Source organism: Pelodiscus sinensis, chromosome 6 (genome assembly GCF_049634645.1).
Source record: "Pelodiscus sinensis isolate JC-2024 chromosome 6, ASM4963464v1, whole genome shotgun sequence".
In the NCBI taxonomy this organism is placed as follows: Eukaryota; Metazoa; Chordata; order Testudines; family Trionychidae; genus Pelodiscus; species Pelodiscus sinensis.
In genome coordinates, this window is record NC_134716.1 from 126034766 (window position 1) to 126105356 (window position 70591).

The 70591-nt window shown below is 54.2% G+C and overlaps 1 protein-coding gene and 1 long non-coding RNA gene across 2 annotated transcripts; one reads left to right on the plus strand and one right to left on the minus strand.

The window, feature by feature from the left end:
* Positions 1-3394: 3394 nt before the first annotated feature.
* Positions 3395-18832, minus strand: LOC102451428 (aquaporin-3). Its single transcript, XM_006122997.4, has 6 exons — positions 18639-18832; positions 9180-9306; positions 7896-8033; positions 7347-7465; positions 6414-6631; positions 3395-5819 (listed from the first exon to the last, which is right to left on the minus strand). Exons 1-6 carry the CDS (start codon positions 18744-18746, stop codon positions 5651-5653), a joined length of 879 nt encoding a protein of 292 aa, XP_006123059.1. The 5' UTR covers positions 18747-18832; the 3' UTR covers positions 3395-5650.
* Positions 18833-18955: 123 nt separating this feature from the next.
* On the plus strand, positions 18956-54758 carry LOC112545775 (uncharacterized). The gene is made up of 5 exons (XR_012905008.1): positions 18956-20846; positions 21774-21957; positions 37714-37780; positions 39324-39532; positions 52063-54758. It is a non-coding gene; the product is annotated as an uncharacterized LOC112545775 (long non-coding RNA).
* Positions 54759-70591: the final 15833 nt, after the last annotated feature.

The window sequence follows — 70591 nt, forward strand, 5'->3', positions numbered from 1 at the left end:
GGGAGCAGCTCGGGCTCTTACAATCCCTCCAGACTGGGATGCGGGCAGTGTTCCCTCTAATTTTGCCCATCCCTGTGCAGAATAAATTTTGTTCTGTGCACCAAGGCATGTGCGGCTGTGCACCACCAGGAGAAAAACATGCCGCTGGCAGTGGGCGCTCTGCGAATCACCTGAGCAGCCCCTGAATCTCTCCTAGGTGGCCACCCAAGCGCTCAGCTTACAGGGAACTCCGGACATGGGTGGCAAATCCTGTGCCACCCGTACCCTGGAGCAGAGTGAACCTGGGGCCCTGGAGGGGTGAGGCCAGGGAGACAAACAATCATGGGCGGAGTCACCCCCCACCGTCCCCATATTCCTTCCAGCACCCCCCATACTGCCCTCCAGCTCCTTCCTGCTGAGCAGGTAAGTTGCCCCACTTGCCCCAAATTTCACCAGCTCCCAGGGCCTCTCCCAGGACCAAGTGGATCTCGGAGCCAGTGCTGGGGGAGAGCAGCTGCCAGGGCAGGGAGCGGTCTGCAGACGCTGGGTTCAAATGCTCAGCTGGCCCATAGGAATAGGTAGGAGCCTTCTGGCCTGCAAAGCAGGATAGAAAATCAGGCCCAGAGGAGCGGTGGGAAGGCAACACCAGAGCACAAGGATGTGGTGTAGGAAGCCCAGGCTCAGTTCCTCGGTCTGCCACAGATGTCCTCTGTGACCTTTGGCACCTCACTCAGGGTATGTCTACACTACAGCGCTAATTCGAACTAACTTAGTTCGAGTTAGTTAATTCGAACTCAGCTAATTCGAATTAGCGCAGCTAGACTTAAAAAGTAGTTCGAATTAGCATTTTGCTAATTCGAACTAGCATGTCCACACTGAGTGGACCCTGAACCGGGGTTAAGGATGGCCGGAAGCAGTGCCGGCAGGGCATCAGATGAGAACTTAGAGCGTGGAGCTGCTGTCTCAGGCTAGCCGAGGGCTGCGCTTAAAGGGACCCGACCCCCACCCCGGACAGACAGTTATCAGGGGTGCCCCGCTTGCAAACCAGTCCTGGCTTGGAGTGCCCAGAGTACACACACTGGGCGCATCACAGCACTCGGCCATCAGACCGGCTGCACTTGCCGCAGGCTGCCATCTGGGGAGAGGGGGCAATTGGGGGGCTGCAGGAGAGCTTCCACTCCCAGAAGTCTGCAGAGCCAGCCCAGTCCTCCCCATCGGGGGCTCGTACCCCATTCCTCCCTCACCTCCTTCCACTTACCCCTCCCTAGCCCCCCTTCCTGATGTACAAAATAAAGGACAATTGTGTTCAAAAATAGAATCTCTCTTTATTGAACAAAACTGGGGGAGACTGGGAAAAGGAGGTGAGAGAGGCTGGGAGAGGGGAGGGCAACTACAATGATGAGGGGTTTGGAACAGGTCCACATATGAAGAGAGGCTAAAGAGACTGGGACTTTTCAGCTTAGAAAAGAGGAGATGGAGGGGGGATATGATAGAGGTCATAAAAGCATGAATGGGGTGGAGAGGGTGCATACAGAAAAGTTCTTCTTTAGTTCCCATAATAGAAGGACTAGAGGACACCAAAGGAAAGGAATGGGTAGCAGGCTTCAAACTAATAACAGAAAGTTCTTCTTCACAAAGCAAATAGTCAACTTGTGGAACTCCTTGCTGCAGGAGCTGTGAAGGCTAGAACTAGAACAGAGTTTAAAGGGAAGTGAGATCAAGTCATGGAGGTTGGATCCATGGAGTGGTATTAGCCAGGGGGTAGGAGTGGTGTCCCTGCCCAAAGTTTGTGGAAGGCTGAAGAGGGATGGCACGAGACAAATGGCTTGGTCACTGTCTTCGGTCCATCCCCTCCAGGGTCCCTAGGGTTGGCTGCTGTCGGCAGACAGGCTACTGGGCTAGATGGACCTTTGGTCTGACCCAGGACGGCCATTGTAAGCTCAGGGCTCAGGGTCGGGGGTCTCAGTGGACCACCCTGATTTTCATGCAAACCTGCTCCTGGGTGGCCAGGCTGGCAGCTCTCCTGCCCTAGCTGGCCACTTTCCTGTGCCTAGTGCAGAGGTCGTGGATGAGGTCCACGATGTCCGCACTAGACCAGGCGGGTGGCCGCCTCTTGCGGTCCTGGGCAAGCTCCCGGGAGCCGCCAGCCTGGTCCCGGAAAGAGGGGGTGGGCTGGGGGACATCGGGTGGCTGGCTCGAGCCATGCCAGGTACAGGGTCTGCTAGCTGGGTGCTGGCAGGCTTGCACCTGGCACGGGCACCGTAGCCAGCCCGTGCCCCTTTAAGGGGTCCGGGGCCGGGAGGGGGGCAATAGAGTTTCCCTGGTGTTGGCCAGAGTGGCCACCAGGGCAAGCTGGGGAGGGCTAGCCTCCCACTAGTTCGAATTAAGGGGCTACACACCCCTTAATTCGAACTAGTAAGTTCGAACTAGGCTTAGTCCTCGTAGAATGAGGTTTACCTAGTTCGAACTAAGTGCTCCGCTAGTTCGAATTAAGTTTGAACTAGCGGAGCACTTGTGTAGTGCCTATCAAAGTTAATTCAAACTAACGTCCATTAGTTAGAATTAACTTTGTAGTGTAGACAGACCCTCAGTGACACAAGGCCATTAGCTTCAGTGGAAGTCAGGAGCCTGGGGATCTTGGTCTGAGGCCAGGGTTGGGCAATAAATTTTGATGGGGGAGGGGGGGCGCCAAGATTTTGGAATTATTTTGGCATTATTCTTTGTCACTTCCAGCCCGTAAAACAAATTGATGCACAGCCACACTGTGTGCATTGTAAGCGCCACTGTGTTGCTCCCCAGAAGTGGTTGCTCCCCAGTGGGGGAGTCTGCTTTTAAGTAAATCATAGGTTCCCAAACTGGGGGGGGGGGGTCCCCCGGGGGGGAACATGAAGAAATTCCAGGAGGGTGCGAGGCAACCCAGCCTCCCCCCTCATCAACCCCCTCCCCACGAAAGAGTCACATCCATCTGGTAAAAAATATTCAGAAAATACCATGTGAAATGTCTATTTTCTGTTTTTCCTGTCTCGGGCATTCACCGGAACACGTGCAGCTCAGGCTGGCTGGGGAGGGGGGAGGTTAGAACATCCCAGGCAGACTTCAAAATGTCCACCATAAAAGGGCAATGCCTATTCTGCTCTTAAAAGGGCAACCTTTTCTTTTTTTTTTTGGACAACCACTTTTCCCCTAGAGTACCAGGGCCCTGGTCAGTGCTTGGGGAGTGGAGGGTGGGAGGCGTGAGGGTTTCTCAAAAATCAAAATGGGGGCATGATGCTGAAAAGTTTGGGAACCACTGACCTAGATCATCTCTTTCCAAAAGACATCCAATCTTGCCTGAGTCTCCAGCTCAGCGAAAATCCATCACAACCGTTGGCAGCGTGAGCCAGATGTTAATGACCCTCGCTGCGGAACAGGGGGCTTCACAACAGTAGATTTTGTTTTTATTTCAAAATAAATTTATTACAAAAGCTTGAGGACATTTACAGTTGAACAATGTGGTGAAGAGGTATCTCCAAAAATACTCATTGTTTGGACAGTTGAGCACGGAAGAAGGAAGGAGGACTCCATTTTTAACAATGCACGAACGAATAGAATAGCTATCACAACCATTTTTCCCCAGGTACATAACATGAATGCAAACAGGACTACCACTTGATAGGAAAACCAGCTGCTGCTGAAGGTGCCATCTGTACATAACATGACACTTCCTTTTCCCTCTGGAGCTTAATACCAGTTCTAAACCTTGTACTAAGATTTTATGTAGACTTCAATACTCTCTACCATACAGAGAAGACATCCCTGAAATCTGCACATGAACCTAGAATAAGGTTAATTCCTTCCAGATCAGTCTGAAATGAGCTGAGATTCAAAGCAAGCTCTGTTTATTTCCTCTACTTGAATGGTTCCTTGGATATAAACAAGAATATGGTGACACATCCTCAGATGATGCTCTTAATTTGTAAAAGGTGGTCAAAGCCTGCATGGTTCAACTCCTCTGTGCTTTGCCATGTCATCCAGCAAACCTGTGAACCGATTTTCAATGCTACAGGGCTGGCTTCTTGCTTTTTATAGTCACAAGATTTTAAGTCTGCACTATGTCGCTTCCATACACCTTATCTTTGCCTAACCTCACCATAGCATCACCAAGTACAATTCATGTGGGAGAAGGGAATATAGCTATTTTGCCCAATAAAGTTAGATTTCCCTTTCCTTTTACAAAGTCCCCAAAGGTGAAAAGGGCTGAGAGAACTTTACAGGCCGAGTTTGGTCACAGATGACTTTCCGAGTGTCAACGTTTACGGGAAACGGTTGAAAAACAAACAACATTTTTTAAACAACGGAAACAGCCGTTTTACGATCTCGGCAGTGACACGCACACGCAAAGCACAAAAGGATATAAAGTTTTACTGATTGTAAAGACGCACTGGATAGGAGAAACAGACCTATGGAACTGACGTGTTAAAGAGACAGGTATCAAAGGGGTCTCTAAATACGGTGCTGAAGGGAGCCAGAGATTCTTTGATAACATGACATCACTGGTAGCCAAGACGAACCAATAGCGGGGCATGATGGGAGCTGGAGATTCTCCGCCAAGATGGTATTAGGGGTATCAAAGCTGATCTAAGCCATGATACCAGGAGGACTGGAGATACTCTAATAACATGGAACTAAGATGCTCTATGGGTATCAACGCAGTTCTAATGACGTGGGTGTTGGCAGTTCTCCGCCAACATGGCTGAACTTTGAAAATGCAAGAGAATGAATGATACTGTTGGAAAGTAGTAGACAGCTCCCTTATGTCACCCTGGAATTACCTCCACCCTGGTGTTATATACATCAAGCTAATGTGACATTTACATGAACAAACACAACCTTGCCAAGAGTCAAGCACCATGTTCTCAATCAAACACGACCATGAGCCGTGCTGCTTGCGGGATATATACAAAGCTCGGAATCCCAGATAAGCCTCTGTAAGGATGAAGAATCACTAAAGCATTTAGCTTTCCCAAGCAAGCTTTTGGAGGATCAGGGTTTTCCTAAATATTGACTTCAGTGACAGTGAATAGAGAAGGGCGAGGATCGAAAAGCCAGGTCAAGTGGGCTTGGAAAGGTTTTGGCCTAACACAAAACTAAAGTCGAGTGCATTGTTGCTTTCTCTCGATCATGACTCGAAAACTAGTCTAAGTCTGCTTCGTATGGCTCGTCATGCCATGCTGTTAATGGCATGCACAGCAGATTGAATAGGCCACAGTCATCCCTACTGTAACCCCATTGCCCTCAGGCGACTTACACCAGGAATAAATTCAACAGCCGACCACTTCTCCCTGGCAGGTAGAGTTTTTTTTGTTCGTTGCTCTCACAGCCCTTTATAAAGGGGCGTGTGAGGAGGTCTCATCATCCCCTCCCTGCCGATGGAGAAGCCTGAGTCAGGTCTGCACTCTAACCACTTGGCTGCACTGCCAAGCCCCCTTAACCAAAATGAGACTATCTGGTGCTTTTGGGTGGGTAGATTTCTAAAGCAAACGCATCAGGGTGTACAAAGAAGCTAGGACAGACAATCTCAAGTATTTGAGTCTCTTGTTCTTAAATCTTTTTCCTCCTTCGCCTTCTCTTCTTGGGTTCCGGCAGTCCTCTGAAAAGTGTCCATATCTGCCGGCTGCGGGTGCCAGCCTTCTCAGACCCTTTCCTTTTGCTTCACGTTGGCCAGCCGGACATTTTCCTGCTCGGTGGAGGGTGGAGACGGTTCATCGTGGCATCCAATCATCAACTGGTAAACCAAGACCCCAGCAACTGACCCGAGGAAAGGGGACACGACAGGGACCCACCACCATTGCTTGCCCGTTCTGAAAGACACAAGCAAATGATAGATGAGGAATGGAGACCAGGCCATCCGCATTTGGAACCAGAATAACCCAAGTCAGAATATTCCCAATCAGACATAGGCTCCTAACACCCGAGGCGCGTTAGAAAATGGGACGAACACGCCGAAGTCGTCTTAGGACTCTTGACATTTTTTTACCCCTGTGCTTGGATGGTCCAGAGAACTTTTCAGAGGCGCTGGGGACCCTTGTTATTCCCCCATCACTTCTGTTTGGAAACAGCCATGAAAGTCTCCAAAAGAATTTAAGGCCAAGGAATGGCTGCCCTTCCCATGCTTGCTCCTGGGCATACTGGTTGATAGCAATGCCTGGGAATACGTTCTAATCAATGGAAAAAGCTCTGCTCCTTCTGCTTCTCACTGCTCCCCAAATCTCCAGGGACATGGATGCCCTCTAAGATTGTTAATGTGACCCGAGGGTGCCTCAAGATGCAGAGACCGTGTAGGGGTCCCGTTCTCATGGTCACTTCCAGAAGTGCGTGGGTGAGGTACTTTTTGGTGACCCTGGGCCTGGATCCCACCCCTGCTAAGTAATCTGACCGGTGGAGAAAGCACTTACGTGAACACTTCCGAGCCCCAGCCGGCAATGGAGGTGAATAGACGAGGCCCGAAGTCCCTGGCTGGGTTGACGGCGTATCCAGAGTTGAAGCCCATGGATGTCCCAATCACCAGGACGACAAAGCCAACGGTGAAAGCCTCGAGGCCACGGGGGATAGGGTTGTTGTAGGGATCCACGATGGCCAAAACACAAACGATCAAGGATGCTGTGCCGATGAACTAGCAGAAGGGGGAAGAGAGATGCGGTTGAGGTTTGAGGAGTCTGGTGGAGACTGATCAGTCATTGAACAAAGTCGCCTGGCTACTGCATGAAATGTGGCATGTTTAGAACTTACCCTTTGGAGCGACAGAGTCAGGGCACATCTACGCAGCAGGGCTAAAGCCGAAATAAGCAATGCAACTTCAGCTACGTCAATTGCGTAGCCTAAGTCAAAAAAGCTTCATTCGGCTTTTGGCACTGTCTACACAGCACTCTTCCTCCGACTTCCCTTAGTCCTCGTATAATGAGGGTTACAGGAGTTGGAGTAAGAAGTCCTCCAGCTAGACATTATGTCGAAATAACGGCTTGTCGTCGAGAAGCACACTACGTTATTTCGGAATAATGCCAGTTATTCCGAAATAACACTGCTGTGTAGATGGACCCATAGAGAAGAATGTGACCCCATTACTTGGCTGCACGGGGAACACCAAAGGGAATACCAGGGTACCACTAGGGAACATGTCCTCACCCTTAGCAATAGCTTCCTGGAAACACATGGGCTACGTCTAGACTGGCATGATTTTCCGCAAATGCTTTTAACAGAAAAGTTTTCCGTTAAAAGCGTTTGCGGAAAAGAGCATCTAGATTGGCACGGACGCTTTTCCGCAAAAGCACTTCCACAAAAGGCCCAGGACTGTCCCGCGAGGTCTCTTAGCAGTGCCCCATGGCTCTTACCTGGTCAAAGAATCCGTTGAGTACATCCAGATGCTCAGACGGGTAGGTGGCAAAAATGCCGGCGGTGCCATTCTGCCCCACTACAAACAACTGGTTGTTGCCAAAGGCCCATATGGCATCTAGAAAGGAAACGGGGGTTGGGTGAGTCATTCATGGCCACTCTCCTCAGCCGGATCTCTCAAGAGCCCCGCCAAACCCAGGGCAGGGCTGCTATTTGGGAAGCCTAAGGAGTCATCCGGACGGAAACCCTCTGGAGATGCCAATAGAGAGACCCCGTATTTGTCCATCACGCACATTCCTGAGCCTCACAGAACCGGACTTCTGCCGTGCCCTGGGCAGCTTGCACCGGCGTCTGGTCGGAATGATTCCAGCCCATAATTCGATAACACTCGCATTAAGCCTTGAGTATGAGATCCCCCCGGCAGCACCCAGCGTAGCACCAACGTGGCCATCAGCCTCCCTGCCTCCCTCCCCTGGGAAATGCTCCGATCGGGCCGGGCAGACATTTTTCACAGCCCAAGAGCACAGAGCCAGAGGGCTGGCACTTACCGTAGTACAAGCCAAAGACGATGCCTGCTCCGAGGAAAGCACCAATGGTTTGTGCCAGAATGTAAATAGGCAACTTAATCCAGGGCTCCCGGGCCATGAGGCACATCGCGAAGGTCACCGCAGGGTTCAAGTGGCCACCTGGGAAAGATTTTCTCGTTAGTGTGCTGGGAGCACAGGACCCGGCCCCAGAATACACGGAAAGGGAGAGAGACGGGCTCCGGAAGACGTGCCTGCGTTCCCGGGACATGTGCGGCGGCAGTTGGGGCGGGAAGCCGTCTGCGACTGCAGGGTTCACACCCTAAGCTGGCCCGTAGGGATTGGTAGGCGACTGCATACAAGGCCCATACGCACGTTAAGCCCACTGCAACCCGTGAAGGAGGTGCAGCCGCTGGAAACCAGGCCAGAGTGAGCCCTGTTCATTGGGATAGACAGAGTACTCCACCTGCCCAGAGCTAAGCAATACCTGCTCTGCAGGGACATGAGGGTATACGGCAGGGAACGGGACGGGGGGAAGGAATCGATGCTCTAACAGGCCTTTTTCCACCTCGAATTTCTATGAGCCAGTGCGGCTCTTAGCAAGAACAAGTTGCTTGATCGATCTATCGCTGTACATGCTAGCTAGCTATCCATCTAGCTAGCTAAATAGCTATCTACCTCTATGGGGGGACAAGGGGTGGATAGCTCAGTGGTTTGAGCATTGGCCTGCCAAACCCAGGGTTGTGAGTTCAATCCTAGAGGGGGCTGTTTAGGGGATCTGGGCAAATCTGTTGGGGATGGTATTTAGTCCTGCTGTGAAGGCAGGGGACTGTACTCAATGATCTCTCAAGGTCCCTTCTAGCTCTACAAAATAGGTGTATATCTCTATCTAGATATACGTATACACATGCCTCTCTATCTCTATCCACCTCTCCTCCCCCCATATACACTCTATCTATCTAATGTAGAATACTAGAACAGGAAGGGACCTAGAGAAGTCCACATCTCTCTCTTTCTCCCTATCTAGCTATACACCTCCTCTCTCTGTCTCTGTCTGCCATTGACTACCAACAGTGATAGTCCACAATGGGGAGATGGACAATTGCACAGAGCAAGAGCTATGGAGAAACCAATGACCAGCCAAGGGGTCTGTTTTCTCCTCAATGTGGCTTGTTGGTTTCATGCCCGCAGAGAGGAAATGATGTTATTAACTATTCACCATTGGCCTTTGCCTTTGGATCCCCAACTGTGCGTGACCAGGAGCTGACAGCCAGAGGGAGCCTTGGGTTTGCAGTAGAAGCCTCGTACCTGAGATTTGCCCTGCGATCAGGATGCCGAGTGTCACAGCAAAGCCAAAGGCCAAGTTGACAGTCAAGAAGCCTCCATGAGTTCCTCTGCTGAGCACGATCTGAGCAACGGAGCCACAGCCAAACATCTGAAAGAAGAAAAGAACAGATCAAAACCGGCCCAGTTGGAGTTGGATTTTCTTTCAGGAGAGAGAAATGGGCCAAGGACTCCGGAGTGCTTTCCACACGAGTCCTCCAAGTCCATGGCCAACAACACTACACTACGCACACGTGTGCTACAGTACAAAATGGGGAAAGGCAGCTGCAAAACTTGCTGGCTTGAGGGGAAAGGTCATGAATTTGCCGTCCGCTTGACCACCCCCATCTTCTGAAGCCTACAAATGACTCTTCCTTCTTGGTCTTCAGGATCTTCCATGGATTTGCCAGAATCTCCATACCCCTCTAGATGCCCAACCTGCTGCCTCGAGCCATTCCCTGGTCTCTGAAAACACCAGACCCTTCCCTCCCCTCTTCTCTCTGTTCCTCCACAGTGGGTGGCCTACAGTGTTCCTTTAAGTGAAGAGATTGGGCAGCCACCCAGGAGAGATTCCAGTGCTACCCAGCTGATTAGCAGAGTGCCTACTGCCCGCAGCATGAGAGTCTGTTGGTGGTGCACATCCACTCATGCCTTGGTGCACATAACAAAATTTATTCTGCACATGGATGGGAAAAAAATAGAAGCAACATTGGTGGTATCTCCCTTCCTTAAAGCTGCTTCCACCAACTTCCTTTCCTGCTTCTCTGCCCTTAGCTGATTCCTTAACCCCTTCCAATGCCTCTCATCCCATGGCTCATCTCTTCTCTTGGCTTCCTACTTATCCGAACCCTCCCTTTAATAAAATCATCAAAATCTTCCCCCAGAGACCTCCAACTTTCAGCCGTCAGTCCTTCTGCCCTGCATCTCTCTTTTCTCCCAACCACGCTTAGGGACACCCTATGATGCATTTCTACTGCACCTCAGCAGGTTACATAGAACCGACCTCCGTGGAAGTTTGGGGTCTGGGCCTGAAATAGGATGTGCTCATAGTTTGCTGGCGTTTGCAGAGATGACTCCACATGGCTACATTGCAAGGATAATCTTCCTCAATGTAAGGAGTGCCCAGCAGCTGGTCGGCAGCTGTCAACAAGGCAACGCTTGGATGCGGTAACAACACCGTCCGCCATGAGCTGGTGCTAGGATTTATACAGCCGCTCCAGCACTAGACTACAGGCGAGCCGAGTGATTTCTTTTTCCCCAATCCACAAAGCTGCTTAGGGGACTTCCTGCCTCACCGGACTCCACCCTGCCGCAGACACCCACAGGCGTGAGAAACGTGAGTCCAGACACCTCGTAAATTACATACACCCCTCCTGTCTGGCCAGGTGAGGGACACTCTTCCTTGCAGGGGCTGGCAAGCCTGGGGCAAGCGGATGGTTATTTGCGCAGCGCGATAAGGGCTGTTTGCTTGCAGCAAAGGGAGGAAGCCAGCTGAGCTCAGGGATGTTTGCTGGAACCAATCCCTCGTTTCCGGTGCATGTCCAAGAGATCCACGTCCCTCTCGTCTTCCCTGGCCCGCCCCACCTCACTAGCAATGCAGGCCATTCCAGACCATCACGGAGGTCTGAGTCATTCGCTCAGAGTTAACCCCTGGTGGTCTCTGATGTATCTCCAAGGGCTTCGTGGAGTTACTCCTCATTGGCACAGAGCTCCGCTCAGCACCAGTCTCCCCAGCTGTGTTGGGCTACCTCCGAATTACAGTGGGATCTGGCTAGCCCAGGCAGTAAGATTTCCGGACCCAGAATCCAACCCATGGAACCTCTCTCCTGCCAGGCCATTGACAGCAGAGGAACTAAACACCGGGCCTTCCGAACACCTGGGCAAGGACTCGAATGGGCAGATAAACTCCAGGTGGACTCATGAGATGCACTGCCCACATCTACATCCCGCTGAGCCAAAGAGCCCAGGTCTCCACCAGCACAAATTCAGGAGGCAGGTAAGGAAACCAACCAAGGAACCGACAACGGGAACTGCAGAGTGCCATCTTCTACTGGACGCAACGAGAACTCCTCCCAGGTGTGTCGTAGACCCTGTACTGCTCACATCGCAAGACTCGTCACAATATTTTCCCCTTTGATGAGTGACTGTCACCCATGGGTCTCAAAGAGTTCTACACCCCCGAGGTGCAAGGGGAAGAGCGATTACCCAAAGCTGGGGAAACAAGGAGGGAGGAGGCCATAGAAATAAAACCCCCACAGTATCAAGGCCTGCATCGCACACTCTCGCATGACCGGCTCTAGAATTTCAGGTCCTTACGCGCCACTGGACAAGGGACATGGTTATTTTTACAAGCATTCATACAGTGATTGTGCTAAAGTACTTCACTGTGAAGAATTAAAATGACTCCCGGGGTATTTATGAAACTTAAATCTGTGTATTTAGTTGGCCAGGCGTTAGCAAGGAGTAACGTGCCTTATTCTAGGCACTGCACCTTAGGGAAGATGTGGACACATTGGAGAGTGTCCAGCGGCAACACAAAAAAACAGTCCAAGGTTTAGAAAACCTGATCTGCGAGGAAAGGTTAAAATAACTGGGCACGTTTAGTCTTGAGAAAAGCAAACGGGGGGAGGGCGGGGCTGAGAAGAGTTTTCAGTGTATTAAGGGCTGTTACAAAGAGGGTGGGACTAATTGTTCCCCATGTCCACTGAAGGTAGGACAAGATGTAAAAGGGAGCAAGGGAGACAGGCTGGATATGAAGGAAAACTTCCCGCAACAAGGGGAGTTACACTCTGGAACTGGCTCTCCCAGGAGGCCAGAACATGGAAGCCCCATCTTTGGAGGTCTGTAAGACAAACACAGACACACCCCGGTCCGGGATGAGCCTGGTTTTCCTTTGTCCTGCCTCAGCGCAGGGGGCTAGCTCTGTAGAAGGTCCCGTCCAGCCTGGCATTTCTGTGGTCCTCTGTGCGTGTCCATCTAGGCATTTAGGGACTGAGTCTGCGCCTGCTGACGTCAGCCAATGGGGAGCTTCCAACACTGATTTCAAAGGGCTTTGGATTACACCCCGAAACGGCAGGCACCTGTCCCACGGCACCCGAGTACCACAGGCCGTGTAATGCAGCAGACACGCCACTAGGGGGACCCAAAGCAGCAGCTGTGACGTTTCATACTGACCAGTCCTATATAGCCAGGGGAGCCGACAGCCTCCAGGCAAGCTGTGTGGGGACGCGGCAGCTCTGCACCCTCGGAAGGGGCGGGGCCTTGGGAAGAAAGGGCGTGGCCTTGGGAAGAAAGGGCGGGGCCAGGCAGCCAGCCCTCAGAGGCGCCCGGAGTGCACTGCACAGCTCTCCAGCTGCGATTTATAGGGCCAGGGGTGCTGGCCACTGCAGGGAGCCCTGGACCGCTTTGAATCACCAGGCCCCAAAGCAATTGCCCCCTTGACTCCCCCCCATCAACAGGCCTGTATATGGCACTGTCCACACCGGTGCATGTCGGTGTCTCTTGCATCACCGGGGGGGTGTGAGTCACCCCCTGAGCCACCTACTTTATGTACTTGCCCTAACACAAGAACAGCCACTCGGGGTCAGACCAAAGGCCCATCCAGCTCAGTGTCCTGTCTGCCGACAGCGGCCAGCACCAGGTGCCCCAGAGGGAGAGAAACGCAACAGGGAATCCTCACGGGATCCCTCCTCTGTCTCCCATTCCCAGCCTCTGGCAGAAACTAGGGACACCCTCCCTTCCCAGCCTGGCTCCTAGTCACTGATGGGCCTCTCCTCCAGGAAGGATGGACCTATCCTCCATGAGATAAGGTCCCCGAGATAACCCCTCCCACCTTTCTCCGCAGTGAAGACAAGGCTGTGATTAGAAAGGTCCCGAGGAAGGAAGGTAACACAGGCCTTTGGCAGGAAACAGCAGTGGGTTAATAATACGGGGCAGATTACAAAACCGATGGGTTTATGAACAGCTCTGGAGAACAGTGACTCTGTTTGCACACCCAAGAAGGGATAATCTCTGGCATTCGTCTCCATCACGGCCAGCTTTGCTCAATGATTAACTTTTCGCTGCCCAGTGGCAGCTGTTTGCACCTTGAAAGGAGCCACAAGAGACCGAAATGTGTTTGCTCTCGAACGGGACAAGCCCCGATCCTTGGATGGAGCCAAGCAGGCTCTGTAGCATTGGCACCACCTACGGTGTTATTGACTGAGTAACAACTTTTCTCTTGGGCAAGCAAACCGCAAAGGGATTAGGCAAGGCGCCTGTGTCAATCTAGCTTAATTGCAGCAGTGAATAGGGAGGAGAGCCAGGCGGGGTGGCTGTCCGACTGGTTGGTGGCCCAGATGCCTGAATAAGGCTGTTGAAAACTCCTGCGCGGTGATGACAGTGTGAGCTGTGAAATAGCTCCGTGCGCACCTGAAGCAGCAGCCTGAGTCACCATGGGAGCTGAAGCCAGAGCCCAAAGGAGGGAGACTCCCCGCAAATCATGGGCCAGGCTAGGCCAGTCCAGGATTCCCATTCAGCAGCTGGCTCCAATGCTCTTTTCCCTCCCCCCCCCCTTCTTTTGCAAAGCCACTGGTTGACCAAAAACTAGTGAAATCGAGTTATAGCCATCCCTGTGGATCAGCCCCTGATGGCTGCCCTAGGCTGCATGCGGTGATGAGTCAGAGGGGTGGTTCTGGGACAGCCGAGGGCAGAATCCTGCTCCGCATGGTTTGGGGAGCAACTCAAGTGGCCTATTACGATGGAAAAGGGTGTGACCAACAAGTGGAAGCAGGGCAGAAGTTGCAAGGGGGGCTTTGGCCGCTACTCAGCTTCAAATCTGTCTCCTTCTGCCCTCTGCTGGGTGAAATCAGAACAGCTGAACTATGTTTCATATGCCCTATACAGCTAAACATGGAAGGAGATTCACCCTTACTTTTATCCCTATCATCACAGGAGGTGAATTTCACCCAGCATGAGAAAGTTTAAACAAATGGCATTGGAAGAGTTGTTAGGACAGAATGTACATGCAGATTTTTCCCCACTGAAGCAAGATCACCCGTTCCCCACTGCCTTGGGGTATAAGGTGAATGCCCAGGACAAGGGGTCAGGAGACCAGAGTTCCATTTCCTGCTCTGCCACAGACTTCCCATGAGGGCTTGGTCAAGTCATTTAAGGTCTGATCTTGCAACAAGGAAGGAAGACAAAGGCTCAGGCTGTTAATTGCTTTATGCCTCATTTCTCCCAGGTGTAAAATGGGGAAATTACCCTTCCCTGCTTCACTGAGGTGGGGTGGCCTTGTTAGGGCTTGTGACGTGCTTTGAGAGCCTCAAAAGGAACACCATAAAGAAAAGTGTTGTTTGCATTTCATGACATGACTTCCTGGCCCACAAGAAACAGCCACCTCTTTTGGCTCTGATAGTATTACCTGCACGTAACATTTTTGCCGGTGCTCAACGTTGTTTAAATTTACACATACGTTTTTAAAACTATAGCAAAATATTAACATAATATAAGGACCAAGTGTAGCAAGACGGAAAGCACCCCAGCCTTTCAAAGTCCTATATAAAGCAAATAAGTTGTAGCAAACTGCCTAGTATCTCTGTGTGCAGCTGCCCTCTACCGTATGAAATCAGAACAGATGAACTATGTTACATATACCACTGAAGGAGATTCACCCTTACTTTTATCCCGATAATCACACTCTGAAATGTAGGCTTCTGTGGCCCAGTTGCAACCACACAGTGCCAATTTGTAACACTAAAGTCTTTCCTCGGACCAATCCTGGTTGAACTATGAGCAATGGAATCTGATTCAAAATTACTTTTTTTCCCTTCCTTGTGTCTAAATAACAGTGAAAAGCAGCTACTCCAACATGCAATGCCAGCTCTATATGCCACTAAAGGATACAAGTCTGACCTTTTCGCTAGCTTTGGCATTTAAAACAAAGCAGCTCTGCAGAAAGGCAACAGCTGCAACTTTTTTTATTATAAACCCAAAAAGCTGGGCAGCTGGATTTTTTTAATTGGCCGCTCCAACAACAGGGGACTTGTGAAATTTGTTTGCTGGTTGCACTGTTTAACAATTGCCAGTGGGGGGCGCTGTGGGGCAGGTGAGAAGGAAGACCAGATTGTGTACAGCCTAGGGTTTAGAGGAAAAAGTTTTTGTTGAAGTGTGGAAGCGCCTGGACATAAAACTCCCCCTTCTGCAATGAGAAGAGAGGCTTTAGGTGAGTTAAACTGGTTTCCTTGGCTTCACATTTTCCCTGCGTGTACCTTTTTCTACATGAGTCCCTTCCAGCGGTTTTGTACCATGCACAAAGGTCTTGCTGGCTCAGGAAAGTGCCTCTCTGAGCGCGTGACCTTTGTGCCAAGGAAAGGAGAAAGATCTGCTGGGAAGAAACAGGGCGGGTGTCCTTTGCCTTTGGGTGCCACAAAGCTTCCATGGCAAAGCGCAGGTGTGTGTGGGCTGCAAAGGAACCCGCCCTATTCCTGCGGGAACTTTGACCTCCGTCAGTGCAGGAGCAAACTTTGTGCTTGATACAGACCAGATCTGGCGAGACCGGGCCAACTCCAAATTTGGAGCCTGATCCTACATCCCTTGCCAGGCTGGGATTGGGCACTTAGGGAGGTTAAAAATGACCCTGTAAAATAAATGTGCAATCCATGCACCATTCCACGTACCAGCAGGGTGAGGGCAACTTTGAGCCTAGCCTCCATGGGAGTCTTGGTACAGACCAGACCTGGCGAGACACGAAAGATGTGGTGCAGCTGCAGGGGAGGCCGCGCCCTAAAACAGGCAGCTGAGGGGCTGCGGGTGATTGGGAGCAGAGACAGAGTCCTGTGATCGGCTCCTTCCAGGCAAAGGACTAGTGTCGATATCCCAGGATTCACCAACCCTCCCAGGCTTCCGTGGACGGGGAAATTTGGGCGACCGTTCTCAAGAGTCTCTGGCCTCAAGCCCTTTTGGGTCCAGGTCGAACGAGGAATGATCTGAGATGAAGAGCAAACTGAAAAAAGCCTTTCAAACTGGCCCTCTCCGGCCTTTTCCCTGGCAGCCAGGACCCCCCAGCATCAAATACAGCCTCTAAATAAAGTTAACCATGCGAGGGGAGACTGAGGCAGCAACCCACAAGAGGTGAAGAGAGGAGCAGCCTCTCTGCACCTTTGGACGGGGCTCCTAGCTCCTAACCCAGTGCCATCCGTGACCTGTGTGACGTGCCCCAGCTCTGCTAGAAGGGCCCATGCCCACAGACAGAGCCCTGCTGTCTTAAAAGGAGTTGTTAAAAAAAAAAAGTCTCCAAGCCTCACTCTAAATCCGGCCTGTTCTTTGCTAGCCTTTTCCGAAAGCGCGATCCAGACCAATGAGCCACGAACGCGCCTCCGTGCTGGTGAAACACAACGGGCGATGCGCCTCTGGTTCTTCCGATAGCTACTTTCACTGCTTTTGCCTCATTGAAAGCAGAGACAGGACCCCACCCCACCCCCACCCCCCCACACACACACACCGCAGCCCCAGATGCCAAAGGGGTTTTGGATCTGGCTCTGAACAGCTGGAATGTGTTTGATGTCTTCCCCTGCCAAATAGCACAGGTGATTCAGACAGAAACCGCACAATCATTCACACCCAGCTACTACCCACCCTTATTTCAAATAATCCTTCCAAAACAAGGAGCTATTGCTCACACTGGTCTTTTTGGCAGATCAAGAGAGTATGCTACGGGAAACATCGCGTCCCCATTAGAGATGGTGGCATTTTACTGAGCAGAGAGATATACCAACGATACCTCCCCCTCTCTGCCCCCCATTGCTTTTTAAAATATAAGAGGCTGTTTTTCCATTTACCTGAGATGGCAGGTGGTACTTTTCAAAGGTGCCACCTCCGCTAGCTAGTCCAGCTACTAAACAATTCCCAAAGCAATTCTGATCTCACTTTTAGGGATGCAAATCCACAGTCACTCAGCTGGAGTGGATGGAATTGCTCGGGGTTTACACCTTGGTTAAATGAGGTTGGAATCCGATCACATATCCTCAAAATGATGCACAAACACAAGCTGACCAGTGCTAGAAGATCAGCAAACTAGATACAGTCCAGCCGTCTGCAGTGTCCTCTATATACCTACCTACCGTATCTGGAAGGGCCAGCATTTTCAGAGTTGGATGCTTAAAGCAAAAGATCCATAGCTATATTTAGCCACCTAAAACATTGGGTTAGTTGGGGTTGGTCCTGCTTTGGGCAGGCGGTTGGACTGGATGACGCCTGAGATCTCTACCCACCCTAGGATTCTGTGAGTCTAAAACATTGTCCTGATTTTCGGAGATGCTGAGTATTAGCAACAACTACTGAATTAGGACTTGTCCATGCTTAAAAACGAGATACCCTAGCTACATGGTTCAGGGCTATGAAAAATGTCTCACCTCGAGCACAATAGTTACACCTCACCACGGTGTAGAAGCAGCTAGGTTTATGGAAGACTGATTCTGTCAACTTAAGTACTGCCTTTCAGGCCGCTGGATTAACTGCAGGCCCTCCGACTGGCATGGTGGAATCTTAGTTCCCATCCCTGAATCAGGTCCCTTATTTATTTAAATGCCCAGATACAGAAAAAGGTTCCCAAATTTTGGCACTCAAGTTTGAACCCTTTGACCTAGGCACCTGATGTCTTAGCGTCTACACACCCAATCTTTTGTGTCTATTTACATTGAAACCTCTGGCGGGTGGCAGCTACCTGATGCTCGACTTGTGGCAAGCGGTGGTGAACGTTCCGCCATCCAATCAGATCAGATTCGTATATTTCAGTGAGCTTCAACCCAGCCCAGCTGTACCATGCTCCCTGGATCCCCGGGCAGATCTGTTATGGACTCTTCCAACACCAGCGCATTTTTAAAATGACGTTTCAGAAAACGATCTGAGAAGTGGCACTTTCCCCTTCGTGCCTCTTCGCTCCTCACTGGTGAAGTTCTTTAAAGCTCAGACAGTTTCAGAAGCAGGCACTGCACAGAGGCGGGAGAACAATTTCCTTCCAGGGGAAGCCTTGTAGTAAGGCACCTGCTGTTTACACATGCGCCTCCCGAGTGGGTCTACTCTGCTGCTGATCCATGCAGCAAGTGGAATCTTTCCACACTTCAAAAGCGTTATACATGCAACTCGGTGACTGACTTGCATACCTTATTTCACACAGATCAGCAGGGTTGTACTACACTAGACCCCAGGGAGTTCCCTGGCCAGTTTCATCGCTGGTGTAAATTCCAGGGACGGATGCCACTTCTTTATCAGATCACTTTAGCTTTGCACCCAAATTACTGCAATTAAACAGCATCCCACCAGCAAGCCAGAATCTGAGCCAGGGGCTTGTGCATATTGAACAAGCAATGGGAGCACGTTAACCATTGATTCTAACGATGCCTGAATAAAAAAAGGTCGTTTAAAAACCACCACCGAATCCAAAGCAGCAAAACGCCGACTTACCACCAAGATCAGCGTTCCCAGGCACTCGGCCAGTGCCTGCCTCACCAGTTTGTTTCTGATGCGCAGCATCTCCCCAATTCTTGCAAGAACTTCCTTTTGCCTCCCCATTGTGGCTCCGGTTTTCTTCTCTGGCCCAGAGGTGGCTGGTGAGTTTGCAGCTCCTTGCCTTGGTGCGTGGAACTCTTATCTGCTGCAGCCCTGTGTTTGCTTATAAATAAGTCGAAAGATCCCTGAAACACCGCCCCTAAGGAAGCACACCCCTCCCACCCTCTCCTTGAATGCCACTTTTTCTTCCCAGCATGGGACTGAGTGGGCGGTTTGCTCGGGTGAGGGGGGGTTATTATTATTACTCATCTAGGCAGGCTGTAGACACATGAGTGTCTGGGGAAGGGGGAACCTCCCCATCCTGCTTGCGTTATTTCCGTGTCCCTCCAACAGCACAGACAGCAGAATCTGCCCCACTCCTCGGTCAGAAATTCACCTGGGCAAACGCAGCAACTCAACTTGCATGTGCTGCTGAACTCTTCACAGCACAGTGATTTCTGGTTTCCTCCTTGGCAGAGTCTTCGTGACTCGCGCTCCTGTGCAGTACAGGGGATTGGGAAACTTAAAAAAACACAAATGGTCTGGTAGCACTTTATAGACTAACAAAACATGTCGATGTATCATGAGCTTTCGTGAGCACAGCCCACCTGTTAGTTGTTCTAGTGATCAAATAATGGGGAACAGGGCCTGGTTTTCCTCACCCTTATCCCAGTTGGGGGCCAGTGGAATTCCACGGAGCTCAGTTCCTAACCCCAGCATCAAACTGGTGTGGTGGAGCGGGAATCAGGTCCAGAAACGATCCTCGCTCGAAACCCTCGCGCCAGACCCCAGATCTGAACGCACAACCCGACTCGTTGCCTGTCTATACAACTTGCACATCTGTCCGGAGCTCAGGGACCGGGCTGGGTACCGTGCATGTGTTTCAGCACGACCCGACTTAGGAAAGAGAAGGGAAAATAAGAATCCAGGCGCAGAGCAGTTCAGTTCCCAAAGGCCACCCCCAGGGGACGCTGCATCATGAAATTAACAAAAGGATCTGCCAGTAAATGCCTGGGCAGAGTTGTGTGCTGGGTGTAGGCGAGCACTGTTCTGGCCCGTTTCATTGGATCTGTGTGAAATGGTTTGTGGCTCCCTGTTTGTCTTTGCTCTCAGTCACCTCTGCCTGGACTCCTGGGCAGCAGTTCAGAGCCAGCACGGAGGAAAGATGTCACACTAACCCGGACTAGTTAGGTCACCTGCTGTTATTTATGCCTCGTTCCTCTTCGTTAAGTAGTAAAAAAAAATCCAATTTGGGGTCTTGATCGCACTCCACACACATCCCCAGCCTTCACTGCGGCTCCGAGCCAGCCGTGAACAGCAGGGCCAAGGAATTTGCCAACTTTGCAGGTGAAAAAAAATTCCCCTGCTGTGCTTCCCACTCCCCTAACACACCTTGCATAAAGCCACACCCTGCAGAAAGATTTCTCTGACTTGCTTTTAGTTAACCCCTGGCACAGAGATTTTCACTGCCACCATTATTTAGGGCTTTATTCCGCGTGTTAACTGCAGCTGCACAGGAACTAGAAGCAGCCCAGATCACGGTGGTTTCACACTGTCAAACCATCTGTGTGAAAATGCAACCACAACACCGTTTGTCGTGGGGGGAGGGGGTGGCAAACCCCAGCCCCCAAGCCGCATGTGGCTTTTTTACAGTTAAAATGTAGCTCAGAAAGTTCTCTTTGTGGGAGGATTCCAATGTGTATTTTTTATAATGTTGACGGATAATATTTATTTTCAAATAATAATATTCAAATAATAATAATATTTATTTTTCAAATAATTTTTTTTCCATTAAAATATTCACAGCTGTGGGGAAATCTACTGCTTGAAGTAACCGTCTCAGGTATTCCGGATGCGGCTTCCCTTTTTAACTAATCTGCTGGAACATTCCGGACCTTTGTAGACTCTCCCGGAAGCTTCCAGATGTCGGTGAACTGCGTTCCCCTCAAACCTCCCTGCCTCAAATGTTGTCAGCCGTGACATACGAGGGGTAAGACGTCACCAGTGAGTCAGGGCGATGTCAGAAAGTGACGTGAGGTGACATGAGAGCCCTGCTGTGATACTCTGCGCCTTGTCTTGGTATGTCATTGTGGATGTGGACTTGTGTTTCAAGACCTGCAGAGTGTAAGTAGCAGCTGTTAAAGGACACATTAGGTACATCTAGACTACAGGCTTTTGTCGACAGAAGTTTTGTCGACAAATACTGTCGACAATGCTTCTGTCGACAAAGAGCATCTAGACTACATCCAGTTCTGTTGACAAAGTTTCTTGCTTTGTTGACATGAGAGTGTAGACGCAAAGGCCAGTGTAGATGCAATAACGCCTTCTGTGGACAGAACTCTGTTGACAAAAGGCGTTATTCCTCGTAGAATGAGGTTTACCGCCGTCGACAAAACTGCCGACTTCTGTCGACGTTATGTCGACAGAACTCAGGAGCAGTGTAGACGCAGGTATTGTTTTGTCGACAAAAGTGGACTTTTGTTGACAAAACCCTGTATATAGGCACACCCATCGATTGAGACACCTGAGGTATATATGGAATCCCTATGTACGCAGCGAGAGAAAAGACGTACTGCTCCTCCTTTCCCCATGCTTAACTCCTAGCGTTTGATGACTCGATGGCGATACATTTCAGTTCCTCGTCACATTAAAAAATTTCCATAAGCTTTGTGGGTGAGGGGGTTATTTCCTGCTCTATGGCATATAGAACCTAAATACGGATGTACAGACCCTGGCATGCAAAGATCAATCAGACATGCAAATTATGCAGCCACCTCATGCAATGGGCGACGCTGCAATTAAAAATACGGCAGGCTAAAGTGGCAGGTTTGGTGCCGAAAAGGTCCGGGCCCGGCCCTGACAATGGGTCAGGTTGGCTTAAGTGCGTCTCTCAGTGGGGGTTTCCCACACCTGAGCATGTAGATGGGTCAGCTTTGAGGGCAGACCTGAGGAAACAGGCCTGCCGAGGGGGGCCCAAGGGGCGTGGCTATGGGCCCCGGCGATTCAAAGGGCAAGGCCTAGGCCATTCAAATACCCCTTCCATTTTGGCAGTGACGGAGGAGGCCGGAGCTCCAGACCCTTTACGTTGCAGCCCTGAGGCCCGGGTGTGAGGTAGGAGTGACACCGTGTTCCTGAGCACTGCTCAAGTGCGTGGTGGAGCCGCAGCCGGACTCGCTCGCGCTTTGCTGGGTCCGTACGCGGGACGGGCAGCGCCCTGGGATCTGCACGTGTCCAGGTCAGTCCTGCTCCCCACCGGCCGATACTCTCCCCACCCCCCCGGCCATCTTTGCTTCCTGCCGGTTGGTTCTCCTCCCCCCCAATTCCCCCCCCCCCCGATCTCTCCCAGCCAGCCCCACTGCCCCTGATCCTCCCGCCCTGCTTCCCGCCAGCCACCCGCCCGATCTCCCCCAGCCAGTCCCGCTGCCCCCGCCCCCCCTGCTTCTTGACAGCCACCCCCCGATCTCCCCCAGCCAGCCCCACTGCCCCTGCCCCCCCGCTTCTTGACAGCCACCCGCCCGATCTCCCCCAGCCAGCCCCGCTGCCCCCGCCCCCCCTGCTTCTTGACAGCCACCCCCCCGATCTCCCCCAGCCAGCCCCGCTGCCCCCGTCCCCCCTGCTTCTTGACAGCCACCCCCCCGATCTCCCCCAGCCAGCCCCGCTGCCCCCGCCCCCCCGCTTCTTGACAGCCACCCCCCCGATCTCCCCCAGCCAGCCCCGCTGCCCCCGCCCCCCCTGCTTCTTGACAGCCACCCCCCCGATCTCCCCCAGCCAGCCCCGCTGCCCCTGCCCCCCCTGCTTCTTGACAGCCATCCCCCGATCTCCCCCAGCCAGCCCCGCTGCCCCCGCCCCCCTGCTTCTTGACAGCCACCCGCCCGATCTCCCCCAGCCAGCCCCGCTGCCCCCGCCCCCCTGCTTCTTGACAGCCACCCGCCCGATCTCCCCCAGCCAGCCCCGCTGCCCCCGCCCCCCTGCTTCTTGACAGCCACCCCCCCGATCTCCCCCAGCCAGCCCCGCTGCCCCCGCCCCCCTGCTTCTTGACAGCCACCCGCCCGATCTCCCCCAGCCAGCCCCGCTGCCCCCGCCCCCCCTGCTTCTTGACAGCCACCCCCCGATCTCCCCCAGCCAGCCCCACTGCCCCTGCCCCCCCTGCTTCTTGACAGCCACCCCCCTGATCTCCCCCAGCCAGCCCCGCTGCCCCCGCCCCCCCTGCTTCTTGACAGCCACCCCCCCGATCTCCCCCAGCCAGCCCCGCTGCCCCCGCCCCCCCGCTTCTTGACAGCCACCCCCCCGATCTCCCCCAGCCAGCCCCGCTGCCCCTGCCCCCCCGCTTCTTGACAGCCACCCCCCCGATCTCCCCCAGCCAGCCCCGCTGCCCCCGCCCCCCCGCCCTGCTTCCCGCCAGCCACCCCCCGATCTCCCCCAGCCAGCCCCACTGCCCCTGCCCCCCCCGCCCTGCTTCCCGCCAGCCACCCCCCGATCTCCCCCAGCCAGCCCCACTGCCCCTGCCCCCCGCCTTGCTTCCCGCCAGCCACCCCCTCCAATCTCCCCCAGCCAGCTCCGCTGCCCCCGACCCCCTCTTGCCCTGCTTTCCACCGGCTGCCCCCCCCCCCCCGATCTTCCCCCAGCTATCCCTGACCTCCCGCCACACACACACACCAGCTCTGCTTCCCGCAGGCCTCCCCCCAATCTCCTCTGGACAGCCCACTGCCCTCAACCCCCCCCCACCATCCCTGCTTCCTGACCTCCCCCTCCCTCCAGCCAGCCCCGCTCACCTCCCAGCCAGTCCCTTCCCCCCTCCTTCGCCCCACCCCCTCATCACGTGTGTCCGGTATTTTTTTTCAAGCTACCTGGTAACCGTACTTTCCAGAAGCACAGAATTGGGCCTCCCCCTCTCCCCCTCTCCCCCCCGCCCCAACCTTGCTCAGGGGCCTGCAAAGGCTGCCAGCTTCCCTGCAGAGACATGAAGAACGCAGCAGCCCAGGGGACGGAGGAATGGCTGGGAGGTCAGGCTCTCTGCCCAGGTACTTCCCTGGCCCCCTCCCCCTGGGGGTCCCCGAGCGCCTCCGCTCCGCCCTGGCAAGCAAGCAAGGGACCCTAGGCCGGGGTGCAGACACGCTGGCAGAGGCGAGGCAGCGGCTCTCCCGGGGGGCAGGGCGACAGGCTGAGAATAGACGGTGGCCGCACCCAAGAGAGGCCTGTCCCATTCTGTAGACACACGCGAGCCTGGAGGAGTGAATCCAGACAGAGGCAGCGGGAAATCCAGATTCTCCTCCCAGATCTCCTACAGCCTGAGACCTTGAGCAACCCGCTTCATCTCGCCAGGCCTCTGTTTCCCATCAATAAAATGGGGACAGTGACACAACACCACGAGTTCTGAGAGTGACTCACTGCACCTACCAAGGCAAAAGCCCTTCGCCGTCCTAGAGTAACTCCTTCATGCTTGTGCAATGCTTTCTCCAGGGTTTTATTACCTGCTAAGTGGCCTGAACGTTTGGGAAGGGGGTGATGATTCAGATTCATTTGCCCATGTAGACAAAACCCTTAGCAGAGTCCCCCAATGGACTGAGCCTTGACGGAGGCTGCCGTCTGTTCTCACCCCCAGCGGTGGCACCTCCAAGTCCGTAGCAACGGTCCCCCGCTTAGAGCTGAGGAACGCTAGGGGATGTGAAGGAAGCTTGTACTGCAGCTCTCTGAGCTGGGGACGGGGAACGTCTTCTCTAGGGCTTTCCATTTGCCACCTCTCACCAGCCCGAGCGTTACCTGCGTCTGTACTTTAATGAACACCTCGGTAGGAATCGGCCGCGTCTTCTCATGAAGATACAATTGGAGACCCCTTTTTGAAGCTGTAGGTGTTTCCATGGCACTAGAGCCTCACAGACACGACTGGATTTGCTGTCCCAAGGCAAGACAACAGCCCCAACCTGACTTTACGACTGGAAAAGCAAAGACAGAACGTGCAAGGGCCAGCTCTGTAAATAGTGAACATTGGCATCACCCCCATTGGAATGAGGAGACAGGCTTAGATGCTATGGCAGCAGGGAATCTGCCCCACCATCATTGACCCGCAATCATGCCAGGTGCAGAGCCAGGAATAGAATCCAGATCTCCTGAGCAGGGGCATCGACAGGGTTGCTGGGCCCCTAGACGATGAGGGAGGGGGCAGTTCCACACTCCTGGAAGAGGCGGGGCTTTGAGTAGAAGGGGCGGGGCTACTGCAGCCCTCAGCACAACCAGGACCACTTGCTGCTCCTCCCCCCGCCGTCCCTCAGAGCTGTCTGGAACACGTATTACCCTTCCCCTTGCCCTCTGCCAGCCCTCAGAGCCGGCCGGAGCGCGGCGCGGTGCTCCGGCGGCGAGTCTATAGAGCCCAGGGCTCTGGTGGCTACAGTAGAATCACCAGACCCCGAGGCAACAATCCCATTGCCCCAGTCCTGCCCTCAACAGGCCAGCTCCTAATTTCCAGGCCAGTGCTCTGTCTAGAACCTTCCTCCCCTTGGAATAGTGTGATCGTCTCGTCCTCGGAGGCCTTGTTAGCATGTCCCAGCTGGCTTTTCCTCCGCGTTTTACTTTGCTTCTGCAGAATATTGTGAGCTGCTGCAGGACACTGAGTACGTTCTTCCTCGCAAAAGACCCAACCCGACCCCCGTGTCACGGTCTGGATTTGTATTTGCGTTCACCCTCGGAACCCCCGTGTCACGGTCTGGATTTGTATTTGTATTTGCCCTCGCAACCCCCGTGTCACGGTCTGGATTTGTATTTGCGTTCGCCCTCGCAACCCCCGTGTCACGGTCTGGATTTGTCTTTGTGTTTGCCCTCGCAACCCCCGTGTCACGGTCTGGATTTGTATTTGCGTTTGCCCTCGCAACCCCCGTGTCACGGTCTGGATTTATATTTGCGTTCGCCCTCGCAACCCCCGTGTCACGGTCTGGATTTGTATTTGTGTTCGCCCTCGCAACCCCCGTGTCACGGTCTGGATTTGTATTTGCGTTTGCCCTCGCAACCCCCGTGTCACGGTCTGGATTTGTATTTGTGTTCGCCCTCGCAACCCCCGTGTCACGGTCTGGATTTGTATTTGCGTTTGCCCTCGCAACCCCCGTGTCACGGTCTGGATTTGTCTTTGTGTTCGCCCTCGCAACCCCCGTGTCACGGTCTGGATTTATATTTGCGTTTGCCCTCGCAACCCCCGTGTCACGGTCTGGATTTGTATTTGCGTTTGCCCTCGCAACCCCCGTGTCACGGTCTGGATTTGTATTTGCGTTCGCCCTCGCAACCTCCGTGTCATGGTCTGGATTTGTATTTGCATTTGCCCTCGCAACCCCCGTGTCATGGTCTGGATTTGTATTTGCATTTGCCCTCGCAACCCCCGTGTCATGGTCTGGATTTGTATTTGCATTTGCCCTCGCAACCCCCGTGTCATGGTCTGGATTTGTATTTGCGTTCGCCCTCGCAACCCCCGTGTCACGGTCTGGATTTGTATTTGCGTTTGGACTCAGAACCCCCGCGACACGGTCTGGATTTGTATTTGCGTTCGCCCTCGCAACCCCCGTGTCACGGTCTGGATTTGTATTTGCATTTGCCCTCGCAACCCCCGTGTCACGGTCTGGATTTGTATTTGCGTTCGCCCTCGCAACCCCCGTGTCACGGTCTGGATTTGTATTTGCATTTGCCCTCGCAACCCCCGTGTCACGGTCTGGATTTGTATTTGCGTTTGCCCTCGCAACCCCCGTGTCACGGTCTGGATTTGTATTTGCGTTCGCCCTCGCAACCCCCGTGTCACGGTCTGGATTTGTATTTGCGTTTGGACTCAGAACCCCCGCGTCACGGTCTGGATTTGTATTTGCGTTCGCCCTCGCAACCCCCGTGTCACGGTCTGGATTTGTATTTGCGTTCGCCCTTGCAACCCCCGTGTCACGGTCTGGATTTGTATTTGCGTTCGCCCTCGCAACCCCCGCGTCACGGTCTGGATTTGTATTTGCGTTCGCCCTCGCAACCCCCGTGTCATGGTCTGGATTTGTATTTGCATTTGCCCTCGCAACCCCCGTGTCACGGTCTGGATTTGTATTTGCGTTCGCCCTCGCAACCCCCGTGTCACGGTCTGGATTTGTATTTGCGTTCGCCCTCGCAACCCCCGTGTCACGGTCTGGATTTGTATTTGTGTTTGCCCTCGCAACCCCCGTGTCACGGTCTGGATTTGTATTTGCATTTGCACTCAGAACCCCCGTGTCACGGTCTGGATTTGTATTTGCCTTTGCCCTCAGAACCCCCGCGTCACGGTCTGGATTCGTATTTGCATTTGCCCTCGCAACCCCCGTGTCACGGTCTGGATTCGTATTTGCATTTGCCCTCGCAACCCCCGTGTCACGGTCTGGATTTGTATTTGCGTTCACCCTCGCAACCCCCGTGTCACGGTCTGGATTTGTATTTGCATTTGCCCTCGCAACCCCCGTGTCATGGTCTGGATTTGTATTTGCGTTTGGACTCAGAACCCCCGCGTCACGGTCTGGATTTGTATTTGCGTTCGCCCTCGCAACCCCCGTGTCACGGTCTGGATTTGTATTTGCATTTGCCCTCGCAACCCCCGTGTCACGGTCTGGATTTGTATTTGCGTTTGCACTCAGAACCCCCGTGTCACGGTCTGGATTTGTATTTGCGTTCGCCCTCGCAACCCCCGTGTCACGGTCTGGATTTGTATTTGCGTTTGGACTCAGAACCCCCGCGTCACGGTCTGGATTTGTATTTGCGTTCGCCCTCGCAACCCCCGTGTCACGGTCTGGATTTGTATTTGCATTTGCCCTCGCAACCCCCGTGTCACGGTCTGGATTTGTATTTGCGTTTGCCCTCGCAACCCCAGTGTCACGGTCTGGATTTGTATTTGCATTCGCCCTCGCAACCCCCGTGTCACGGTCTGGATTTGTATTTGCGTTTGCCCTCGCAACCCCCGTGTCACGGTCTGGATTTGTCTTTGTGTTTGCCCTCGCAACCCCCGTGTCACGGTCTGGATTTGTATTTGTGTTTGCCCTCGCAACCCCCGTGTCACGGTCTGGATTTGTATTTGCGTTCGCCCTCGCAACCCCCGTGTCACGGTCTGGATTTGTATTTGTGTTTGCCCTCGCAACCCCCGTGTCACGGTCTGGATTTGTATTTGTGTTTGCCCTCGCAACCCCCGTGTCACGGTCTGGATTTATATTTGCGTTCGCCCTCGCAACCCCCGTGTCACGGTCTGGATTTGTATTTGCATTTGCACTCAGAACCCCCGTGTCACGGTCTGGATTTGTATTTGCCTTTGCCCTCAGAACCCCCGCGTCACGGTCTGGATTCGTATTTGCATTTGCCCTCGCAACCCCCGTGTCACGGTCTGGATTCGTATTTGCATTTGCCCTCGCAACCCCCGTGTCACGGTCTGGATTTGTATTTGCGTTCACCCTCGCAACCCCCGTGTCACGGTCTGGATTTGTATTTGCATTTGCCCTCGCAACCCCCGCGTCACGGTCTGGATTTGTATTTGCGTTTGCCCTCGCAACCCCCGTGTCACGGTCTGGATTTGTATTTGCATTCGCCCTCGCAACCCCCGTGTCACGGTCTGGATTTGTATTTGCATTTGCCCTCGCAACCCCCGTGTCACGGTCTGGATTTGTATTTGCATTTGCCCTCGCAACCCCCGTGTCACGGTCTGGATTTGTATTTGCGTTTGCCCTCGCAACCCCCGTGTCACGGTCTGGATTTGTATTTGCGTTCGCCCTCGCAACCCCCGTGTCACGGTCTGGATTTGTATTTGCATTTGCCCTCACAACCCCCGTGTCACGGTCTGGATTTGTATTTGCGTTCGCCCTCGCAACCCCCGTGTCACGGTCTGGATTTGTATTTGCGTTTGCCCTCACAACCCCCGTGTCACGGTCTGGATTTGTATTTGCGTTTGCCCTCACAACCCCCGTGTCACGGTCTGGATTTGTATTTGCATTTGCCCTCGCAACCCCCGTGCCACGGTCTGGATTTGTATTTGCATTTGCCCTCACAACCCCCGTGTCACGGTCTGGATTTGTATTTGCGTTTGCCCTCGCAACCCCCGTGTCACGGTCTGGATTTGTATTTGCGTTTGCCCTCGCAACCCCCGTGTCACGGTCTGGATTTGTATTTGCGTTCGCCCTCGCAACTCCCGTGTCACGGTCTGGATTTGTATTTGCGTTCGCCCTCGGAACCCCCGTGTCACGGTCTGGATTTGTATTTGCATTTGCCCTCACAACTCCCGTGTCACGGTCTGGATTTGTATTTGCATTTGCCCTCGCAACTCCCGTGTCACGGTCTGGATTTGTATTTGCGTTTGCCCTCGCAACCCCCGTGTCACGGTCTGGATTTGTATTTGCGTTTGCCCTCGCAACCCCCGTGTCACGGTCTGGATTTGTATTTGTGTTTGCCCTCGCAACCCCCGTGTCACGGTCTGGATTTGTATTTGCATTTGCCCTCGCAACCCCCGTGTCACGGTCTGGATTTGTATTTGCATTTGCCCTCGCAACCCCCGTGTCACGGTCTGGATTTGTATTTGCGTTTGCCCTCGCAACCCCCGTGTCACGGTCTGGATTTGTATTTGCGTTTGCCCTCGCAACCCCCGTGTCACGGTCTGGATTTGTATTTGCATTTGCCCTCGCAACCCCCGTGTCACGGTCTGGATTTGTATTTGCGTTTGCCCTCGCAACCCCCGTGTCACGGTCTGGATTTGTATTTGCGTTTGCCCTCGCAACCCCCGTGTCACGGTCTGGATTTGTATTTGCGTTTGCCCTCGCAACCCCCGTGTCACGGTCTGGATTTGTATTTGCGTTTGCCCTCGCAACCCCCGTGTCACGGTCTGGATTTGTATTTGCGTTTGCCCTCGCAACCCCCGTGTCATGGTCTGGATTTGTATTTGCGTTTGCCCTCGCAACCCCCGTGTCACGGTCTGGATTTGTATTTGCGTTTGCCCTCGCAACCCCCGTGTCACGGTCTGGATTTGTATTTGCGTTTGCCCTCGCAACCCCCGTGTCACGGTCTGGATTTGTATTTGCGTTTGCCCTCGCAACCCCCGTGTCACGGTCTGGATTTGTATTTGCGTTTGCCCTCGCAACCCCCGTGTCACGGTCTGGATTTGTATTTGCATTTGCCCTCGCAACCCCCGTGTCACGGTCTGGATTTGTATTTGCGTTTGCACTCAGAACCCCCGTGTCACGGTCTGGATTTGTATTTGCGTTTGCCCTCGCAACCCCCGTGTCACGGTCTGGATTTGTATTTGCATTTGCCCTCGCAACCCCCGTGTCACGGTCTGGATTTGTATTTGCGTTTGCCCTCGCAACCCCCGTGTCACGGTCTGGATTTGTATTTGCATTTGCCCTCGCAACCCCCGTGCCACGGTCTGGATTTGTATTTGCATTTGCCCTCGCAACCCCCGTGTCACGGTCTGGATTTGTCTTTGTGTTTGCCCTCGCAACCCCCGTGTCACGGTCTGGATTTGTATTTGTGTTCACCCTCGCAACCCCCGTGCCACGGTCTGGATTTGTATTTGCGTTCGCCCTTGCAACCCCCGTGTCACGGTCTGGATTTGTATTTGCGTTTGCCCTCGCAACCCCCGTGTCACGGTCTGGATTTGTATTTGTGTTTGCCCTCGCAACCCCCGTGCCACAGTCTGGATTTGTATTTGCGTTCGCCCTCGCAACCCCCGTGTCACGGTCTGGATTTGTATTTGTGTTTGCCCTCGCAACCCCCGTGTCACGGTCTGGATTTGTATTTGTGTTTGCCCTCGCAACCCCCATGTCACGGTCTGGATTTGTCTTTGTGTTTGCCCTCGCAACCCCCGTGTCACGGTCTGGATTTGTATTTGCATTTGCCCTCGCAACCCCCGTGTCACGGTCTGGATTTGTATTTGCATTTGCCCTCGCAACCCCCGTGTCAAGGTCTGGATTTGTATTTGCATTTGCCCTCGCAACCCCCGTGTCACGGTCTGGATTTGTATTTGCATTTGCCCTCGCAACCCCCGTGTCACGGTCTGGATTTGTATTTGCATTTGCCCTCGCAACCCCCGTGTCACGGTCTGGATTTGTATTTGCATTTGCCCTCGCAACCCCCGTGTCACGGTCTGGATTTGTCTTTGTGTTTGCCCTCGCAACCCCCGTGTCACGGTATGGATTTGTATTTGTGTTTGCCCTCGCAACCCCCATGTCACGGTCTGGATTTGTCTTTGTGTTTGCCCTCGCAACCCCCGTGTCACGGTCTGGATTTGTATTTGCATTTGCCCTCGCAACCCCCGTGTCACGGTCTGGATTTGTATTTGCATTTGCCCTCGCAACCCCCGTGTCAAGGTCTGGATTTGTATTTGCATTTGCCCTCGCAACCCCCGTGTCACGGTCTGGATTTGTATTTGCATTTGCCCTCGCAACCCCCGTGTCACGGTCTGGATTTGTATTTGCATTTGCCCTCGCAACCCCCGTGTCACGGTCTGGATTTGTCTTTGTGTTTGCCCTCGCAACCCCCGTGTCACGGTATGGATTTGTATTTGCGTTTGCCCTCGCAACCCCCGTGTCACGGTCTGGATTTGTATTTGCATTTGCCCTCGCAACCTCCGTGTCATGGTCTGGATTTGTATTTGCATTTGCCCTCGCAACCCCCGTGTCACGGTCTGGATTTGTATTTGCATTTGCCCTCGCAACCCCCGTGTCACGGTCTGGATTTGTATTTGCGTTTGCCCTCGCAACCCCCGTGTCACGGTCTGGATTTGTATTTGCATTTGCCCTCACAACCCCCGTGTCACGGTCTGGATTTGTATTTGCGTTCACCCTCACAACCCCCGTGTCACGGTCTGGATTTGTATTTGCATTTGCACTCAGAACCCCCATGTCACGGTCTGGATTCGTATTTGCCTTTTCCCTCAGAACCCCCGCGTCACGGTCCGGATTCGTATTTGCCTTTTCCCTCAGAACCCCCGCGTCACAGTCCAGATTTGTAGTTGCGTTTGCACTTGGATCCTTCTGTTGTTTTTTCCTCTTTGCAAAATTGCCACACACTTCAAAAGTTACAAAACAAGAGTTAAAACCACAACAACTGCCGAGCCTCCACAGCACCATTGACTTTAGTGCCAGGGAGACCTCAGAAATCCCGTGACTTCAGTGGAGTGATTTTGATATATAGCTGTGAGCGGGGGGAGGGCATCTAGCCCCACACGTTTAATTTCCTCATTTAACACCAAGTTTACCAACTTTTTAATGAGATTTGATCTGGTTTGGCTGACGCTTGGAACTGCTTCTCATACGCTCCAAACTGACTCCCCCAACCCTGGATGCCCAGCACAGCCCAGTAAGGAGAAAAGCATGAATCATACAGGCTGTCGTGACTCAGTCATTAGAAGTGTGCCTAGATCACTGCCTGTCACAAACACCTTCATGTTGGAAGGGCATAACAAGTGGGGTTTCACGGGGGTTTGTTTTGGGCCGTTTCTGTTCAATATCTTCATCAGTGATTTAGATATCGGCATAGAGAGGATGATTATTAAGTTTGCAGATGATACCAAGCTGGGAGGGGTTGCAAGTGCATTGGAGGATAGGGTCAAAATTCAAACTGATCTGGACAAACTAAAGAAATGGTCTGAGGTCAATAGGATGAGGTTTAATAAGGACAAATGCAAAATACTCCATTTAGGAAGGAACAATCAGTTTCACACAGAGAGAATGGGAAGCGACTGTCTAGGAAGAAGTACGGCAGAAAGGGATTTAAGGGTCATAGTGGACCAGAAGTTAAACATGAGTCAACAGTGTGACACTGTTGCAAAAAAAGCAAACGTGATTCTAGGATGCATGAACAGGAGTGTTGTGAGCAAGACACAAGAAGTCATTCTTCCGCTCTACTCTGCGCTGATTAGGCCTCAGTTGGAGTATTGTGTCCAGTACTGGGCACCACATTTCAAGAAAGATGTGGAGAAATTAGAGAAGGTCTAGAGAAGAGCAACAAGAATGATTAAATGTCTAGAAAACATGAGCTCTGAGGGAAGGCTGAAAGAACTGGGCTTGTTTAGTTTGGAAAAGAGAAGACTGAGAGAGGATATCATCTTGGATAGTTCTCTGAAGACATCCACGCAGTGTGCAGCGGCAGTCAAAAAAGCAAACGGGATGTTAGGAATCATTAAAAGAGGGATAGAGAATAAATCGGAGAATTTCGTATTGCCCTTATATAAATCCATGGTACGCCCACATCTGGAATACTGCATATAGATGTGGTCTTCTCATCTCAAAAAAGATATACTGGAATTAGAAAAGGTTCAGGGAAGGGCAACTAAAATGATTAGGGGGTTTGGAATGGGTCCCATATGAGGAGAGATTAAAGAGACTGGGACTTTTCAGCTTGGAAAAGAGGAGACTGAGGGGGATATGATAGAGGGATATAAAATCAGGAGTGGTGTGGAGAAAGTGAATAAGGAAAAGTTATTTACTTGTTCCCATAATATAAGAACTAGGAGCCACCAAATGAAACGAATGGGCAGGAGGTTTAAAACAAACAAAAGAAAGTTCTTCTTCACACAGCACATAGTCAATCTGTGGAACTCCTTGCCTGAGGAGGTTGTGAAGGCTAGGACTATAACAGGGTTTAAAAGAGAACAGATAACTTCATGGAGGTTGAGTCCATAAATGGCTACTAGCCTCTGTTTGTCAGAGGGTGGAGATGAGTGGCAGGAGAGAGATCGCTTGATCATTGCCTGTTTGATTCACTCCCTCTGGGACACCTGGCATTGGCCACTGTCGGCAGACAGGGTACTGGGCTGGCTGGACTTTGGTCTGACCCAGCATGGCCGTTCTTATGTTCTTATGATACGATAGCGGTTTTCAAGTATCTCAAAGAGTGTTTTGAGAAGGAGGATGATAGGACAAGAAGCAATGGGCTTAAATTGCAGCAAAGGAGATTTAGGTTGGGCATTAGGAAAAACTTCCTATCTGTCAGGGTGGTGAAGCACTGGAATAAATTGCCTAGGGAGGTTGTGGAATCCCCATCTCTGGAGATATTTAAGAGTAGGTTAGACAGGGATGGTCTAAGTGCTTGGTCCTGCTGTGAGAGCAGAGGACTGGACTCGATGACCTCTCGAGGTCTCTCCCAGTTCTAGCATTGTATGATTATTTCAGGCAGAGCACCGGCTTGCCGCAGCATAGGCCTTCACCATTGCATCACCTCACTTTGGAAAGCGGCTAGAACCGGCACATTTCCCTTGATCTCCGTTGTCCAGCTGAGGCAAGAGGAGACGTTTGTGTCTGTAGATGCAACACAAAAGCAATGAGAGGAGACTTAGCAATCAAGAATGGGAAATGAGGCAAGCGTCCCAGGGCGTGTTTAGCTGGAGGGGGGCTGTTTCACCCTCGCCCAGGTTCTAGCGCAGTAGAAGTTCAATGCTCATTTGGTTTGCTCGGCCCTGGTGGGGGCAGGTTCCCAGCTGTTACATAATAATGAGCACAGGCAGTACGGAGTGACAGGCAATTTCCTGTGATGGGTTGTTCCGGGTGAATCTTTAGAACCTGAAACCTGCCTGGTCGGTGGGAATATGATCTAACAGCTTTGCCCTAAACTGAGAGGGAAACTTGGCTCAGACACGCACTAGAGTGCGATTTAGGGCAAGGCCCTTAAACTCTCTGGACCAGATTCCCCTACATCCAGCTGCCACTCCACCATAGGTCACTCCCTTAGACCCCTGCCACGCAAAACTGGGGAATGGGTGACGTGTAGCCAGCTCCCACTCAGGATTTCTTTAGGATGGGGGAGTTCTCGGTGTCTCCCAATGTACCCCCATCAAAGGCCTTGTGTGCAACAGCCAAACCGACCCGCAGAGCTATTCCAGAATAGCTCCCCGGGGGAACAGTCTAGTCTGGAATAAAAGTGGCTTCAGAAACACCTAGGGTATGTCTAGACTACTTGCCTCTGTCTCCAGAGGCATGTAAATTAGACTACCTGACATAGTCAATGAAGCGGGGATTTAAATATCCCTGGCTTCATTAAAATAAAAATGGCCACCATGCTGTGCTGGCACAGCACGGCAGTCAAGATGCGGATCAGTCGACAAGGGAAGCCTTTGCCGACCAATCCCTTATGCCTCGAGAAGTGGTCAACAAAGGCTTCCCTTATCAACCGCTCCGCGTCTTGACTCACGCGCTGTGCCGACGATCCGCTGAGCCGGCACAGTGCGGCGGCCATTTTTATTTTAATCCAGGGAGAGTTTACACACGCGATTCTTTTCCCCAGGTAATTTAAGTGTGAAACATCATCCTCAAGTAAACAGGCGTTAAGCAGTTCCATTGTGAGGAACCTCTTTGAGCTTGTGTATTGACCTAAGCCAGTGGGTCCAGTGAATGACAGCCAGAGTTAGTTTTTAGGATTAGCTCGAGAGCTCCAATGCTGGGTGTGGTGCTTGGCACAGGCAGGACCCCAGCAGGATGCCTGCGGCTGCCAGGATTATAGGGCTGTAAACAGAAGGGCTCGACTCATCAGGTCGAGGAAATACACAAAGCCGAAAGAGATATAAGCCCCCATTTCTTACCTGACCTGGCCCATCCTGCCCTAGTAGAACTGAAATATGTACCTTGGCTTATAGCTCACTTGCAACCCGGACCAATAGGACCAAGCGTGGTTTGGGGGCCTTGTCGTACTGGATCGATGGCTGATTTGGATCCAGGTTCCATTTATACAAAAGGCCTGACGGTCCCAGTGAGAGAGGACGCGCACGGGGTGCCCATGTGGCTGCATTCTGTTGATGCGAGTGTCTGGGCCACAGGCTATGCAGGAGACCTTCAGGCCTGGGTTGTTTAGACCCCCCACAAGCTTCCCAAGAACTGAAAATCCAGCATTTACTCACTGCCAGCCCCCAGCCCCATTCCCTTGACTCAGTTTGCCCCTTATTTCCAGCTCTCGCAATTTTGTACTGAGCTTCGTGCTACATAGAAGCATTGTGTTTTCCTGAAAGCTCCAGCTCCTGGAATCAAGTGGAAACGGGATGATTTCCGCTTTCGTTCGAGCAGGAAAACTACGTTTCTAAACCCTCCAGGCAGGGGAGAAAGCTTCAAGCAGCACAGAGGACTTCACTGGTCTTCAGGATGTTGGCGAAAAGCTGCCCCATCCATTTCCATTCTAATAGACCCAGGGTTATAGAGTAACTCAGCACAGACACCAACTTTTCCAGTGTGGTGGCTGCAATTCATAGAATCCTAGAAGATTAGGGCCGAAAGAAACCTCGGGAAGGAATCTGGACCAACCTGATGCTCAGAGCAGGACCAACCCCAACTAACATTTTGTGGCATCAATCTTGTACCCAGACCACTGTGACACAGGAGTGTGTGTGGACCTCACCTGCTGAAGTTGAGACTGGTCCTGCCTTGAGCAGGGGGCTGGACTTGATGACCTCCCGAGGTCTCTTCCAGCTCTAGGATTCTGTGATTCTAAGAAGGCAAGTCAAAGGACACCGAATCTATAATTTTTTTACCTACTCTTGTGATTTGATTGCCAATCTCATGCTTTTTTGGTGAGCCCAACTCACGGAGTTTGAACATCTGTCTGTGCCTGTCCCCTCACACCCCCGCCACTGCATCTTGCAGGGAGAGCCATGAAAACCATAGGGGACATGAACAGGTGATAGGCCTAATTCGGCCATCAGTGGCGCCCCTGAGGCGTAAGAGCAGGCCGACGGGTAACACAAGTGTTTCAGTGTTACTGTTTGCTCGCGCTACGGGCAGGACATCAGTCTGCTCGTCTGCCTGCTGCCTCCTCTGCTTTGCACCAGCCGCCCGCGTATTGATGCCGCTGATTATCTTCAGAACACCCCCAGAGCCTCCCCCCAGAGGGGGCGCCGTGTTCGTCTGTCTCTGCAGAAACAACCAGGAGTCCTGGGGCACCTTAGAAACTAACCGACTGATGAGGGCAGAAGCTTTCGCAGGTAAAACCCGCTTCATCAGATGAATTGGAATAGACGTGACAGGGATGTGGATAGGTGCTGGTGTGGAAGAGGTAGTGGGGGGAGTTGTAGTTCCAAAGAGTACTACCGGGGGAAGCAGATGGACCCTGCTCTGTCTGAGAAGTGTCAGGCCTGCCCCCGAGTGAATTTACCCCGACACCAAATGAGAGACGGTCCTGGGTTGAAAACATCCCCAGTCATTCTAAAAGGGTCTAAAAGGGTGTCATAAGGAGGAGGGAGAAAACTTGTTCATCTTGGCCTCTGGGGATGGAACAAGAAGCAAGGGGCTTAAACTGCAGCAAGGGAGGTTTAGGTTGGACATTAGGAAAAAGTTCCTAACTGTCAGGGTGGTTAAACACTGGAATAAATTGCCCAGGGCGGTTGTGGAATCCCCATCTCTGGAGATATTTAAGAGTAGGTTAGATAAATGTCTCTCAGGGATGGTCTAGACAGTATTTGGTCCTGCCTTGAGGGCGGGGGGCTGGACTCGATGACCTCTCGAGGTCCCTTCCAGTCCTAGTATTCTATGATTGGTTCTCAGCCATGCTAGAGCTGCGGGAAAACAGCCTTCTGTGCTGGAGAGAAGCAAAGAGCTCATAGCACTGGAGGTGTTTGCTGCAGGCAGAATATCTCTTCTGCCTCCTGTTTGCTCCTGATTTCAGTCGGAAATTCCTCGTGTCTCAGGGCTGATTGGGACCAGTTAGTTCTCTCTAGCCATGCTGGGTAGCTGTGACCGGCCAGCTCAGTCCTGCCTCTGTTTCACTGCCCGGAGGAGGGCCACCAGCACTTCTGTTGTGCAGTCATGTCTGTGGGGCATCAGACGTGGCAGGAAAACTCCACTTTGTACCACGGGGCTTCCTCTGGCTTGGAGACCCTGCAGCATCCCTGTATTTCACTCCAAACAGTGAACCTCTCATTAGGGTTGCCAGATGGTTTCAACAGAAATACCGGACACACTTGACATGACATCACAATCTATATTACATCTGATTTAGAAAATACCGGACAGGTCTATTTTCTCATTTACATTTTCTCAATTTGTTTCCCGAACAGAAAGCTCAAGTACTGGACTGGCTGGTTCAAAACCGGACACCTGGCCTCCTTACCCCTCCTCCTTAATGTAAGATTCTGGGGGTTGTAGTCTGACAGGCCTGTATTTAGAGCAGGGGCAGGGAACCCTTTTTGGGCTGGGGTCTACTGACCCACAGATAAATCAGTTGGGAGCCACACACAAGTGAGAAGCCAAAAAACTTCAAAAACCCAGGGCCTAGGGGGGCTCAGGTTAGTAGATTTTGTGTGCTCTCGCCCCACAGGAGAATGGGGGGGGCTGGAGCAGGCTCCCCCATGCTGGGAGGGTGGGAGCCCAGAGCTTCAGGGGCCAGATCCAGGCAAGCCAGGGGCTACATCCGGCCCCCGGGCCTTTAGGTTCCTCACCTCTGACCTCACCTCACCTCCAGTTGTGAGCCTAGGTCTGGAGGGACACAGTAGCAGCCCTGAAACTGACAAGAATGACAGCCAACAGTGTAATAGCATAGGATACGTCTAGCCTACAAGCTTTTGTTGACAGATACTGTCGACAAAGCAACTGTCGACAAAGAGCGTCTAGACTACATCCAGTTCTGTCGACAAAGCAAGCCGCTTTGTCAACATGACAGTGTGGACACAAAGGACAGTGTAGATGCAATAATGCCTTCTGTGGACAGAACTCTGTCGACAAAAGGTGTTATTCCTTGTAGAATGAGGTTTACTGCCGTCGACAAAACTGCTGAGTTCTGTTAACGTTATGTTGACAGAATTCGGCAGTAGTGTAGACGCAGGCATAGTTTTGCTGACAAAAGTCCACTGTAGTCTAGACATACCCATAGGCTACGTCTACATTGGCCCCTTCTCCGGAAGAGGCATGTTAATTTCCAACTTCAGAATAGGGAAATCCGCGGGGTATTTAAATATCCCCCGTGGGATTTAAATAAACATGGCCGCCGCTTTTTTTCCGGCTTGGGGATAAGCCGGAAAAAAGCGTCTAGACTGGTGCGATCCTCCGGAATAAAGCCCTTTTCCGGAGGATCTCTTATTCCTACTGTGTCCCTCCAGACCTAGGCTCACAACTGGAGCAGTGAAATTGACAAGGAAGTCCATTTCAGGCCGAGTAGGCTCCCTGCTGAGAAACTAAGCCTGCACCTGGCTCATCATTCAGACTGTCATCCTAAGGTGCACGGGGGACTCCAGCTGGGCCCCACAGAATTGTCGGTGCCCCATACTCCACTGTCAGTGCCCCACTTCAGTCGGTGCAAACGCTCTTGGTGAGGACACACACCACTGGCAGGAGGAGGATAGCAGAGACCCCACCAGCAGCTCAAATTAAAAAATTAAAGTTGACCTAATTTTGTAGTGTGAACAAGCCCTCCCATTCATTTCACTTGAGGTCTGAGCAGTTACCTCCATTTTTTGTCCAGCTGGTAACAGCCTTGCAAAAGTGTCCCGAATATGTACTGGCCCAGGGACAATCCCTAGGCACTAACCCTTCCCCTCCTGAGCAAACCAGTAGAACTCGCCCATCGCAAATAATGACGTGCCCTCAGCCAATTGAGGGGGTGGAATTACACAAGGCTGCGTCACACTGGTGGTGTGCTCCGAACCGGCTCTCACTTTGTCTTCCTTCTCAGCCGCTGCGAGGCTCGTTTGCATGAACCAAGAGCGCAAAGGCAAACGAAGCACCACCCTGAGGAACTAATGTAATCCGCCAGCGGGCACAGGCCTCACGTCACAGACACTGCTGGACTGCGTCCGAAGGCAGTTCCATGCCTCCAGGAAAGTGCTGAGAACCCCTGAACTGAACAATGATGGTGCAACGTGGAAATTTCTTATCATTCGGGTAAATTTCTTATCATCCTGGGCCCTGGTTCACGGTGAGGCGGGGGATGAAATGATCCAGAGGCTGCCACCGTTGGTTTGTTGGTGATTGTGCAGCAGGGATAGATCATCTCCTGCCGGATCAGCCGTGTCACAAGAGACCTTGGCTGCAATGGCACACGGCCCTGCCATGCTGGGAAAGGGGGCAGCGTTGCCTAGCAGGAACAGCCGGCCAACACGTGGGCAGGCGACTGCAGGCGAGGTGCGCCAAGGGCCTTAGGCACCAACCTGCCTTGTGGGGTATCCAACGGCCAGGGGCCACTGACATTCTCAAAACCACGGCTCAGCTGCTGCCGGACCTGGGAGGCAGCGGAGTTTCTGCCGGTGGGCACAGGCAAAGCAGAGAAATCCTGACATCCCACCTCCCACCCACACAGCAAACGAGCCGCTTGCACCTCACGCCCTAGCCCTGGTGGCCTTCGCACAGGTGGCATTGACCTGCTGATCCTGTAGGCATTGTCAGGCATCCACTGGGCTGGTCCCAGAATACCCCGTAGCCAGGGGGCCCGGGCTCCTTTCAGGGAGGTCAGAGACCTCGGTGCAATCCTTTCTGCAGAGCAGGGATTTCAACCTGGGTCTCCTGGCACCCTGGGAGTTCTCTGCCCAGTGAGTCGGTGGGTGGGGAGAAAAGGCAGCCTGGCTTAGGCTCCAGGAGTCGGCTCCCAGCTGAGAGAGGCTCCGGTAGGTGGAAGGTGGGTGTCTATGCACCCGTGGGCTCGGGGCCGTCAGCCCTGCCCCTTTCCCCACTCGGCCTGCTGGCTGCTGAGACTGGCTCCCTCTCCGTAGATGTACGGGGAGCCTGCGCCCCGAATGCACCGCTGGGCATTGCAGGGGGGCCGGGCCCATCAGCAAGGTGGGGGGAAGGCGCAGCTCCGTGCTCCCGGAAGGGGCGGGGCCTCAAGCAGAAGGGGCGGGGCCAGGCTGCCAGTCCTCTGCACCGCTCCCACCCCCAAGACTGCAGCTCCGCAGGGGGCTCCGGCGGCGATTTAAAGGGCCAAAGGCGCTGGCCACCGACACAGCCACAGTAGCAGTGGGAGCTGCTGAGAGACCCGGGACCCTCAGAACCACTGGGCCCCGGGGACCACTGCCCCTTTTGCCCCCCTCCCCCATCAGCGGGCCTGGGACTGTACGGGGGCATGTCGGAGCTGGGGGGTGCAGTGCTGTGCCCTGCGGTGCCGGAACCCCTTTGCTCACCTTTGCCTCTCTGGCTACATCCCGCTGGGCGCCAGGCTGGACCACAGGTGGCTCTTGCACCCCCCGCCAGCTGAGACAGCCCCTCCCCCGGTGGCGGCCGGGTGGACGCAAGGGAGAACGAGCGGGCGCCCCACCTGGCTGACACCTGGCTGAAGTGTAAGGTTCTGCATTTAGGGATTAATAACAAGCATTTTAGTTATAAGCTGGGGACACATCAGTTGGAAGTAACAGAGGAGGAGAAGGACCTCGGAGTCCTGGTTGATTATAGGATGACTATGAGCCACCATTGTGACATGGCCGTGAAAAAAGCTAATACGGTCTTGGGATGGATTAGGCGAGGTATTTCCAGTAGGGATAAGGAGGTGCCATTATACAAGGCATTGGTGAGACCCCATTTGGAATACTGTGAGCAGTTCTGGTCTCCCATGTTTAAGAAGGATGAATTCAAACTGGAACAGGTACAAAGAAGGGCCACTCGGATGATCCGAGGAATGGAAAACCTGTCTTATGAAAGGAGACTCAAGGAGCTTGGCTTGTTTACTTTAACCAAAAGAAGGCTGAGGGGGGACATGATTGCACTTTTAAAATATATTAGAGGGATAAATACCAGGGAGGGAGAGGAATTATTTAAGTTTAATACCAATGTGGACACAAGAACAAATGGATATAAACTGGCTAGTAGGAAGTTTAGACTTGAGATTAGACGAAGGTTTCTAACCATTAGAGGAGTGAAGTTCTGGAACGGCCTTCCAAGGGAAGTAGTGGGGGCAAAAGATCTATCTGGTTTCAAGATTAAACTAGATGGGTTTATGAAGGGGATGGTTTGATGAGATAACAGGATCTTGGTAACTAATTGACCATTCATTATCAGTGGGAAATAGGTCACTGGAGGGATGATAGGAGTTACTATAGAGAACTTTCTGGGTGTCTGGCTGGTGAGTCTTGCCCACATGCTCAGGGTTTAGCTGATCGCCATATTTGGGGTCGGGAAGGAATTTTCCTCCAGGGTAGATTGGCAGAGGCCCTGGAGGTTTTTCGCCTTCCTCTGTAGCATGGGGTACAGATCACAGCTGGAGGATTCTCTGCATCTTGGGGTCTTCAAAGTATTTGAAGGCTTCAATATCTGAGATATAGGTGAGAGGATTATTCTAGGAGGGGTGGGCGAGATTTTGTGGCCTGCACTGTGCAGGGGGTCAGACTAGATGATCATAATGGTCCCTTCTGACCTTGGAGTCTATGAGTCTATGAGTTTCCCACCGCCCCGGCTCTCAGAGATGAGCTCCACGAGCCATCATGGACGTCAGGAGGATTTTTTCTAGAGCCCCATGGGCGGGGGAGGGGGATGCTGCAACTCCCAGGCAGGCGCCAGCCTGCCCTGGTGAGACAGGTCACCCCGGCGAAAAGGGGGAGATGGGGCCATGGGTGATGGGCCAGCCCCAGGCAGCTTGGCCGGCTCGTTCTTCCCCCTGCTTGAGATGCAGCGGGCCAGGGCCAGGAGGACGAATTACCCAACCCCGGATGACCTGCAGCTGCGGCGTCTCTCCCTTGTAGCATCCCAGGGCCGGGGGGCAGGAGGGGAGCTGTCCTGTGGGGCCCAGGGAGCTCAGCTCTGCCCCTGGCCCATTGGCTGCGCGGAGCTATGGGCAGTGCATGGCACGGGTTTGGGGCAGCCGGCCAACGGGAGCTGTGGGAAACGGTGTCCCGGTTCCTGCCACTTCCCGCAGCTCCATGGCCAACGGGAGCTCTGACCAGCTGTCCCTGCAGACGTGCAGGTAAAGGAAGCGTCTGGCAGCCCGCCAGGGGCTAACCCTGACGAACCGCATCCAGTGCAGGGTTCACTGTGCGTTGCTCATCCCTGCTGGAGTCTGATCAATCGTATAACGAAAGGCAGAGCGCTCCCCCAGCTAACCCCAGGAGCAGAGCTTTCCGAAAAACACTCAGTCTTGGTGTTAAAACGGTCAGGGACGGAGAACCTGCCATGCCCCCGATTGTTCCAGTGCTTGATTGTTCTAGCTCCTAAAAACATACACCTGGTTTCCAGCCTCAATTTGTCCAGCTGCCCGTTCCAGCTACTGGCTCATGTTAGACCTTTCTCTGCTGGATCCACGTGCCCAGTATTAAACCGTTGCTCCCCAGGCGGGTGCTCACAGTCCTTGGCCAAGTCACCCCTACCCCATCGCTTCGCTCAGCTAAACACCTGGAGCGCACTGGAAGGCCGGTTTCCTAAGCCTTTTGTCTGGTGTCACTGAGTGCGACGGGAGAGAACAGATCCCCACCACCCTGACTACAGTACAATAGCAAGGACTCCGTGCTCTGTGACGGGATTGCTTCATTGTCAGAGGGTTGCATCACCGGGTGACAAACAGGAGTGCAGACGTCCCTGGCTTAAGCAATCCCCATGCGCAATCCAGGGATGCGCGCCAATGAGCTGTGACAAAACAAAAACCGGAGCGGGCCGGATCATTTGGGGGCCTGATCTTGCTCTTCCCCGGGTGAAAATCTGGAGTAACGTCACTGATATCAGAGGAGCAACCCTAGCAGAAAATGGAGGGCCAGGCAGGAGAACATGGGTGTTGAATAGGTGGCGGAGGGAGACGGACAATGTGGGAGGAGCTATCAGGTTTTGCGTTGACTGTGCTACTTGGGGGATAGCTAGAGGGTACCAGTTTCAGAGGCACCTAAGTGACTTAGGTGCCTGCGTTCACATTTTCCTGCGGAAAGGTATTTGGGTGCCTACTAAGATTTCCAAAAGTGCCGACAGCATGTGGGTGCCAAATTCCCATCGCTTTGTACGTCTCACTGGGCCCTTTGCTGCCTCTTTCGGTGCCTAACTACCTTTGCAAATACGGCCCTGACCAATCTTCTGAAAATGAGACGAAGATGCTTTTGAGGAATGCGCCTGACGAATCAGCCGGTGGGTGTTAGTCATGGGCGGCGCATGGAAGAGCTGCAAAGCCAGAGAAATCCCACGTGTGGGGCAGTGATCAGAGCAGGGGGGCTGGGAATCAGCGCTCGAGGGATGAAATCAAAGTCCATTGGAGTTTTGCCATTGACTTCAATGGGGCCAGAATTTCATCCCAAGATGTTACCCCTGCTTTGCATGTGATGCTTTCAAATGAGGGCTGTGCGGGACTGATGCGGCGCCCAGTCATTCCACGGCGTTAGGCTAAATTGCAGCCTGTTTGGCCACCAAACCGCTTTGTGCCCCGCCTCTCCAGCTGTCGAATAACAACAACCTGTCGCTGCCTTGCACCGGTTGCTGTCATGCCTAATAAACCTTTCCAAGGTGCTTTGAGATCCTCCCAATCCAGGCGCTGTGGGAATTGCGAAATGTGACATATAATTATTACAAACCAACTAGAGAGGCCGGTTATTTGTTTGCCAGCCCTGCGGCTCAGAAGATGGCCTGCCAATTTAGGCTGCTAGAGAAGCAGAGCCCAGTTCACCCACAGTGGCAAATGGCTAGTTTGATGACTATTATTTAACATTTGTATGCAGTGCACATCCCACACGTGCATATGGGAACCCACTGGAGATTGGAGGGCATTTGCAACGGAGCACATAGGGTACCAGTGTTCACAGTGGGTACGTCTACCCGGCGGAGCTATTTCAGCACACCGCCGATATCCCGAAATAGCTATTCCACATCTTAAGAGCAAGCCCATTATATCGAAATATAACAGGCTCTCCATTCTGACGTCCCTGTAAACCTCATTGCACGAGGGATAAGGGACGTTTCGGAATAGTGCCTTATTTCAAGGTAAGGGTGCTGTGTAGATGCACCCAGTGTTGATCAATAACTAGTAATTATGAATGTTACATATTGTTGCTGTTATTATTACTGACGTGCCCATAATGGTCTATGTACTTTCCAAACCCAGAGCCTAAAGTAGCTTGCAATTTAAGAGGACAAGCAACATCAGAGAAAGGGGGCCTTATACGCCAGGGAGGGAGAAAAGCTACGGAAGCTAAAGGACACTGCTGTGCCAAGACCAAAGGGGGATAAACTAGACTGGGGGTACATTCAGATTGGAAATGAGATGCAGGTTCCTAACCAGCAGAGGAGGAAGGTTCTGGAACAGCTTCTTGGTAGGAGTAGAGAGGGCAAGAAACCTACCTAGCTTTAAAATGGAGCTTGATAAATTTATGATCTTGATTATTTGGTGGTTTTGCCTGAAATAGCAGGGACTAGAGTCAATGGCAGGTCCCTTCTTGTCCTATGTTCCCAGGAGAGATGGATAAAATGTATGATTAGAGAGAGAGAGAGAGAGAGAGAGAGAGAGAGGCTATGTCTACACAGCAGGGTTATTTTGGAGTAACGTTATTCCAAAATACCAAAGAGTGCGTCTACACTACAAGCCATTATTTTGAAATAATGTCGAGCTGGAGGACTTCTTACTCCAATTCCTGTAACCCTCATTTCACGAGGAATAAGGGAAATCGGAGGAAGAGTGTTCTTCCTTCAACTTCCTACTGTGTAGAGAGCGCTAAAAGTTGAATGAAGCTATTTCAACTTAGGCTATGAAATTGACAAAAGCGGCAAGGAGTCCTGTGGCACCTTATAGACTAATTGCAGTGTAGGAGCATAAGCTTTCGTGGGCAAAGACCCACTTCGTCAGATGCATGTAGTGGAAATTTCCAGAGGCAGGTATAAATATGCAGGCCAGAATCAGGCTGGAGATGACGAGGTGGATCCAATCAAGGAGGATGAGGCCCACTTCTAGTAGCTGATCTGGAGGTGTGAATTCCAAGAGAGTGATTAAACAAAGACTGTGAATGGTTTGCTAACTACAAAAGCAGCTTCTACTCTCTTGGAATTCACACCTCCAGATCAGCTACTAGAAGTGAGCCTCATCCTCCTTGATTGGATCCACCTGGTCATCTCCAGCCTGATTCTGGCCTGCATATTTATACCTGCCTCTGGAAATTTCCACTACATGCATCTGACGAAGTGGGTCTTTGCCCACGAAAGCTTATGCTCCTACACTTCAGTTAGTCTATAAGGTGCCACAGGACTCCTCGCTGCTTTTGCAGATTCAGACTAACACGGCTACCCCTCTGATACTATGAAATTGACGTAGCTCAAGTTGCATAGCTTAATTCGACTTGTGCCCTGATGTGTAGACGTGCCCACAGAGTGTATGGAGATAGATAGATAGATAGATAGATAGATAGATAGATAGATAGATAGATAGATAGATAGATAGATAGATAGATAGATAGATAGATAGATAGATAGATAGATAGATAGATACTCCACTTCCTCTCTACCTCACTATTATGAACTGGAAGTGTCTTGCAGGTATCATGGTAGAACCAGGTTGTCAGTAGGAGCCTGAAGAAGAACGGATAGTGGTTTATGTTTTAATGCAAAGCAGGTGTTCCATGCATAAGAAACCACATGGATGAAAGCTCTGATGTATGGGTGTTTGAAACTGATTTCATTGGCAGAGCGCAATAGACAGGCGGTGATGGATTTAGAGAGGAGGTTGGACAAATGGGGAAGGAAGTCATTTGAAGGGCATTGAAGGTGAGGATGAGAATCCCAGAATCATGGAACTTGAAGATACCTTGAGAGATCATCTAGTCCAGTCCTTTGGACTATTATCTAGATCATCCCTGACAGGCGTTTGCCTAATCTATTCTTAAAAATCTCCAGTGACAGAAGATTCCACAACCCCCCTAGGCAATTTATTCCAGCGCTTAACCACCCTGTCAGTTACGATGATCTGACCTAAATCTCCCTTGCTGTAATTTAAACCTCAGCTGTTAAGGGGAACGATTTATCACCCTCCTTTTTATGACAGTTTTTATGTTCTTGAAAGCTGGTACCAGTCCTCTCTTTTCCAGACTAAACAAATTCCGTTTTTTCAGTCTTCCATCGCAGGTCAGATTGTTTTTTGACTTTTAATGATTTTTGTTGCTCTCCTCCAGACAGTCTCCAAATTTGTCCACATCTTTCCCAAAGTGCGGTGCCCAGACCTGGACACAAATACTCCAGTTGAGGCCCCACCAGTGCTGAGCAGAATGGAAGAATTAATCCTCATGTCTGGCTTACAACACTCCTGTTGATAGACCCCAGATGGATGTTTTGTTTTGTTTTGTTTTGTTTTGAAATAGTGTTATGCTGCTGACTCATATTCATTTGTGATCACTATGTCCCCCAGAACCTTTTCTGTAGGACTCCTTCCTAGATAGTCATTTCCCATGTGCGTATTTTGCAATGATTCCTTCCTGTGTGGAGTACTTTGCATTTGTCCTCACTGAGTTTCATCTTGTTTATTTCAGACCTTCCCTCCAGTTACTCTCTATACCACTATCCACATTATTTATTAAATATCAAACAGAATTGGAGCCATACCTGATTCCTGTTGGGACCCCGTTTGCTATGCCCTTCCAGCTTGATTGTGAATCCCTGATCGTTATTATCTGAATACACTTTTTCCAATCAGTTGTGTACCCACTTTACAGTAGGTTCATCTGAGCTACATTTCTCTAGTTTGTTTGTGAGAAAGTCATGAGACAGTATCAAAAGCCTTACAACAGCTGAGATATATCGCATCTACTGCTTCCTCCCTGTCCTCAAGGCTTATTACCCTGACTAAGAAGGGCAACAGGTTATTTAAGTGATTTATTCTTGACAAATCCACGTTGACTGTTAGTTATCACCGTATTGTCTCCTAGGTGCTTACAAAGTGACTGTTTGATTATTTGCACCATTATCTTTCCAAGCACTGATGTTAAGTTGACTGGTCTATAATTCCTGGGTTGTCCTCATTCTCTTTTTTATACCTAGATCTGATATTTGCCCTTTTCCAGGCTTCAGGGATCTCTCCCACCTTCCACAAGTTTTCAAAGATGATCGTGACTAACACAGAGCTCTCTTCAGCCAGCTCCTTCAGTATTCTAGGGTGTAACTCAGTGGTCCCCAACATGGTGCCCGCGGGTGCCATGGCACCCGCGGGGGCATTTGTGTGCGCCCGCCAAGTGCTTGGGGCTGGCCTGGCCCTGGGCACGTGGCACACGCATGGTGCCGGAGCCGGCCCCGGGCGCATGGCGCACGGTGAGCGCCGGCCGTGCTCTGGGCACGTGGCGCTTGGAGGAGGCGCCGGCCCCGGGCGCGCGGCACTTGGGGGGGAGCTCCGGCCCCGGGCGCGTGGCACTTGGGGGGGAGCTCCGGCCCCGGGCGTGTGGCGTTTGGAGGGGCGGGGCGCTGGCCCCGGGTGCGCGGCACTTGGGGGGGGGCTGGCCCCGGGCACGTGACACTTGGGGGGGGTGCCGGCTCCAGGCACGCAGCGCTTGGGGTAGGACACCAGCCCCGGGCGCACGGCTCTTGGAGGTGGCCCCGCCCCCGGGAACGCTGATATGGGGGGGCCCCGTCCCTGGGCGTGCAGCTATGGGGGGCCCCGCCCCCTGGCGCCTGGCAGGCGAACAGCCACGCCCCCTGGCGCCCTGCAACCTCCAAAGGTTGGGGACCACTGGTGTAACTGATCAGGCTCTACAGACTTGAAGACAGCTGCTTTTCTAAGGAATTCTTAGCTTGTTCTTTTCCAGTTGTACCCAGATTCTACCCTACGTAAACCAATGTTGGCCATGTTAGTCATCCAATCACTGCTAACTTGTTAGCGAAAACCGAAACAAAAAATGCATTTAAAACTTCAACCATTGATATTATTGTCTTTCCCTCCCGATTGAGTAATGGGCCTACCTCGTCACTGATCTTTCCCCAGCTTCTCATGTATTTGTAAAATGTTTTCTTGTTATTCTTTAGGTCCCTAGCTAGTTTAATCTTTTTTGGCCTAGGTCTTTCTAATTTTGTGCCTACAATTTGATCCGTCCACTTCTTTCTGGCAAGGCAGTCAGCAGTAGATACCTACCATGACATCACTATTGTTTTTCACACCTTTTTATCCTTACCCAGCAACTTTCAACAGTTCTGCCTCCCACTTCTAGCTCAGCCTCAGTGTGAGTGTGTACATCTAATAAATAAACACAGCTATGACATAGTTGGCATCACAGAGACCTGGTGGGATAATACACATGATTGGAATATTGGTATAGAAGGGTACAGCTTACTCAGGAAGGATAGGTGGGGGAAAAAGGGAGGAGGTGTTGCCTTATATATTAAGAATGTACACACTTGGACTGAGGTGGAGATGGACACGGGAGACAGACTTGTTGAGCTCTGGGTTAGGTTCAAAGAGGTAAAAACAAGGGTGATGTCATGCTAGGAATCTACTCCAGACCACCTGTGCAGGCAGAAGAGGGGGATGAAGTTTTGTGGTGGGGATGGGGGATTTCAACTATCCAGACATCTGTTGGTAAACTAACACAACTGGGCACAGACTATCCAATAAGTCCTTGGACTGCACTGGAGACAGCTTTTTATTTCATAAGGCTGAGAAAGCTACGAGGGGGGAAGCTGTTCTAGATTTGATCCTAACAAATAGGGAAGAACTGGTTGGGAATTTGAAAGTGGAAGGCAGCTTGAGTGAAAGTGATCATGAAATCCTAGAGTTCGTGATTCTAAGGAAGGGTAGAAGGAAGAACTGCAAAGTAGAGAAAATGGATTTCAGGAAGGCAGTTTTTAATAAACTCAGAGAGCTGATAGGAAAGGTCCCATGAGAAGCAAGACTAAGAGGGAAAACAACTGAAAAGAGTTGACAGTTTTCTAAAGGGACATTATTAAAGGCCTAAAAGCAAACTATTCTGCTACATAGGAAAGAAAGAACGTATGGCAGGAGACCACCTTGCATCAACCAGGAGATCTTATATGATCTAAAAAGCAAAAAGGAGTCCTATAAAAAGTGGAAACTAGGTCAAATTACAAAGAATGAATATAAGCAACAACACACGAACGCAGGGGCAAGATTAGAAAGGTAAAGGCACAAAATGAGCTAAATGTAGCTAGAGGCATAAAAGGTAACAAGAAGATGTTCTACAAGTGTATTAGGAGCAAGAGGAAGAAAAAAGACAGGGCAGGCCCATGGCCCAGTGAAGAGGGAGAAACAGTAACAGGAAACTTAGAAATGGCAGAGATGCCTAAAGACGTCTTTGTTTCAGTTTTCGTCAAGAAGCTGCATGGTGACGGGATGCCTAACATAGTGAATGCCAGTGGAAATAGGGTAGGTTAAAAAGTTGAAATTAAAAAAGAACAAGTTAAAAATTACTTAGAAAAGTTAGATGTCTTCAAGTCACCAGGGCCTGATGAAATGCATCCTAGAATACCTCAAGGAGCTGATAGAGGAGGTATCTGAGCCTTTAGCTATCATCTGTGAAAAATCATGGAAGTCAGGAGAGATTCCAGAAGACTGGAAAAGGGCAAATTTAGTGCCCATCTGCAAAAAGGGAAATAAGAACAACCCAGGAAACTACAACCAGTCAGTTTAACTTCTGTGCCAGGGAAGATAATGAAGCAAGTAATTAAGTAATCTGCAAACGTCTGGAAGAAAATAAGGTGATTGGTAATAGCCAGCATGGATCTGTAAAGAACAAATCATGTCAAACCAATTTGATAGCATTCTTTGATCGGATATCAAGTCTTGTGGATAAGGGAGAAGTGGTGGACGTGGTATACCTAGAATTTAGTAAGGCATATGACACAGTCTCACTTGACCGTCTTATCGATAAACTAGGGAAATACAACCTAGATGGGGCTACTATACGGTGGCTGCATTACTGGCTGGATAACCATTTTCAGAGAGTAGTTATTAACAGTTCACAGTCATGCTGGAAGGGTATAACAAGTGGGGTTCTGCAGTGATCAGTTTTGGGGCTGGTTCTGTTCAATATTTTCATCAATGATTTAGATATTTGCATAGACCCGTGGTCCCCAACACGGTGCCCGCGGGCGCCATGGCGCCCGCGGGGGCATTTGCATGCGCCCGCCAGGTGCTCGGGGCTGGCCTGGCCCCGGGCACATGTCGCACGGTGAGCGCCGGCCCCGGGCGCGCGGCGCTTGGCGGGGGGAGTGCCGGCCCCGGGCGCGCAGCACTTGCGGGGGGGAGGGAGCGCCAGCCCCGGGCGCGCGGCGCTTGCGGGGGGGAGGGAGCGCCGGCCCCGGGCGCCCTTGGAGGGGGCACCAGCCCCGGGCGCGTGGCTATGGGGGGGCCCCGGGCATGCAGCTATGGGGGGGCCACCCCCGGGCACGCAAGTGTCCCCGCCCCCTGGCGCCCGGCGGGCGAACGGCCACGCCCCCTGGCGCCCGACAACCTCAAAAGGTTGGGGACCACTGGCATAGACAGTATGCTTATTAAGTTTGCAGATGATACCAAGCTGGGAGGGGTTGCAAGTGCTTTGGAGGATAGGGTCAAAATTTAAAATGTTCTGGACAAACTAGAGAAATGATCTGAGGTCAATAGGATGAAGTTTAATAAGGACAAATGCGAAGTGCTCCACTTAGGAAGGAACAATCAGTTTCACACATACAGAATGGGAAAAGACTGTCAAGGAAGGAGTAGAGCTAAAAGGGGTCATCGTGGATGACAAGTTAAATATGAGTCAACAGTGTGACACTGATGCAAAAAAGCAAACACGATTCTGGGCTGCATTAACAGGAGTGTTGTGAGCAAGACACGAAAAGTCATTCTTCTACTCTGCTCTGCACAGATTAGGCCTCAATTGGAGTATTGTGTCCAGTTCTAGACACCGTATTTCAAGAAAAGATGTGGAGAAATTGGAGACGGTCCAGAGAAGAGCAACAAACAATATTAAATGTCTAGAAAATATGAAGTCTGAGGGAAGACTGAAAGAATCGGGCTTGTTTCGTTTAGAAACGAGATGACCGAGAGGGGACATGATAGCGGTATCTAAAAGGGTGCTACAAGGAGAAGGGAGAAAAATTGTTCTCCTTGGCCTCTGAGGATAGGACAAGAAGCAATGGGCTTAAACTGTAGCTAACAAGGTTTAGGTTGGACGTTAGGAAAAACTTCCCAACTGTCAGGATGGTGAAACACTGGAATAAATTGCCCAGGGAGATTGTGGAATCCCCATCTCTGGAGATATTTAAGAACAGGTTGGGTAGACATCTATCAGGGATGATCTAGATCAGGGCTACTCAACTTTGGAAGCCCCAGGGGCCAGAATGATACTCACAGCACATACCGAGGGCCGCACCTTAAGTGTGGTTGCATAGACATGCAAATATATATATGCAAATAGCTTCTTTCACACTGATGGGCATGAATACAAAGCACTTCCCACAATGCCCTGGTGTTCCTGGCATCTCCCTGGGGGGGCTAGAAACACCAACACCCTGTACCGTCTGTTCCAGCCAGCCCGTCCGCTTGTGTCTTTCAGTGCTCAACCTGCCTGGGAGACGCCTCACCGTTGTGGAGCGTGTTCCCAGTGGAGGCCGTGTTCAAAGGATCCCACCTGCAGGCCACGTGTTGAGCCCCGTGGAAACCCAAACCGCAGCGTGGGCCAGAAACAAATGGACTGCAGGCCGCATGTTGAGTAGCCCCGATCTAGATGGTGCTTGGTCCTGCCGTGAGGGCAAGGGATTGGACTTGATGACCTCTCGAGGTCCCTTCCAGTTGTAGAATTCAATTATCTTTGCTGCACAAGGCAACACCTCCTGCCTTTTTTCCCTACCTTTCCTTCCCGAACACGTCTCCCTCTCTACCTTTATTCCAGTGATGTGAACTATCCCACGAAGTTTCTGTGGCGCCAATTATGTTGCAATTGGGATTATTCACTAGCATTTCTGGTTTTGCCGGTTCATTCCTCATACGTCTTGCGTTAATGCCCAGCCATTTGAGGTGTTCATTGGATTTCCCCTCCATGTTCCCTCTCCTCTCTGCTTTGTCCCTGCTGTGATTACTCATGTTCCCTCCCGTTTCTAACCCTTCCGCCAGATCTCCGTGTTCTGGATCTATCTGTGGGCTTTTGTCTCCCATGGATCCTATGTTAGAGCCACCTCAGTAGGTTAGCCAGTCTCTGTCCAAACACACCCTTCCCCTTTCTTGGTAGGTGGACCCCATCGCTGCGCCGCAGGATGGAACCGTATCCCATGGTGAACGAAGCTGAGGGCCCCTTCCATGCATGTGCCACCAGGATGTGTCTGTCTTGGCCAAGGGTCCTTCCCCATGACTAGAAAAATGAATCAGAACGCCACCCGCACCCCCACCTCCCTCACCCTCCCTCCATGAGCCTTCTAGCACTTCTGGTCTGTTCAGGGTCAGACTAGCAATGTCATTAGTGCCCACGGGACTGGTTGGCCGTCTGGGGACTGGGCGATCCTCAGTAATCCTTCCGTAACGTGTCAGGTGTGGGCCCCGGCAGGCAGCCCAGCTCCCCAGATAAGAGGTCGGGCAAACACATGGATGCCTCTGTCCCTCACAGATGTGAGTCACCAACCACCACCCCCTTTGTTTTCCTCGTGGGAGTGGTGACTGTGATCCTCCCAGCCTGGAGATTCCTCCCAGCTAGAATGACCAGACTGGTCCATCTAGCCCAGGGGCCTGTCTTCCAACAGTGGCTGATGCCAGGTGCCCAAGAGGGAGTGAACAGGAATCATCACGTCACCCATTCCCTGTCACCCATTTCCAGCCCCTGACAGAGAGGCTAAAGACACCATCCTTACCCATCCTGGCTAATAGCCCTTTATGGACCTATCCTCCATGAATGTATCTAGCTCTTTGCTGAACCCAATTAAAGTCCTGATCTTTACAACATCCTGTGGCAAGGAGTTCCACAGGTTAACTGTTCCGGGGGTTTTGTTTTGTTTTGTTTTTGTTTTTTTGTGCAAAGAAATACTTCCTTTTGTTTGGTGTAAACCTGCTACCTCTTAATTTCATTTCATGATCCCTAGTTCTTGTGTTATGGGAATACGTAAATAACTTTTCCTTGTTTACTTTCTCCACCCGTCATGATTTTATAGACCTCTATCATTTCCCCCCTTAGTCTCCTCTTTTCCAAGCTGAAAAGAGTCTTTTTAATCTCTCTTCATAAGGCAGACGTTCCAAACCCCTCATTTTTGTTGCCCTTTTCTGCACTTTTTCCAAAGCCAAGGTATCTTTTTTGAGACAAGGCAACGCAGTATGCAAGTATTCAAGATGTGGGCGCACCAAGGTTTTGGACAGAGGCTATACAATATTCTCTGTCTTATTCTCTATCCCTTTTTCGATGATTCCTGGCATTCGGTTTGCTTTGTTTGACTGCTGCTTGGGGGGAGTGTTCTTATCCCTCCTTGCCAGGACTGCCAGCTTTCTCCCTGCAAAGGAGCCGTTTTCTGTCCTCGTTGGTGCTACCGCAGCCCTCTCCCGCTCCTCCCGCTCGCTCGCTTCCTCAGCCTGGAGGTCTCCACAGGCGTGTTTGCAAGCAGCTGGAACCTGACAGGGTAGAGAATGGGGAGGTGCTGAAGGGCTCAAAGAGAGGGACACTGAGGTCAGGGGTGTTTTGTAAGGCGGGGAGGGGCTAAGTTCCCTGTAAGTTGTGTGCTCACGCAGCTGCCTATTTAGCGCTACACTGGTGCGCCAGAACCCCATCCAGGGACCTGCTGTAGCCAGGGAAGGACTGTCTCTCTCCCAGCCCCCGTCTAGCCCAGCCTCCAGCCCACAGTGGCTTGAACCCGGCACGTCTCCCCTCGCCCTATCCCAACCGTGGCCCGGGCAGCCCGGCCCTGGAGTCCCTGACACACCCGGGGCAGCTTGGCCGGGATCTAGCTGCATTGCCAGGATCTGCCATGGCTGAGGCAGCCTTTCCCCAGTTCCAACCCAGCCTCAGCTGCAACCTGTGGGGGCCAGGGGAGGGACACCTGTCCTGTGGCCCCAGCCCTGGAGCTGCCACACTGGGGAGGCGCCCTTCCCCCTCCCGCCCAAATGCTGCAAGGAAAGAGAGCTGTGGGGAGGGGGGTCCCTCCTTCATCCCAAACACCTCGACCTGGTCTCGCCCCAGAGCCTGCACCCTCAGGTGCACCTCAACCCTCTGTCCCAGCCAGGAGCCCCTCATCCCCACCCCAGAGCCTGCACCCCCCAGGTTATGGACCCCTGGGCAAGGTGTGGGGGGGCCTGGCTCCACTCTCCCGGAACGGCTAGGGCCAAAGGTGAAGGGGTGGGGCCAAGGGTGAAGAGGGTGGGGCTGAGGGCTGAAGGGGCGGGGCTGAGAGAGGAAGGGGCGGGGCTGAGGGCAGAAGGGGTCGGGCTGAGGGCTGAAGGGGCGGGGTTGAGGGCTGAAGGGGCGGGGCTGAGAGAGGAAGGGGCAGGGCTGAGGGCTGAAGGGGTGGGGCTGAGGGCTGAAGGGGCGGGGCTGAGGGCAGAAGGGGTGGGGCTGAGGGCTGAAGGGGCGGGGCTGAGGGCTGAAGGGGTGGGGCTGAGAGAGGAAGGGGCGGGGCTGAGGGCACTGGCCCTCAGCACTGCCCAGAGCATTATGTGCCCTCCCCCCAGCCTTTAGCGCTGCCTGGGGCACGTGGCGTGGCATTTCGACAGCAATTTAAAAGGCCCCTTTTGCTCCCACCCCTGCCCCAGCTGGAGCCCTAACTCCCCTGCACCCCAGCCCTCTGTCCCAGGTCTGAGCCCCCTCCCGCACTCAGAACCCCTTGGCCCCACCCCAGAGCGGGGTGGGTTTTGTTATGTGCCCCAATATGAAGGTGGGGTGTCACACATCCCCCCATGTGAGTGCACTGGGGAGCTCAGCAGCCACCGGGAGGAGCGTGAGGAGGTGGTGTGGGAGAAAAGCAACAGCTGGATTGGGGCAGGGTTCCAGAGGAAGCTGCCCAGAACCTGGCTAAGAGCGCAAGCCACGGATCTTTTAGTGCTCCCTGAATAACAGGAAAATTCACCGCACTGGCCATCTTCCTCGGAACCCACCGGGACCAGCCTGGGGGGGCTGGAGCGCCAGCATGGACTCCCCAATGCTGGGAGTGTCCTGAGACTTGGGGGCCGGATCCAGGCAAGCCAGGGGCCAAATCTGCTGTACCCCTGCTGTACCCCTGCTGCAAGGCTTCCTAAGTCAGTAGCAATGGTAGGGAGGCCCCACTTCAGCAGTATAATTTTACACCGCTGGGATGCGGCCTTTCACCCCCCCCCCCCCCCCGACCTGAGAGCCACCCGCGAATGCATTAGATCGCCCCAAGAGGAACAGCCATTTGGTGGCAAGGAGGAGTATGGCCTAGTGATTACAGCTGGATTCTGGGGCGTGTTTTTTTTTTTTCTTCCAGCTCTGACACTGACATACCCCCTGGCCTTGGGGAAGTCACTTAGCCAGTAAGTGCCTGGATTTCCCCTATATGCCAGGAGGGTTGTGACATTTGGTTAAGCCCCAGACCTGTGCCAGGTTGGGGCTGTTTCCTGCTTCCTGTTTCAGAGCTGGGGAAATGGGGCGGCAGAGACGTAGCGTGACGTGCGTGAGACTAGTCAATGTGAGAACTCACATGTATCCTGTCCTGCCTGCTGACCGGCACCTTTCCTCTGTGCCCGGCACACACTCCTCTCCCTACGCTGCTGTCCTGGGAGGCAGGCAGGCTGGACGTGGGCGCTGATGACACAGGCTCCTGGGTGCCCCCACACACCGTGAGCTCTCCCAAGCCCCACTCCAGTGTCTGTACCCCTAATCAGAGCCCTTACACCCCAACTCTCTGGCCCAGCCCTGAACCCCTCAACCCCACCCCAGAGCCCGCACCCCCAGACAGCACCTGCACACTCCTGCACCCCAACCCTCTGCCCCAGGCCTGAGCCCCTCTACCCCACCCCAGAGCCCACACCCCCAGACAGCACCCACACACTCCTGCACCCCAACCCTCTGCCCCAGGCCTGAGCCCCTCTACCCCACCCCAGAGCCCGCACCCCCAGACAGCACCCGCACACTCCTGCACCCCAACCCTCAGCCCCAGCCCTGAACCCCGCGCCCCCAGACAGCACCCGCACACTCCTGCACCCCAACCCTCTGCCCCAGCCCTGAACCCCTCAACCCCACCCAGAGCCCGCACCCCCAGACAGCACCCGCACACTCCTGCACCCCAACCCTCTGCCCCAGACCTGAGCCCCTCAACCCCACCCAGAGCCCGCACCCCCAGACAGCACCCGCACACTTCTGCACCCCAACCCTCTGCCCCAGGCCTGAGCCCCTCAACCCCACCCCAGAGCCCGCACCCCCAGACAGCACCCGCACACTCCTGCACCCCAACCCTCTGCCCCAGACCTGAGCCCCTCAACCCCACCCAGAGCCTGCACCCCCAGACAGCACCCGCACACTTCTGCACCCCAACCCTCTGCCCCAGGCCTGAGCCCCTCAACCCCACCCCAGAGCCCGCACCTCCAGACAGCACCCGCACACTCCTGCACCCCAACCCTCTGCCCCAGGCCTGAGCCCCTCAACCCCACTGCAGAGCCCGCACCCCCAGACAGCACCCATACACTCCTGCACCCCAACCCTCTGCCCCAGGCCTGAGCCCCTCAACCCCACCCCAGAGCCTGCACCCCCAGACAGCACCCGCACACTCCTGCACCCCAACCCTCTGCCCCAGACCTGAGCCCTTCTACCCCAGCCCCACCCCAGAGCCTGCACCAGCTGGAGCTCACACATTCCTGCACCCCAACCCCCTACCCCAGGCCTGAACCCCCCTCCCACTCTCAGAACCCCTTGGCCCCACCTGCGCAACATGAATATGAAGGCGATGCATATCGCCTCCGTGTCCGCACTCACCTCCACACTGGTGCGCAGAACAAAATTCATTCCACCCGGGGGTGGGGAAAACGAGGGCGATCACTGCCACCGAGCAACGCTGAGCCCGAGGTTGTCACCTCACCGTGACCCGGCAGGGCCAGGCTCCATCATTCGGGGAGAGCGAGTGCCTGGAAGGCAGGTAGGTTTGTCCCCTAGGCTTTGGCAAGTGTCTCTTCTGCGCCTCTCACAGACCGAGGGGCCAGCGTTCCCAGAAGCTCTCAGGGGCAGCGCCCAACGGATCGAGTTCTTCTGAGCATCAGCCGCTTTTTTCAGTGCCTCTTTGGGAAATCAGGCCCCAGGGCTGTCGTGTCCCCGCACCGGGGTCGACTCTTGGGTGCCCGACACGTACCGTCGGGGCCCAATTGTGGAATTCGACTCCTTCCACCTCCGCCTGCGGCTCCCCTGCGCCGAGGCTCGGAACTGGAGCGTTTGCAAACTCAGGAGCCGAGACGCCTGCCCGAGGGTTGGTCTCACTGGGGCTGCCGGGGGGGCGTGATGGACAGCGGGGGGGAGAGACACCAGGACGCTGATGCACACAGAGGTGGGAGGTGAACTGTCGAGGCCTGAGCCTGGCCAGCGGGGGAAAAGCCAACAGGCCGCAGCATCTGGAGCTGTTGCACATGGAGGGGCTCCCAGACCCAGGAGGGACAGGTGCGGTCTGGGGCCGGCTCTTACCCAGCCTCACCAAAACCACAGGCAGCAGGCCAGGGACTGCCGGTCCCTACAGGGGACGCTCCCGACCGGGCGCAGGTTGGAGCAGGCGGGGGCCGGGTGCAGTGAGGGAAGCTGTCTCCACCACGGCCCCAGCTGCGTTTCCCCTGCGTTTGGAGCTCACCCTGGGAGATCAGACCGTGGCCAGCAGCCTCCGGGTGCCAAGGGAGCGTCTGAACCTTTGGTTGCCTCCAGCTTTGCTTAGGGCCTGGGATAACGGCCACACCGTGGGGCAAGACAGGCTCTCTCACTAACACGCCCACATAAGAACATGAGAACGGCCACACGGGGTCAGACCCAAGGTCCATGTAGCCCAGTGTCCTGTCTGCCCACAGCGGCCAGTGCCAGGTGCTCCAGAGAGAATGAACGGAACAGGGAGTCTTCAATTGATCCCTCTCCCGTCACCTATTTCTGACAAACAAAGGCTGGGGACACCGTTCCTACCCACCCTGGCCAATAGCCATCGATGGACCTAACCTCCTTGAATTTATCTAGGGTTGGTTTGTTTGTTTGTTTGTTTTTTTAACCTTGTTAAAGTCTTGGCCATCACAATATCCTCTGGCAAGGAGTTCCACAGGTTGACTGCGAGCTGCTTTAAAAAAAAACCCTTCCTTTTGCTTGTTTTAAACCTGCTGCCTATTAAGGACTAAAAAGGATTGTAGTGACCCCGCTTGCTGCATGGGATGTGCGGGTGGAAGTCCCAGTGAGGACTCAGGATGGGGACAGGGCGCAGGCGAGGCTAATCCAGGTGTTCCGACTTGCCCGCCAATCACCCAAGTCCATTCAGCAGGCAGGGAATCCATGTCCCCAGGTGCCTGGCACCCTCTGTCAGCCGCTGGGCTGGTGTTGGGAGGAATTCATACGCCTGCCGGCTTGGGCCTGTCCGACATATTGCTGCCCGGGGACGTGGATGTTCAGCCTCTACCCAGTTTGCCATGACTGTTGACTCGAGTTTGGTAGCTGAGGGAGAACAACCTCAGCTAGTGAGCTTCCTGCAGCTCCCAGAACCCAGCCCCCAGGCTGGGAGAATTCTGCCTCGGTCAGGGGTGCTCCGGGCCGGGTGGTGTTTGCAGAGCTCTGGGGAGCCCACCGCTGGAACGGCAGGGAGCAGGAGGGCTGCGGCTCTGCCCCCCGGCACACGGTGCATGCACAGCCCTGCCCCCCCGGCACACGGCGCATTCGCGGCTCCGCCCCCCCCGGCACATGGCGCATGCACAGCCCCGCCCCCCCGGCACGCTGCACCCCTTAGAGCTGCCATCAGGTGCCCCCCTGTAGGTTGGCCCCCCAGGCAGCTGCCTGGCGCGCTGCCACCCTCCTTAATCCGGCACTGCCTGGATCCACCGCATCTCCCGGTTCCGACACACTCCAGCAGGCCCAGGGACTAGCAGCTGGGTTTGCCAGTTGCTGCTGCACTGCTGGAAGCCAGCCTGGTGCCCTCGGGGGCGTAGGCGCGGGAGAGACCGTCCAGCAGGGACGTTCCCGCGTTTTACACAGACCCCGACTCGATAAACCTTCTTCTCCCGCAGGGTCTCGTCTCCCGGCGCCGCCCCACACGGAGCCCCAGGGTCAGCCCTGAGTCATGGCCCCCGGGTCACTCAGTCCAAGCTGGGGCGAGGAACTTCCTGCTGGACGATGCCGGAGCAGATAAACCAGAGGGAGCAAGCGAAAGGGAACACGGGTCAGTTTCACCCCTTGCTCAATGGCCTGACTAATCCCTGGCTTACAAGGCTGCTAGCACCCAACCATGAATCAGCCCGACAAGGCGGGAAGCACAACAGCTCTGCTCCGGCTGCAACCCTCACGCTCTGCTCCCGCCCCATCCCGCCCCCCCCATGCCCTGCTCCCACCCGTCCCACCCCTCCCTCACGCTCTGCTCCCGCCCCATCCCGCCCCCCCCATGCCCTGCTCCCACCCCGTCCCACCCCTCCCTCATGCCCCGCTCCCACCCCATCCCGTCCCTCCCTCACGCTCTGCTCCCGCCCCATCCCGCCCCCCCCATGCCCTGCTCCCACCCGTCCCACCCCTCCCTCATGCCCTGCTCCCACCCCGTCCCGTCCCTCCCTCATGCCCCGCTCCCACCCCATCCCGTCCCTGCCTCACGCTCTGCTCCCGCCCCATCCCGCCCCCCCCATGCCCTGCTCCCGCCCCATCCCGCCCCCCCCATGCCCTGCTCCCACCCCATCCCGTCCCTCCCTCACGCTCTGCTCCCACCTTGTCCCGCCCCCCCCTCATGCCCTGCTCCCACCCGTCCCACCCCTCCCTCACGCTTTGCTCCCGCCCCATCCCGCCCCCCCCTCATGCCCTGCTCCCACCCCGTCCCGCCCCCCCCTCATGCCCTGCTCCCACCCGTCCCATCCCTCCCTCACGCTCTGCTCCCACCCCGTCCTGCCCCTCCCTCATGCCCTGCTCCCACCCCGTCCCGCCCCTCCCTCACGCTCTGCTCCCACCCCGTCCTGCCCCGTCCCTCCCTCACGCTCTGCTCCCACCCCGTCCCGCCCCTCCCTCATGCCCTGCTCCCACCCCGTCCCACCCCTCCCTCATGCCCTGCTCCCACCCCGTCCCACCCCTCCCTCATGCCCTGCTCCCACCCCATCCCGTCCCCCCCTCACGCTCTGCTCCCGCCCCATCCCGCCCCCCCTCATGCCCTGCTCCCACCCCATCCCGTCCCTCCCTCACGCTCTGCTCCCGCCCCATCCCGCCCCCCCCTCATGCCCTGCTCCCACCCCGTCCCGCCCCTCCCTCACGCTCTGCTCCCACCCCGTCCCACCCCTCCCTCACGCTCTGCTTCCACCCCGTCCCACCCCTCCCTCATGCCCTGCTCCCACCCCGTCCCACCCCTCCCTCATGCTCTGCTCCCACCCCGTCCCACCCCTCCCTCATGCCCTGCTCCCACCCCGTCCCGCCCCTCCCTCACGCTCTGCTCCCGCCCCATCCCGCCCCCCCCATGCCCTGCTCCCACCCCGTCCCGTCCCTCCCTCACGCTCTGCTCCTACCCCGTCCCGTCCCTCCCTCACGCTCTGCTCCCACCCCGTCCCGCCGCTCCCTCATGCTCTGCTCCCACCCCGTCCCGTCCCTCCCTCACGCTCTGCTCCCACCCCGTCCCGTCCCTGCCTCACGCTCTGCTCCCACCCCGTCCCGTCCCTCCCTCACGCTCTGCTCCCACCCCGTCTCGCCCCTCCCTCACGCTCTGCTCCCACCCCGTCCCGTCCCTCCCTGACGCTCTGCTCCCACCCTATCCCGTCCCTCCCTCACGCTCTGCTCCCACCTTGTCCCGTCCCTCCCTCACACTCTGCTCCCACCCCAATCCGTCCCTCCCTCACGTTCTGCTCCCACCACATCCCGTCCCCCCCTCATGCTCTGCTCCCACCCCATCCCATCCCTCCCTCACGCTCTGCTCCCACCCTGTCCCGCCCCTCCCTCACGCTCTGCTCCCGCCCCATCCCGTCCCTCCCTCACGCTCTGCTCCCACCCCGTCCCGTCCCTCCCTCACACTCTGCTCCCACCCCATCCCGTCCCTGCCTCACACTCTGCTCCCACCCCGTCCCATCCCTCCTTCACACTCAGCTCCCACCCCGTCCCGCCCCTCCCTCATGCTCTGCTCCCACCCCATCCCGTCCATCCCTCATGTTCTGCTCCCACCCCATCCCGTCCCTCCTTCACACTCTGCTCCCACCCCGTCCCGCTCCTCCCTCACGCTCTGCTCCCACCCCGTCCCGTCCCTCCCTCACGCTCTGCTCCCACCCCGTCCCGTCCCTCCCTCACGCTCTGCTCCCACCCCATCCCATCCTCACACTTTTCTCCCACCCCATCCCATCCCTCCCTCACACTCTGCTCTTTCCCCATCCCAGCTCTTTCTTATGCTTTGCTCCCACCCCTCTCATCCCTACCTCACACTTTGCTCCCACCCCATCCTGCTCCTCCTTCACACTCTGCCCCATTCTATCCCTACCTCCCTCTTTTTTCCCACCCAATCCCACCCCTCCCTCACACTTTGCTCCCATCCAGTCCTGTCCTGCCCTCCTGCTTTGCTCCCACTATCACGTGCCTCCATGACACTTGGCTCCCCTCCAGTCTTGCCCCACCCTCATGGTTTGCTCCCATCTTCCCTCGCACTTTCCTCCCACGTTGCAAAGCTTTGGCCTGCCTGCCAGGTGTACGCCTGAGCCCCCAGAGTGCCCCAGGCCCCAGGGCAGCTCCGCGCTGCTGCAGGGGACCACAGAAATGTAGGGCTGGCGGGGACCTCAAGAGGTCACTTCACCCGGCCCCGTGAATTGAGGCAGGTCCAAGCCAAGCTGCCATCCCTGAGGGGTCAGTCTGACCCGTCCTTAACTACCCCCAATAACGGGGAGTCCCAGGCAGCCTATTCCAGGGCGTAGCTCCCCTCAGAGTCGGGCGCGTCTGCCCTGAACACGCCGCTTCAGTCACGTTGCTGCTACGCCAAAGTGAGAGTGTCTCCCCTCAGCGTAGTTCCTCCATCTCCCGGGGCAACAGGCAGGTGCCATTTTGGGTGATGCCCAGAATGGGTCCAAATCCTGCGCCCCCTCCCAATATAACTCCCCCCACAGCTGCCTTGGAAGCCGTGACGTATTTTTTAACATAATGGCCTGGAACCAGGCAGCGCGTACCAGTTTCCCTTTGTTGCACAATGTCCCTGTCGTCAGAGACGTTTATTTACCTCAGAATATCCCCTTGTGGCAGCGAGTCCGGGTCCAGGCCTAGGGAGATGAAGGGTGACAAATCGGCTCCCTGCGGGTGCACAGACCCACATGAATGGAGCCGGGCCCAGGGGTTTGGTGTGTGGCGGGGCTCAGGATACCAGGGGGTGAGGGCTCTCTTCCTGCCCCACCACCCCTCTTCCCCCAAGTCCCCTCCCTGGAGCAACACAGGCCCGGGGGACTGGCAGGGGGCCCTGGCATGAGGGGTCTCTGCCCCCCTCTTCCACACTCACCGGCAGTCCTGCTGGTGAATGGGGGGGGCAACGTCTGCCAAGTCCCCCAGGCTGCCTAGAGGCTCTGGTCCCTTGGCTCTCCTCCCCATGGCATTAGGAGACCCATAGCCCTTGACCCTCCCTCAGGTATCACCAGTGTCTTGCTCGGTGCTGCAAGGTGGACTCCAGTGGTCAACTTGCAAACCAGCATCTTCCTGCGCTCTTCCCCCTAGCGCATGCGAGGAGCTGCCCCAAGACACATGCATTGGCCTCCTTCAGAGCCCTCCCAAATACCAGGCAGCACACGAGGACCACTGCAGAGGGTGCTGAGTTAAAGCACGCCATTTCACTGCCCCCGCCCCTTCAATGGGGAGCACTCTGATGTAGCACCCACGGCTGGAACTGAACCGGGGACCTCTGGACCGGGGACCTCTGGAGCTTAGGGCAGGAGCCTCTGCCATGGAGCTAAAGCCAGCTGGCGCTCAGCCAATACTGCAGAGCAACCTCACTCTCTCTGTACGTGGTCTGAGTGCCACGGCATGGGACAGTGAGCCCCGCCCCGCGGGTGTGCGGGTTACCTTTGCGCTGTGCCTAGCGCCGTGGGGACCTGGCCCTTGACTGGGGATCCTAGATATCGATAATTTGTCAGTCTAGTTGTGGGGGGACTGCCCTGGGGTGAGGAGGTAGGTGTCCGGAGGGTGTGAGAGCAGGAGGCTGCAGTAAGCTGGGTGGGAGGCTCTATCGGCGTGGATAGATCTTGAGGGGGGGAACAAGCAGGCTGTGGACACGAGTGGTGGGTGACCACCAGGCGCCCAGAAGGACAGTGCTAGTCTCAGCTGAGGACGAGGAGGGTGCTTGGGGGAAAGGTGAGGCTGTCACCGAGCTGGGGGGAGTCCCCGAGCCCCGCACACCCCCCGGAGCCGGACGTGTTTCTCCGCTGGAAGATAGAACGGAAGGTTGATTAGGGACACGGCGCAGAACAGACTTGTCAGCACTGAAACTAGAAGCAGCCAGCACAATCCAGCTTGGGGAGAAGGGGCTCAGAGCCCAGGCCCCTGCCCCCCAAACCAGCCAAGACTCACCCCACACCCAGCAGCCCCAGCCCAGACCCCTCCTCTGCCCGTTGGTCTCTTTACCGGGCAAAGCCACCTCCCCACCCCGGTCGTGGGCTCAGGTTATAAGGGCCACTGGGTCCGTGCTGTGACTAGGGTGCCCTCCCTTGGTGATACTCACACCCAAAATCCCCATCGGCACGTCGGTATTGGTTCAGTGCCCTTGGAAACGGAGGCACACACATGCGGGGTTACTGCCGGAGAGCAGAACTCACATGGTCTGTTAACTGAGAGAGTGGGCCTCAAAAACCCCGGGCTTTCATTCCCTGCTCTGCCACAGACCAACTGTGTGACCTTGGCCAAGTCACTTCATCTCCTTGGGCCACATTTCCTTGCCGAGGGCATGAGGACAGTAATCCCAGCTTAACTCTGCCCTGCCTCTTTCCACTGCCAGCTCTTCAGGGCCATAACGGCCTCTTGCGATGTGCCGCATCGAGCTCTGTGAAGCCCTGAATGTGGCTCAAGTCTACTCGTGCCAGTGACACAAATCGTAATGAATGTCGCCGTTTGGTGTGTTGTAACCACGCACAAGGAACAAACGTGCCAGGACTTGAGTCTCCCCCGAGCCAGATGAGACGAAGGCGTATATGAGGCCAAAACAGCAAGCACGTTATTTTCCTTCCCATTTTGTCTCGATTTAGCTTGCAAAGAAAAAAGAACCAAACCCACTCTTTAAAAATATTGCGTGCACTATGAAGCAAGACCCAGGTTGCCTGGACCATGCTGACAGCTAGTGACTCACAGAGGCATTAGCAGGGCAGCATGATACGTCCCAGGCTGCACAAAACAACTTGCGTTCCTAGCACATCTGGCATGGCGGAGACCCCTCCATGCCAGCTGCAGCCGGATCCAAACGTTATCCCTGGGGGGGAACTGATTAATGAGAGAGAGGAGACACCCCGGATTTGTTTCCCGTGGGCCCAGAGACCATGGGTAGTCTCACCCATTATTTTTCCCCGCGAATGTCGGTTTTCTCATCCATTCTGGATTGGGCAGCTGGTTTGACCAATCAGAGGGAAGAGGCGGGGTTTGGGAATGCCACGCCCTCTGGCGAGTCCCTTTGCATGATCACCTGGCCGTCGAAGCTCATTGGCCTGCAACAGAAAACTGGGCTCAACCCACCACCAGCTGACACTTTTCTAAGGCCGCTGTTTCACCCAGGCTTGCATGGGGGGGAGGAATGAGGAGGCGCCCCTATTTCCCACAGCCTGACTAGTTCTGACTTTCCCCCTTCAGCCCTCTTTGCTCCCGGCTCCAGCTGGATACCAGGGAAACAGCAGCGCGCTGCCATCCTGGTAAAGCCCCGCGACAGGCAATGCAAACACCCCACCGCCTGGCTGCATGGGAACGCAAGCCGTTTGCCTCTCTGCGCCAAAGGGGGTACAGCAGGGGGCTGCCTCTCTGCCATCCCCCCAGTGGCGTAGCAAGAGGGGATGCGGGGGGAGTTGCCCCCGGGCATCACTCTAGGGAGGTGCCAATTTAGCTGCCAAAAGTTATGTGAGCGAGGGAGCAGAGAGCCCAGGACGCGGGCGGAGGGGCGCCAGCAGGAAGAAGGGGTCATGGGGGAAGCTGCCCGTGGAAATGTGCCAGGCTGCTGGCCAGGCTGGGGTGGGACCGCACAGCCCCTCGCGGCGAGCCCGGCGTGGCGGGCCACTTGCTCCCTGCAGACAAGCCGCCGAGGGAGGGCCGGGCGGTGGGAGCGGGGACTTCAAAGGCCTGACCAGGAGCCTAGAAACCCAGCTCCGGAGCCGCTGCTGCCCGCTCTGCGCAGTGTGGTGCCTGGACTGGACAGCACCGGGGGCAGGAGCTGGCGGAGCAGAGGCCGGATCCTGCCCCCCGCTTCCCACCTGGGTCCCAAGGGGAGGAGGGCAGGGCGCGGGCTGGCCAGCTGCTGCCCCAAGCGGTGCCGTGGCACCCCCGGCAGGCTCCCCATGCCCGTCTGTCAGGCACGTAGTTTGGGACGGGAAGGCGAATCCGGGCGCCAAGAAAAGCTGAGCGCCCCCAAACCCCGCTGCAGAGCCCAGGCCCCGGCCCCAGCCCACTCCCCCCAGGCGCTGCCCTTGCCGCTCATTCGGGGGGCTCAAATTTTGCCTTTCCCCGGGGTGCATAACACCCTCGCGACCCACTGCGTCCCCAGCACAGACACCTGGCCGCGCCAGCCTTGTGTTACGGCAGCAATCCGCCTCCTGCAGTGAGCATTGGCCCTGATCTATGGCCCAAGCAGCCCTTGCCTGGGCAGGGTTTGCACACGGCCGGGAGACAGGTGCAGTCCTGCTTGACCCGGCGGCACGGAGCCTTGACGTGTGGCTAACGGTGCTGCCAAGCTCCGGCCCAGTGTGACCCGAAGACCAGCAGCGGCACTGGGTACAGAGAGCACGAGTCTGCTCTACGGCCTCAGCAGGGAGCCAGCGGGCTTGTAGCTCAAGCAGTAGAGCCGGGCAGGGCAAAATAAGGCCCGTGGGCTGCATCAAGCCGCCGGATCCAGCCTGCAGGAGCTGCCGCAGGCTCCCTGCCCCGCTCCGTGCTCAGAGCAGCTCTCTGAAGCCTGCGAGCCCCGGGGGGAGGGGGAGGGGGAGGAGGCTTCACCCGCGGCCCCGGCCCCCAGCAAACGGGACCCAGCCGATGGGAGCTGCCTGTTGGTAGGACCGGCAGCTCACAAAGTACCCCTCCCCTCCTGGGCTCACAGCACTCAGAGTCAGCCACTCATGGCCCCTGCAGCCATGGATCCAGCTGGGCTGCTGGCTGGGAGCCACCCCCAGATAGGTGTCTCCCAGCCAGAGCCTGGCTCCGGCACCCCGGCACCTCCCTCCCTCTGTCCCCCTCATGTACCCCATCCCCATCTAATCCAAACTCTCTATACCCCTGCTCCTGCACCCGTAACCCCTCCCAGACGTTGCACACCCTGCACCCCAATCCCCTACCACCAGTCACAGCCCAAATCCCTGCAGTCCTGCCCCAGATCACAACTCCCTCCCAGACCCTGAACCCCCTCCTCCATCCCTCCTCCAGGTCAGAATTCTCCCTTGCACCCATACCCACTTCTGGAGCCTGCACCCCAGCTCCCTGCCCCAGGTCATACCCCCCTCCTTCACCCAAACTTCCTCCCAGATCCCACCCCCCCCAACCCCAATCCCCTACCCCAAGCTCCCTTCCGCACCCAACTTCCACTCCAGACCCCACACTTCCTCCACTTGGTATCATGGAAGGGTGCAGCCCTTGACCACTTACCTAATTCTTGGCGTTGTCCCCCATCAAAAATTATTGCCCATCCCAATGGAAGAGCCTCATGCACTAAGTTTCAGAAGTCACTTCCGCCTGTTGGCACTAAGCAAGCACTTTTCAGCAGCAGAGCTCACTGTGATATAAACAGGGAAACTGAAGCACAGAAAGGGAAAGCGACTTGCCCATGGGTCAGCTAGCAGCAGAAGTAGAAACTGAACCCAGCTATCCAGAATCCTTGCCCAGAGCTCATCCAATTGGGCCACAGCTGAGGGAGTCGAGGAGGGGCTGATGCGATTGAGGTGGAGGGCCAGGGACCAGCTCTTACTAGTTGGATTTCCCATGGCTCCTAGGGGGTCACACAGACGAGCGGGGGAGATTGCAGAAAGGCAGGTTCTATGATCAAGGCCTCACCGAGATTTTTCCTGGCATGGATGGAAAGACATTTGTATGTTGGAGCCATGAGGGAAGAACCACTAGCAGGATTCAGATGCAGCCTGGAGGGGTGGGGCTAGAGAGAGGGGGCGGAGCTAGAGATGACTCTGGGCATGGGGCAAGAGGGGAGGGGGTGGGATGAGGTCTCCAAGGGAGGTGCCAAGAGGCTGAAGAGGGGGGTGGGATGGCGACAGGCCAGGAGCAGAAAAGTCGATTTCGCAAGGTCCTGGCACAGAGCTGAGAGCTGCCCCAGCAGATGTGCTCCCCTGGGGGTAAGAAGAGGGGGCCAAGCCCCATGTCTCACAGGGTATGTCTAGCCTGCATCCCTCTGTCAGTAGAGGGATGCAAATTAGGCAGGTCGACATTGCAAATGAGGTAGGGATTTAAATATCCCATGCCTAATTTGCATAAAAATGGCTGCCGCGTTTTGCCGACTCAGCACTTTGTCTGTAAAAAGGGGCAGTCTAGAAGGGGATCTGTGGAGAAAGAACGCCTTTTTCGACAGATCCTGTAAACCTCCTTGCAGGAGGCATAAGGGGTCTGTCGAAAAAGGCTTTCTTTCTCGACAGAGCCCCCTCTAGACTGCCGCTTTTTGCCGACAAAGTGCTGAGTCGGCAAAACGCGGTGGCCATTTTTATGCAAATTAGGCCCGGGATATTTAAACTCCTGCCTCATTTGCAGTGTCCACCTGCCTAATCTGCATCCCTCTGCCGACAGAGGGATGCAGGCTACACATACCCCTACAGAGAGGGGGGCCTGAGAGAAGGAGTCACTAAAGGAAACCCCGGAGAGGTAGGAGAAGCAGGGACACACAGTGCCACAAAGGCCTGGGGAAGTCCATTCAAGACCAGAGAGGCTTCCTGTGCTCTGATGACACCATGACTCTGCCCCTGAGGGCACAACTACACAGCAGGGCAAAAGTCCCAATTAAGCGATGCAACTTCAGCGACGTCCAAATAGCTTCACGCGGCTTTGGGCGCCGTCTGCGCCGCAGGGAGTCGGAGGACGCGCGCTCTTCTCGTGAAGTGAGGCTTACAGGAGTCGGAGGAAGAAGTCCTCCAGCTCAACACTAGTGCAAAATAACAGCTGGCAGCGTAGACACACACCAGGTTCTTTCGGACTAAGGCTGCTGGGTAGAGGTACCCCGAGTTATAAAAGCAGCACAACAGCGGGGGATGGGAGGAGAAGGGAGGAACAATACCCTGCCCTATGCCTCAAATGACTAAATCCAACCGTGCACGCGCTAGTGTGAGGTGCTGAGACATCCCACCCCAGCTGGCCTAGACCCATTTCTCACGTCTCATATCAAACTCCCCACACGGCCCCACCCAACCACAATTCCAGTCCCTGCTTTCCACCTCCAGCTGGGGCTCTGAGCTCCTTCCCAGGAGCACCCGTGTATTGGCACAAGGGGCTCGGTATTACAAACCTCTATCTGGCTTTAAAACTCTTCATGCTAATCACCTCCAAGCACTCAAGAAAAAGACCTGAGTGTCATTGTGGAGAACTCAATGAAAACGTCTCCGGCACGTGCAACAGCGGTTTAAAAACACTGCATCTCAACTATTAGACATTTAACTAACTATACCAAATTCCTTCTCCCACCCTCTGCTGCCCGGTCTGGCAGCCTCTTGGTACTTTCTGGTTCCCCAAGAGCGCTATTACCAAGTCTCCTGGCAACCTGTCGTGAGCTGGGATGTCACAATCCTGAATTTCATGTTATCTTCATTGGATCGGGATCTACTGAGCAAATTTCCCAGAGACTTAAAAATTACTTAGGCGGGTTAGATGTGTTCAGTCTACCAGGGCCTGATGAAATGCATCCTAGAATACCCAAGGAGCAAATCTCTGAGCTAGGCCCTTCACTGGCTGACGACTAACTTCACCACCTGTTGTCCCTTCCTTTTTTTCTCTTGGCAAAGTTCTCGTCTCCTCCCGGAGCATTCCCTCTTGATCGTTCTCAGGTTTCTCTGCCGGCCAGTGATGCGATACTGATAGCCTTGATCCAGCACGGATAAAGATAAGTTATTTATTAGTTCCCATAATAGAAGAACTAGAGGACACCAAATGAAGTTAATGGGTAGCAGGTTTAAAACTAATAAAAGGAAGTTCTTCTTCACACAGCGTGTAGTCAACCTGTGGAACTCCTTGCCAGAGGAGGCTGTGAAGGCTAGGACTATAATAGAGTTTAAAGAGAAGCTGGATAAATTCATGGAGGTTAGGTCCATAAAAGGCTATGAGCCAGGGAATAAAATGGTGTCCTTGGCCTCTGTTTGTCAGAGGCTGGAGAGGGATGGCAGGAGACAAACCGCTTGATCATTGTCTTCGGTCCACCCTCTCTGGGGCACCTGGTGCTGGCCACTGTCGGCAGACAGGATACTGGGCTAGATGGACCTTTGTTCTGACCCAGTATGGCCGTTCTTATGTTCTTATGTTAATAAATCACGCCAACCACCACGTAAAAGACTCTTCCAATGAAAATTCATGACTTCTCCCCTCCTCCTCAATCCCTTTCTTTGCCCTTAAAACCAAGAGCAGTTCTATAAAGTGTTGGGGTAACCGTAGCACTTACTGTGATGGGTGAAAGTCCCAGACAGGAGTTAATCTGGAACTTCGGAAACAAGGACGAGGGGTTCTGTGGCACCCGAGAGGCTAACAAATATATATATAGCGTATCACGAGCTTTTGGGAGCACAACTTCCTCCGATGAGGTGATCTTGAGATGCGTGAAGCCATTCACACCTCTCAGAGCGATTGTTGC

Bases quoted from the DNA above. Each gene is read 5' to 3' on its own strand.
- LOC102451428 (XM_006122997.4), bottom strand. From the start codon at position 18,746: ATGGGGAGGCAAAAGGAAGTTCTTGCAAGAATTGGGGAGATGCTGCGC. The intron at 9,307-18,638 runs GTAAGTCGGCGT...TTCTTCTTTCAG, and splicing joins TGGGAACGCTGATCTTGGTG to ATGTTTGGCTGTGGCTCCGT. The intron at 7,466-7,895 runs GTAAGTGCCAGC...TTTCCTTTCTAG, and splicing joins CGTCTTTGGCTTGTACTACG to ATGCCATATGGGCCTTTGGC.